Source organism: Hyperoodon ampullatus (assembly GCF_949752795.1).
Source record: "Hyperoodon ampullatus genome assembly, chromosome: 2".
Classification (NCBI taxonomy): domain Eukaryota; kingdom Metazoa; phylum Chordata; class Mammalia; order Artiodactyla; family Ziphiidae; genus Hyperoodon; species Hyperoodon ampullatus.
This window is the reverse complement of record NC_136915.1, coordinates 20,004,858-20,076,946: the sequence shown is the minus strand read 5'-3', so window position 1 is coordinate 20,076,946 and position 72,089 is coordinate 20,004,858. Positions and strand designations below refer to the sequence as shown.

Here is a 72,089-nt window from a genome sequence, read left to right as displayed (position 1 = left end):
ATGGACAAAGGCGGGAAGACAAAAAGAGGAGCAGGCACAAGATCATGAGATTTGGTGTGGCCAGAGTGGACCAGGTTTGGTGGGGATGGCACGAAACAAAGTGAGAAAGGTAGGTTTGGGCCAGGCTGCCTTGAAAGTAGGGCTACAGAGTTCTGACATAAAAATTAGTCAATATTAGCATGACATTGAAGGTTTTAGGCAGGGAAATGATATAACCAACCTAATTTAACTTTTCAGTATCACTAAAAGTGGGCTGTCTTTACCTCTTATCTCTGAGACACTAATGTCTTTATCCTCCCCCTCCCTATTAAAAAGAGGTGAGGAGGGGGCTTCCGTGGTGGTGCAGTGGTTGAGAGTCCGCCTGCCGATGCAGGGGACACGGGTTCGTGCCCCGGTCCGGGAGGAACATGCTGCGGAGCGGCTGGGCCCGTGAGCCATGCAGCGTCTGGAGCCTGTGCTCCGCAGCGGGAGAGGCCGCAGCAGTGAGAGGCCCGCGTACCGCAAAAAAAAAAAAAAAAAAGAAAAGAAAAGAGGTGAGGAAAACACCTGGCCTGGCTGGAGAGTTAGGGAGCTTTGAATGGCTAGATTTTGAAATTTGAGAAAGTCAAGCTATTTTTGATAAGATTTTCTGTTTGTCTCAAGTTCCTTCCTCCAACCTCTTAAAAAAAAAAAAAAAATCAGAGCACAAGAAACAATCCTTCACCTGACTTAAAAAAAAAAATTCTTAGAATGTTACACCTTCATTTCCTGTTTTCTACCTTCATTTGGGGGTAACTTTTTCTTTTGATATAATGTCAAACAAAAGTTGTAAGAATAGTACAAGGAATTCCTGTGTACCCTTTTCCTGTATACAATTACTTACCTTTTTGCCTATTTTAAAAATCATTCTCTCATTTTTATACATATACATTTCCCCCCAAACCATTGAGACTGAGATAGGATATGCCCCCTTTACTCCCAAATACTTCAGTGTATAAGAACAAGGTCATTTTCTTATACAATCTGCAGTTCAATTATCGAAACCAAGTACTTTAACATTGATATAATACTTTTATCTAAATCAGAGTCAATTTTCACATTTTGTCAGTTATCCCCTATAATATCTTTATAGGTATTTTCCCTTCAATTTTTTTACATTATTGTTAAATTATTTGCCTTTTGTCCCAAGATATTTCAATAATCTTTATAGTATTGCTATATTTTCTTCACTTATACAGTAGTGTATATTTGATACAGCTTAAAAGGATGGATTAATGAAATACCATAGTAACTGCAAACAAGTCTGAACAATATTTAAATATATCTCAGAAAGATTCAGGCTCCATAATCAGACTCCTCTAGATTTAAACTCTGTCCCCTGTATTCTAAGTTAGGTAAATTACTTTGCCTCCCTTTCTATTTCCTCAACTATAAAATGGGGGTGATAATAATAATCCTTATCCAATAACGATGTTAGAAGTATTAAATGAGAGAATACATGCTGGATGCTCAGAATAATGCTTTGCATATAGTTGGTGGTCAATAACTAATTATTTTTACATAGGCACAATCTATGTCAATGTATTGTTGGGTCGAAAGGATCCCAATAATATCAGAACCTTCGGTGGAACTGATATTAAAATAACAAAATGAGAAAGTGCACACCCAAATGATCTAATTCCAAGCAACAAAAAGGATACAAAAATAACTAACACTTTGTATCATTTCAAGAAAACTGTTCAGTCGCAGATCTATCAATAAAATCAACTCCAGAGCAACCACTGGTAGTAGTAATATAGCTCCAGTACGAAATCATTTAAAGATTTAAAAACAGAGAGCTAACTGAGAAAAGGCCATGGTGCACTTTTTAAGGGCCTCAAAGAATTTTATGTTGTAATTCAGTGCACACAGTATTAGAGATGTTGTCTTTCATGTGATGGTTCTCTTGCTAAAGGCCTGCCAAGAGATTTTTTTGGATATAGCTTAAGTCAACATCATCAACCATTTCACAATTTTCTGACATCATAAATGCAGCTAGATTTGAACAGAGAGATATGATCAGAGTCAACCAGTGAAAAGGCAATCCTGGCACATCTGTAAAGAAATCGTCTTATAAGGTAACTCAGCTGGTACTTAAGAAGTCGTTTGGTTTTATTAAGGAAAAGAAAAAAATTTACAGGAGTACACAGCCTCTATGCTGATATTACTGGAGTTGTTGCTAACTCTGCCTCACTGCAACTCCTACAAGACTAAGCCGTCCCTCAGTTTACTAACTCGGGGAAATATTGATTGGAAAGGGCTGAACCAATATCCACCAGCTTCTGTAAGCCAAGGTCTGTGCTAATCAGGGTTTGGCATCATCTGCAGCACAACGGTAGCTGTGGCTGGCTTCCGGCAAATTGTTTCTTCAGGGAAATATCACATGAGTGGAAAACTCCAAGTAGCATGACCCTCTGCTCTGCTACAAGCCTAGTGACAGAAGTAATCCATCAGGGGAAAATGTCAAGCACATGGATTTGACTTTGCATTTTAAATTCTGATCAGGAAAAGGTAAATTCCTCCTCCTCCTCCAGGATTAAAAAAATAATAATTTTTCAAAATAGTATGCTTCTCAACTTGGTGCATATTTAAAATACCTTAGCTAGATGCACTTTATTATGTTTTGATGTGCTCAAAATGCTATTGATCAATACTGGAAGCAAACAAAATATCCCATTTCCAGCTCTACAAGTGCCCCGCTGAATAACCTTGGAACAGTCACTTGGCTTTTTGTATTACATTTGTCCTCTCAATATAAAATGAGGAAAATACTCACAGATGCTGTTGAACTACTAAATACCTTTTTAAAACGTCTAAATTATAAATTTAGACTAAATTCCTTTTTTTAAAAAAACCCTCTGGATTGTCAATGCGGGGGTTCTGAATAGCTATCCTACAAGCCTCTATCTCCCACTTCCTCCCCACTCACTACTTTTAGGTAGAATCTTACTACTTTTTAGTAGCTGTGGTAAGAAAAAAAAAATGGTGCAACAGTAAAGATGAAAATTAGATTTTTGAATTTTGTATGTTTCAATGACCTATGCCCTCTTTTCACGGTTTGTCAGAACAAATGAAAATAACAGGTTTTAAAGAATAATTGAAGTAGAGATGTAAAGACTGATGCTATTTGTTTCGCTGAATGTAATTCATTTCCTCTCACTATAACCTCTACATTCTAGGGGAAAAGTGGAGATCCACTGTCTGACCTCCACCTTCTGTAGTTCTTTGGGTCTAAATAACAAACGGCATTGAACTTTAGACCTCCCATTATTTCACAGGTTTCAGCCTAATAGATTTCCAAATCACACTATTTTTCATGCTGTTTTGCCTAAGTCTTTCAACCAACATATCCACTAGTACCATATAAAATCTGTACTCATTTGTAATCCTTAACATGAACACGTTTAAAAGCTTTACAGACGTTACAATTCAATAGTGGGACAAATCTTGTTTTCCTGAAAAGCACTGAAATCTCTTCCCACGCTAAGAAAGAAAAGTTTTGCCAACCTGGTAAAACATAAAGCTGACAGCGTGGCTAAAGAAGGGGCTCTGAGTTTTCAGGCCTTTCACTGTCTTCCTGCATCAAAAATCCATTTCTAGAGAACCAATATATAATATCCCCACCAAAAAGCACGAACTTAGTTGATACACAAACATCTGTATTCTGAGTCTCAGTATTGTGTGTTTTTATAATTTAGTATTTTGAATCAGAGCTAATGAAACAGTCTTAAAATTAATCACTTTAAATCCTATGTAATCACAGCTACAAATAAGTCAATCGCTTATGAAACTGTACATCTGAGACTTCTATGAAATGCAGAGACTTCTATTAAAAGTTTGAATAAACGTGGTGTGCTAGGTAACTTTCAACAAGAAGGAGCAAATATTTCTGGCTTTGAGCACTGCACTAAAACATCACTTTAAATAATCCTAGTTTGTATCTGCAACACGGATCTGAACTGCTCCCTGCACTAGACTCCTAATCCCTGAAGGAGATGATCAGATTTTGCACGGAAGCTGGGACGAAGCAACCTGAAAACGGACCACTACTGCTCTATTGGTCCAGGCAGCAGATGGAAGCAGACAAGTTTCAAGAAGTTATCGAATAGGTAATGCGATCGTTACCCGCGCATCACGGAGGAAGGAGAGCAAGAAAAGAGGGGCTTCCAACTTCTGGTCGCCCCTGGACTGCACCCTTCTGCCTTCAGGAGCACGTTGGCTCTGTCAGCTTTTCAAAAAGTCAAACAGCTGTTGGGAGAGAACATTTTTCTTGGTTTTGTTTTCCAAGACACGACCCCAGAGCTGTCTGAGAAGAGCCTGGACGCCAGAGGGGCTGGACCCGGAAGGCAAAGGCGCAGCACCTCTGGGGTCTCGGGCACAGGAGCTCCCACCCCTCCCGGCACCTGCGGACCGTTTCTTTTTTTAACTTGCCACACCCAGTGCCCCCCATCCTCCCGAGGGCTGGGTGCTGAGCCTGCTCTGAGAGGCGGGCGCCGGCCCCACCCTGCGAAGGGGAGACTCACCTGCTCGCGTGGCCGCCGCAGGCAGGCAGACAGGCAAGGAGAGGCCGGGGCGGCCGGACGGGCTACGCAGGAGACGGGGCGCCGCGAGGGGCCGCGCTTGGGGAGAGGCGGCGGGCGGCCGCCGGGGTACAGTCTGCTAGGTGGCCGCTGCCCAGAGCCTAGCCGCCACGCCCTCGACGCCCGCGGGAGCGGCCGCCTCCGCCTGGGCGCGAGCCGCGTCCTGGAGAGCGAGGCCGTCGGCGTCGCGCGCGCGCGCCCAGCTCCGCGCGGCTCCGCCCCGCCCCCACCCCCACCTCCGGCGAGCGCGCGCGGCGCAGGCGCCCGGTGTCGACCGCCCGGCGGGGGCGCGCGGGGCCCAGTAGCCGGCAGGAAGTGGCCCCGCCCTTCGCGTGCGGCCTTGGGGCCGGGGCGGGAACCTGGCTGCACGCTCGCACTTGACCTGCATCCGGGTTTTCTTGTTCCGCGCAGGTGAGGGGCTTGGGCGGTCTAGCTGGGGAGGGGGCTTTAGGTGCCCCCGACGGCGGGACCTTTGGCGATCTTCTGGTCTTGCACCGTGACCAGAAATGACTTATCTCCTTTTCTTGCTTGGTCCCATTCAGTCGGTGGCAAGAATAGTTAGTAGGAATATAATGAACATTTACTGAGGGCTCGTTACTACGTACACTGCAGCGCGTGCTTTGCAGGATTTACCTCATTTAACCTCACAACCAGCGAACCGAATATTATTATCCTCCTTTTATAGATGAAGAGGGCTTCCATGTGCTTAATTGCCCAAGGCGAGACAGCTAGTTAGGTGGTTGAGCTATAGGTTGCGTCCGGGTGCTGACTCCTTGTCCTGGGCTCTGAACCACGGTGGGCTTCTGCTGCAGCCACCGCCTCCTCCTACCCCCCTCCACCTCCTCTTCATCGTATGTACAATCCTAATAATATTTACATTTCTCGTGTTTTATTCCCCGTTTGCAAAACACTTTTCACCGCACAGTCTTGCTTGATTCTCTCAGAAGCCTCTATTTCTTTTACAAATAGAAAGACCAAGGGCCTAAGCTGTTCAATGAGTTGTCCAAAGTTACTGTGGTAGGACTGGGGCTTCCTTTGTCAGGTTATTTAAAAAAAAAAATTTTTTTTTTTCCCGAGGCGTCTGAGCCAAGCTTGGAAGGGAGCCTGTGTTCACAGAGAGGGAAACAGAGGCACAGAACAGGAAAGGAATTTGACTTAAGGGTGTGCAGTTAGAGGAAAATCAGCTCTGATCTCCCACATAGTCCCCTCTGAGGCAAAGTGAAGCAAATTGAAGGTCAAAATCAAGGAAGCAGTGCCATCAGGCACTTAGCCCCTGGGTCATGGGACAGGAAGAAGGATTAAAGTGTGTAGAATACATCTAATCTCTGTTAGATTTAAACTAAGGAAACAGGATTGCATTATGGTCCCAATCATTCTTTAACAATTGACCTGGCACCATCACAGAGATATGTCCAACGGATCACCCCTCTGGCTTCCTGTTCATTGCTTGTGTTGTTTCTGTTGCTTCCAACCCTACTGCCCCTTGCGCCCCACCAAGTTCTCCCTTTCATTCACTTAACAAATATTTATTGAGAGCCACTTCATGCGTTAAGGTCACCCTAAGAACCGCAGTTATTTTTCTTCTCTAAATTTCTCAAACACAGCAACTTCAGCAAAAATTGAGTTTTTAGGTCAAATGAATTTGGAAATTGCTGTATTTGGTACCCCTGCATGGGGATCCATTAATGCATCTTAACACAGAAATGGCTCTGAGAGGTCCTAAAGTAAAAAAGACTGCTTTAGCCTTGTTTAACTCAGGGTTTAGGCCTTGTGCTGGGTACTAGGCTTACAGGGATAAGGGCCACGCAAATCTACCTTCAGGAGCTCACAGATAGGGGAGACAGATAAGCAAACAACTAACTATGACACAACTTTATATGTACACTGATAGAGGCATTTGTAAAGTGCTGAAAAAGCAGAGGAAGAATCGAGCAATTCTGCCTGGAAAACTGAGGGAAGGCTTTGCATTAAGAGTAGGATTTGCATTTGAGTAGGATTTTTCTAGGTGGAGAGTATGGAAAAGGACATTCCATAGAAATAATGGCATATTTAGAGATATAAAGGTATGCCTTTATGTTGGTCTTTGGGATAAGTATTAAATATTATTCAAGAGGTTTTTTTTGTTTCTGTTTGCATGCAATATATCACTCAAACTGGATTAAACAGCAAATGGAATTCATTACCTCATGTAATGCAGAAAAGCTGTGGGCTTCAAGCATGGCTGGATCTAAGGGCTTAAAAGTATGACATCAAGATTTGATCTCCATTTCTTAACTCTGTTTTCCTTTTTGTTGACTTCTTTCTCAGGCTGCCTTTCCCCATGAGATAGCAGAATGGCTGCTAACAACTTCACATCATATCCTTACCATTAGAGAATTTCTCTTCCTCAGTGCTGTCAATAAAAGTCCCAGGACTGCATCTCGTTGGTCTAACTTGGGTTACTTGTGCATCATTAAGCCACTCTCTTCAGAAGGGGCCTGGACTATTCTGATAGCCCAGACCTGGGTCACGTGCTAACCTCTGGAGCTAAAGTGTGGTCAGTAGCTCTTAAATCTCATGGACTGAGGATTAGGGGAAGGTGGCTTCCTGTGTGACCAAAAATTTTCTCTTGGTCCCTTTATCTACTCTACATTTTTTTCTTCCTGATTTGTGCCTTAGGAGATACCAGCATGGACTGCTTCAATGGGTCCCTAATTCTCTGGCTTACAGTTGAATTTATCCATAGAAGACATTGGAAGCGTGCAGAGGATTGGAGGAGGAAGAAGTTAGGCCCCTTTCGCAGGCCCTTTCCCTTCTGGGTCACTGCATGTTGGCCACATACCTCTGCTGAGTCTTCTTTCTAGTGCCCCTCTTCATACGGGTCTCTCCTGGCTCTGGTAGAGTCTCCCTTCTCTTGGCCTAGAGGTGGTAGTAGCCCCCTACTGCTGGCAGCCTCAGAGTTTCATCCTATCATTCCTTCTTGTTTCCCTCAACCCTGCCCACACATTTGTATATAACCTTTACGAAACTCAGCTCAGATTAACCTTCTGCAGGAACCCTGACGGTTACATTCACCAAAGGTAATTCAAGTTTTTATTACCGAAAGGGAAATGAGTAAAGAGCAGGCAACAGGCGATAAGATAGCAATACTGATTTGGTAGAGCTATTACAATAAGGCAGACCAGAGATGACAGTGGCTTGGACAAGGGTTATAGGAAAGGAAGTGGTGAAAAATAGTATGTTCCTGGTGAAATTTAAAGGCAAAGTTAACAAAAGTTACTGATGAATTATATGTAAGTTATGAGCATGAGAGAGGAGTTGGGATAGAAGCAGCTGGAAGACACAGGTCTGGAGCTTAGGAGTGGGCTCAAACCAAGCATAGTGATTTTGGAAGGAGGTGTGCGGGGTAGTTGAAATCATTAGCTCAGGTGAGATGACCCCGGAGGAGCAGGTGGAAAAGAAACACAAAAAGGGCAAAGGGCCGAATCCAGAACAACATCAGTCTTTACATGGTGGGCAGAGGAAGAGGTGCCATCTTGTATCTATCAACTAGGTTGTGAGCAACTTAAGAACAAGAATGGAATCTTGCACATCTTCCCTCTTACATTGTACCCACAGTGTATAATAAGTGCTTGTTATGAATGAATTTCACGTAGTTTTACATTTCTAACACTCCCTCCCTCTCCTCCTCATCATTGTGAGGTTTGAGTTACAGGCAGAGAAAAAAAGAGAAAGAAATTGATCCGTTGTGACTCAATCCATTGAAACCTATGCCAAGGTTGATAAGCATTTTTGCTGTCCTGAAAAACTCAAGTAGAACCCGTCAGATAAGGCTACAGATCCTGAGTAAGCTCATCTCTTACCTTGGAGGAGAATTTCCAGACAGATGATTTCATTTTAGATTTTGTTATTCTTATCTGAGTAGACTTAAAAGTCAATACTTTAAAAAGATCTTATTAGGTTTGTGCTATGGAATTAATAGAAATGATAAAAGATCTCCATCTCACACTCCAGTGTTGCTGGTGGAATGTAAAAGGAGACAACCAATTTTTGGGAACTTTTGCCAGTTTTTCAAGCTAAGTGTACATCTACCCTGTGACTCGGAAATTCAACTCCTAGTTATATATTCACAAAAAATGTCAGCAGATACCCCCCCAAAGGGGGAGGGGTTGTATAAGAATGCTTTTTAACATCTTTATTCATTCAGAATATGCACAAACTGGGAATATTATAAATGTTCATCAAAAGAAGAATGGATAAGCAAACTATGGTATATTCCAACAATGGAATACTACACAGCCATAAAAAGAATAAACTACTGATACACATAACAGCACAAATAAATCAAAAAATTGTTGGGCAAAAAGAAGGCAGACACCAAAGAGTAATAGATGTATGATTCCATTTACATGAGGTTAAATAAAAGGCCAAACTAATCAGCATCAGAATAGTGGTTGCATCTGAAGGATGGAGATTGATTGGAAAGGGGTACAAAAGAACATTCAGGGAACATTCACATTTATTGGATTTCTACTATTTGCCCAGCACTGTTCTAGGCATTGAGAAGACAGTGGTGAACAAAACAGACCATGTCCCTGCTTTTATACAGATCTAAGTTCTTTTCATTGGCTGCGTAGCATCAATTCACTTTAAATAGAAAAAAGTGGCCTTTCTTTAAATATAATCAATGACAAGTCTGAGGAACTTTCTTCTCCATTTCTTTAGCTGCTGGTGGGAAGGCAGCAAAATACAATGGAAAGAGCATGGGCTTCAGGAAGTCAGCTCCACCATCACTGGTGGTTTGATCTTCGAGCGGTTTCTTTAAACCCACCGAACCTCACTTTTCCAGTCTGTTCAATGACAGTGATGATATCTGCGTTGCAGGGTTGTTTTCTAAAGAGCTAGACACATTACAGATGCTCAGTAAACATTAGTTGGTTTATTATCAGTTTACAAGTAAATGTTATTCAAGGCAGCAATGTGTTACCTCCCTTGCAGCTAGGCATAAATTAATTTTGCCCAGTGAGATATGAGCAAAAGGAAGATGACTTAGCTGGGAGAGGTACCCTGTGCACTTCTACTGTTCCTCTTTCTTCTAGCCTGCAATATGAATATGATAGCTGGAGCTCCAGCAGCCATTTTGGACCAGTAGGTAACCTTGAAGATGGAAGCCACATGCTGGGGTGGTGGATCCAAAAGATGTGGATCCCGGATCCTTTGTGACACTGGAGCTGCCATACCAGCCCTGGGTTGCCTGTATCCAGACTGCCTTTACCTGGGAGAGAAATATTCTTCTATACTGTTAGGTGTCTGTTGCAGCCAAACCTAATCCCAAATGGTATACCTTGTGAGTGACCCACAGTTCCCTATACTACTTTTTTTTTTTTTTGCAGTACGCAGGCCTCTCACTGTTGTGGCCTCTCCCGTTGCAGAGCACAGGCTCCAGACGTGCAGGCTCAGCGGCCATGGCTCACGGGCCCAGCCGCTCCGTGGCATGTGGGATCTTCCCGGACCAGGGCACGAACCCATGTCCCCTGCATCGGCAGGCAGACTCTCAACCACTGCACCACCAGGGAAGCCCTCCCTATACTACTTTTCATGGCATCTATCACAGTTGTATTTAAGAGAATAATTATGCAGTTACTGATTTAATGGCCTAAGTCCATTACTAGAATATTAGTTCCATGGGGGCAGGAAGTAGTCTGTTCACTGATAAATCCCCAGCTCCCATAACAATATCTGATTCTGGCATATAGTAGGTGCTCAATAAATGTGGAAGAGAGAAAGGGAGGGAGGAAACAGAGCTGCTTCTGATCATGAGAGAGATCACCTCATGAGAGAACACACACTGAGAAAGGAAGAGGCCTGAAGATGGAAGCCTGCCTGCCTGCCTGCCAATTGGTCTCTGTCTCTGTCTCTCTGTCTCAAAGGCTCATAGAACCCAGGCATATTAGATATTTAAATTCACAGCCTGCCACACACTCTAGATCTCCTATGGGATTTGCCTTGTAGATGACACCTTTTCCTGAAGAGGCTTTAATTACCCAGCCTCCCTGGTAACACCCTCATTTATCTCCTCTTCCTGGAAAATCAGTCATTCCCCAAAGAAGAGAGTTACAATATGATCCAAGAGCCGGCTGGGAAGGGGGGAAGCTTCTTACCAGCACCATTGGTTGGGAGATGAGTGATGTCGATTTTTTATACTTAAAATTTCTCATTATAAAAGCTAGACTTGGGGCTTCCCTGGTGGCGCAGTGGTTGGGAGTCTGCCTGCCGATGCAGGGGACGCGGGTTCGTGCCCCGGTCTGGGAAGATCCCACATGCCGCGGAGCGGCTGGGCCCGTGAGCCATGGCCGCTGAGCCTGTGCGTCCGGAGCCTGTGCTCCACAACGGGAGAGGCCACAACAGTGAGAGGCCCGCGTACCGCAAAAAACAAAAAACAAAAAAAAAAAAACCTAGGTTTTTATGGATAATTTGAAAACAAAAGGATAAATAAGAAAATTAAAATCACTTATAACTCCATGATCTAGAGATTATTCAATATTTTGGTATATTTCCTTTCAATCTTTTTTGTAAGATGAGGTATATCAGTGCCTTCTGAAGTCTGGATGCTGTGTAAGATTTCATCCAGCTATGTTCCTCTAAATTACGAAGAATCAGTCCTATTTGCCTGCAGACTCAGAGGCTGCAGAATTCACTGCAGATGGGCTCAAGAGCAGCAGGGCTACTCCACGCTGGAAGGAGCTGCTCTTTAAATGTTGCATTTCTTGAATTTGTTAGGAGGAGATATTATTTCCTGATTAGTTTGAGCTGCAGATGGATAGAGGATAATAAGAGCTAGATGACCATCATCAGGAGAGGGGGTGGGGCACAGAAAAGAAGGGAAGAAAATGGAACATTAAAAATAGGCAGCTGCATGAATAGCCCAGGAATTCAAATTATCTTGATTTTTCTTGAGTATCAGGGTTTGATCAGGAGACAGAAGTCACACTAGTGATTTGAACAGAAAGAATTTAATATAAAGAATTGTTACTTACATATAAAGTTATTCACTAGTAACTAAACAGGTAAAAAAAAGGGATCACAGAGGTAGCAACTGCAGGAAGTAGCTTCCCATTCCTAGGATGAAAGGAACCAACGGAAGAGGTTTAATTATTAAAACTTAGAAGATAAGAGGATATTCAGCCATAAAAAGGAATGAAGCACAGATACGTGCTACAACTTCGATGAACTGTGAAAACATTATGCTAATTGAAAGAAACCAGTCACACTAGTCCACATATTGCACAATTCCATTCATGTCAAAGTCCAAAACAGAGAAATCTACAGAGACAGAAGATAGCTTAGAGGCTGCCAGTGGCTGGGAGGGTGGGGATAGGGAGTATAGGAAATATGGGCAGGGGGGGTGTGATAGCTACAGGGTGCAGGTTTTTTTTTTATTGTGGTAAAATATGTGTAACACAAAATATACTATTTTAACCATTTTTAAGTACACAGTTTAGTGACATTACGTACATTTGCACTGATGTGCAACCATCACCACCATCCATCTCCAGAACATTTTTCATCTTTCCAAATTGAATCTTTCTACCCAGTCAACTCCCCACCGCCTTCCCCCTATTCCTGGCAGCCATCATTCCCTGTTTTCTGTCTCTATGAATCTAACTACTCTAAGTACCTCATGTAAGTGGAATCATACAGTATTTGTCCTCTTGTGTCTGCCTTATTTCACTTAGCATAATGTTTTCCAGTTTGATCTATATTGCAGGATATGTCAGAATGTCCTTCCTTTTAAGGCTGAATAATATTCTGTTGTATGTATACACCACATTTTATTTATCCACCTGTCAAAGGACACTTGAGTTGATTCCATCTTTTGGCTATTATGAATAATGCTGCTGTGAACGTGGGTATTCAAATATCTGTTTGAGTCCCTGCTTTCCATTCTTTTTTGTATATACCCAGAAGTGGCATTTCTGGATCATATGGTAACTCTATTTTTAAAATTTTGAGAAATCACCATACTGTTTTCCATAGTGGCTGCATCATTTTACATTCCACTAGCAGTGCACGGGGTTCTAGTTTCTCCATATCCTCACCAACACCTGTTATTTTCTTTTTTTCTTCTTTTGGAGCAGAGAAAGGTTTATTTCAGGGCCAAGAAAGGAGAACAGACAGCTTATGGTCAAAAGACCCAAACTCCCCAATGGCTTTCAGGGGAACTTTTTTTTTTTTTTTGCGGTACGCGGGCCTCTCACTGTTGTGGCCTCTCCCGTTGCGGAGCACAGGCTCCGGACGCGCGGGCTTAGCGGCCATGGCTCACGGGCCCAGCCGCTCCGCGGCGTGTGGGATCTTCCCAGACCGGGTCACGAACCCGCGTCCCCTGCATCGGCAGGCGGACTCCCAACCACTGCGCCACCAGGGAAGCCCTCAGGGGAACATTTTTAAAGGCAACATTTGGGGGGGAAGGCTGAAGGATTCATGACTTTCTTCTCATTGATTGGTTGTGAAGTAACAGTGTGGTGTTTTAGGAATCTTAATCATCAACCTTCTGGTTCTGAACAGTCTGGGGTCTAGTGCTTGTGCTCAGCAGGTAGTTGCCATCCTCCACGTGAGTATGGGGGTCTTAGTTCCCGTAGAACAACTGGTTTCAGGACTTAACTGAAGCTCAGGTTCTCGATGTCTCATCGCAGAAAGAATTCAGTGAGAGACAAAGTGATAGCTAAGAAGTGGATTTATTTAGAGAGAAACACTCCGCAGACAGAGTGTGGGCCATCTCAGAAGGTGAGAAAGTCCACCTATCGTTTTCTTTTTAGGGTTTCTTTTAGACGTGATGAAAATGTTCTAAAATTAATGGTGGTGATGGTTGCACATACCCATGGATATACTAAGAAACATTGAATTGTACAGTTTAGATGAGTGAATTGTATGGTATGTGAATTATGTCAATAAGGACGTTAAATGTGTAAGAGGAGGGCACAGCAGGCCCGGGCCCCAGACCTCTGAGGAGGGGGTGCTGATGTCTCTGAGGGGTTGCTATGAAGTTGGTTGTCCAAGTGCTGGAAAGAACTGCAAAACCAGATTCAGCTGCTGCTGCGCTAGAGTGAAGCAGTGTTGCCGAGTGATGTACTTTCGAACAGGAAATAGGAAGGAGTAAGTCCTTCTTCCTCGTGCAGCCTCACTGTCTCCCTCACCGGGAGCAGCTGGCAAAGCAGAAAGGCGGTTTCAGCCCCGGCACCCCAAAGCCATCCGCTGGAAGTGTGGGTTTATAACTGAGAGAAAATCTTAATGACATCCTGTCTTTTTTTTTTTTGGTACGCGGGCCTCTCACTGTTGTGGCCTCTCCCGTTGTGGAGCACAGGCTCTGGACGCGCAGGCTCAGCAGCCATGGCTCACGGGCCCAGCTGCTCCGCGGCAAGTGGGATCTTCCCGGACCGGGGCACGAACCCGTGTCCCCTGCATCTACAGGTGGACTCGCAACCACTGCGCCACCAGGGAAGCCCATGACATGCTGTCTTAATCAGCTTGGGTTGCTATAACAAAATACCATAACCTGGGTGGCTTATCAACAACAGACATTTATTTCTCAGTTCTGGAGGGTGGAAGTCCAAGATCACGATCAGGTTCTGGTGAGCGCCTTCTTCCTGGTTTACAGATGTCTTCTTGTGTATCCTCACATGGCAGAGAGAGAGAGCAAGCCAGCTCTCTGGCCTCTTCTTTTTTTGTTGTTGTTAGTTTCTGGTGTGCAGTGAAATGATTCAGTTATACATATTCTTTTCCATTATAGGTTATTACAAGATATTAGATATAGTTCCCTGTGCTATACAGTAGGACCTTGTTGTTTATCTATTTTATATTCAGTCATTTGTATCTGCTAATCCCAAACTCCTAATTTATCTCTCCATACTCCCTTTTCCCTTTGGTAATCATAAGTTTGTTTTCCATGTCTGTGAGTCTGTTTCTGTTTTGTAAATAAGTTCATTTGTATATTTTAGATTCCACATATAAGTGATATCATGTGGTATTTGTCTTTATTGTTCTGACTTATTTCACTTAGTATGATAATCTCTAGGTTCATCCACATTGCTGCAAATGGCATTATTTTATTCTTTTATATGCTTGAGTAGTATTCCATTGTATGTATATACCACATCTTTACCCATTCATCTGTAGATGGACATTTAGTTTGCTTCCATGTCTTGGCTATTGTAAATAGTGCTGCTATGAACATTGAGGTGCGTGTATCTTTTCGAAGTATGGTTTTCTCTGGATATATGACCAAGAGTGGGATTGCTGGGTCATATAGTAACTCTATTTTTAGTTTTTTAAAAAATATTTATTTTATTTTACTTTTTATTAATTTTAATATTTTATTTATTTATTTATTTGGCTGCATCGGGTCTTAGTTGCAGCATGTGGGATCTTTCGTTGCGGCACATGGGCTTCTCTTTAGTTGAGGTGCATGGGCTCTAGAGCGTGTGGGCTCAGTTGCCCTGCGGCATATGGGATCTTAGTTTCTTGACCAGGGATCGAACCCACGTCCCCTGCATTGGAAGGCAAATTCTCTACCACTGGACCACCAGAGAAGTCCCTATTTTTAGTTTTTTAAGGAACCTACATACTGTTTTCCATAGTGGCTGCACCAATTTACATTCCCACCAACAGTGCAGGAGGGTTCCCTTTTCTCCACATCCTCTCCAGCATTTATTATCTGTAGTCTTTTTAATGACAACCATTCTGACCAGTGTGAGATGGTACCTCATTGTAGTTTTGATTTGCATTTCTCTAATGATTAGTGATGTTGAGCATTCTTTCATGTGTTTGTTGGCCATCTGTGTGTCCTCTTTGGAGAAATGTCTCTTTAGATCTTCTGCCCACGTTTTGATTGGGTTGTGTTTTTTTGTTTGTTTTTTAAATTAATTAATTAATTAATTAATTAATTTATGGCTGTGTTGGGTCTTTGTTGCTGTGTGCAGGCTTTCTCTAGTTGCGGTGAGCGGGGGCTACTCTTTGTTGTGGTGCGAGGGCTTCTCACTGTCGTGGCTTCTCTTGTTGCGGAGCACGGGCTCTAGGCGCACGGGCTTCAGTAGTTGTGGCACATAGGCTCAGTAGTTGTGGCTTGCAGGCTCTAGAGCTCCGGCTCAGTACTTGTGGCGCACGGACTTAGTTGCCCCGTGGCACGTGGGATCTTCCCCGGCCAGGGCTCAAACCTGTTTCCCTTGCATTGGCAGGCAGATTCTTAACTGCTACGCCACCAGGGAGGCCCTGTTTGTTTGTTTTGTTATTGAGCTGTATGAGCTGTTTATATATTTTGGAAATTAAGCCCTTGTCAGTTGTATTGTTTGCAAATATCTTCTCCCAGTCTGTAGATTGTCTTTTTGTTTTGTTTATGGTTTCCTTTGCTGTGCAAAAGCTTGTAAGTTTGATTAGGTCCCATTTGCTTATTTTTGCTTTTATTTATTATTGCTTTGGGAGACTGAACTAAGAAAACATTGCTATGATTTATGTCAGAGAATGTTTTGCCTGTGTTCTCTTCTAGGAGTTTTATGGTGTTCTGTCTCATATTTAAGTCTTTAAGCCATTTTGAGTTTATTTTTGTGTATGGTGTGAGGGTGTGTTCTAACTTCATTAATTTACATGTGGCTGTCCAGCTTTTCCAACACCACTTGCCAAAGAGATTATCTTTTCTCCATTGTATATTCTTGCCTTCTTTGTCAAAGATTAATTGACCATAGGTGTATGGGTCTATTGCTGGGCTCTTTTTTCTGTTCCATTGATCCATATGTCTGTTTTTGTGCCAATACCATGCTGTTTTGATTACTGTAGCTTTGTAGTATTGTCTGAAGTCTGGGAGTGTTATGCCTCCAGCCTTGTTCTTTTTCTTCAGGATTGCTTTAGCAATTCTGGGTCTCTTATGGCTCCATGTAAATTTTAGGATTATTTGTTCTATCGATAGTTCTGTGAAAAATTTCATGGGTAATTTGATAGGGAGCACATTAAATCTGAAGATTGCTTTAGGTAGTATGGCCATTTTAGCAATATTAATTCTTCCAATGCAAGAGCATGGGATATCTTTCCATTTCAACTTCTTTTATCAGTGTTTTATAGTTCTCAGTGTGTAAGTATTTCACCTACTTGGTCAGGTTTATTCCTAAGTATTTTATTCTTTTTTGATGTGATTTTAAAAAGGATTTTTCTGATGTTTCATTGTTAATATAAAGAAACACAACAGATTTCTGCATGTTAATCTTGTATTTTGCTACCTTGCTGAATTTGTTTGTCAGTCATAGTAGTTTTTGTGTGGAGTCTTTAGTGGTTTCCATTTATAGTATCATGTCATCTGCACATAATGACAATTTTACCTCTTCCCTTCCAAGTTGAATAACTTTTATTTCTTTTTCTTGTCTGATTGCTCTGTCTAGGACTTCCAATATCATGTTGAATAGAAGTGGTGAGAATGGGCATCCTTGTCTTGTTCCAGATTTTAGTGGGAAAGCTTTCCACTTTTCACCATTGAGTATTATGTTGGCTGTAGTTTTGTCATCAATAGCTTTTATTATGTTGAGATATTTTCCCGCTGTACCCACTTTGGTAATGTTTTTCCTTTTTTTTATTATGAATAGATGTTGAATTTTATCAAATGCCTTTTCTGCATCTACTGAGATGATCATGTGTTTTAGTCATTTCCTTTGTTGATGTGGTGTATCACATTGATTGATTTGTGTATGTTGAACCATGCTTATGACCCTGGGATGAACCCAACTTGATTGTGGTCTATGATCTTTTTTATGTGTTGTTGGATTTGGCTTGCTAGTATTTTATTGAGAATTTTTGCATCTATGTTCATGAAAGACATTGGCCTGTAATTTTCTTTTTTGGTAGTATCTTTGTCTGGTTTTGGTAGTATCTTTATCAGGGTGGTGGCTTCATAGAATGACTTCGGGAGTGTTACCTCCTCTTCAGTCTTTTGCAAGAGTTTGAGAAGGATCAGTATAAGTTCTTCTTTGTATGTTTTGGTAGAATTCCTCAGTGAAGCCATCAGTCCTGGACTTTTGTTTGCAGGGAATTTTTTTTATTATAGATTCTATTTCACTTCTAGTGATCGGTCTGATCAAACTATTTATTTCTTCTTGATTCAGTTTTGGTGGGCTGTAGGTTTCTAGAAACTTGTCCATTTCTTCTAGGTTGTCCAATTTGTTGGCATCGCCTCTTCTTATAAGGGCACTAATCCCATTCATGACAGCTCTGCCCTCATGACCTAATTACCTCCCAAAGGCCCCGCCTCCAAATATCATCACATTGGGATTAGGGTCTCAGTACCTGAATTTGGGGGTCACACAAACATTCTGTCCATTGCATTTGCATACCTTGGCAACTGGAAGATTTTATCCTTCGGTATGACTGAGACTAGCTTTGTAGTTTCAGAAACTGTGTATGCAAGGGCATCTTCAAAAAGATACCCACAAGCTTGGTGATAAGGTTAAACTTGTAAAAATCCATTCATGAGTAGATGAGATACATGTCTATTCAAAAGGCCTCCCAAAGGTGGCCAAGCCCTAAATGCAATGCAAGAAGCCAAAATCTAAGCACCTAGCTCTTTGACTTTGGCCTGTGACTCTGTGCCTCTACTTATACTGCTCCCTAGCTTAAAGGAAAATAATAACAGTAGCTAATGTTATTGAGACGTCACTTAGTACCAGGCATTGTTCTATATTACATCCTTACAACAAACTGCAAGGGAGGCAGTATTACCATGCCAGTTTTACAGATGAGGAAACTGAGGTTTGGAGGGGTTATGTACTTTCCTAAGGTTTCAGAGAAAGAAAGTTCCAGAGCCTGTACTCTTAGCCTTGATATTGTGCTGCCTCCCTGTGTCCTGCTCTGTGCTTCTCTTAGCTATTATTGGACAGGCCATATGATCTTCCTTCAGTCAGGGAGCAATATCACCAGAGATCTAGAAGACACTAAAAAAAACCCACCTAAATGACCAGACCAGAGATCATGTGCTCAGTTGTACTACAATGTGTGTGGCCACTGAGTGGTTTTCAAATGCTACCAGCATTCATCTTGATGTTGCCAGTGTCTAAAGGATCAGGCTGAGTTGCCTCAGTTCTGGGAGGGACCAGTGAGTTGGGCTTTTTTTTGACAAAGCCAAATTCTTGAGGAAAGACTTGTTCTTTCAGGGCTCAGTGGGATTAGTCAGGTCTGGGTTCTCAGGTGCTCAGAGAAACCTGGTGGAGGAGAAAGGGGATGGGCAGCTAGCCCCATGGTGTGGAGGCCTACCTGGAACCAGATGAGAGTCCTGCTTGTGAAGGGTTCCTGAGGTTCTGTTTGGACCTGTGGGCTCAAAAGAAGCTATTTCCAGGGGCTGCTGAAGGCCTGACCCATGCTTTGGAGGGGGAGGCCCACGGTAAGGACCAGAGAGGGTAGGGGGAGTATATATCAGTGGGAGGTCACCAGCAGGGGGCAGCTGACCCAGCTCAGTGATGGTCTCAAAGCGGCTGGTAGAGCAGAGGTCATGGCAAGAGGAGTAATTAAGAAAGGAAAACCCAAGAGATGTTACAGAGCACACAGTACACTTGAAATGTTTCCTGAGACTCTCTCAAAAAAGCAGAAGTTGGGGCTGGGGAAGAGAATGTCACACTGAAGTGGTTAATTTCCAGCTATTAGAAGCTTGTGCTATAATAATCTGGGTATAAAAAGGAAAAGTATTATTAGCCAAAGTCATGGTCTGGTGAGGCCTGGGTTGAATGGGTTACAGTTGAAGTGTAAATTAGATAAGCACATTTATCCAACAAATCAAGCTGTCGGCTTTAGGTGATTTGACTTGAGAGGAATTGACTCAGACACCTACCTTGCTCTTTTACTTCAAAAGTATCCCGTGTACTAAACTTACTGTGATAATCATTCCATGATGTGTGTGAGTTAAATCATAATGCTGTACATCTTAAACTTATACAGTGTTGTATGTCAATTATATCTTAATAAAACTGGAAGAAAAAAAAGTATCCCAGGTAGCTTTGACCATTTTCTGAATTTACAGTTTTTCAGTTTTTAAAGTGGCAGCAGCGTACTGGAAATGCCCACAGAGTAGAGTTTGTTTTCTTTCTTTCTTTGAATCTTTCCTTCTTTGAATCTGTGATTCATTTCAGTCAGAATGGACACCAACACCTTTTAAGAGCAATGAAAGACATTTTCACATATTGAGGTATGGGGAAGTCATTCTGGCTTATACATAGGTTAACTTGATTTTATGCTAACACAGCCTGTTTGTGACCTATCAAACAAACATTGTACGTCTGCTTTAATTATTAAAGAAAAGGACATATTGGCCAGAAGTAAAGTATGCCCATGTTAAAAATAAAGATTAAATGCCTCCCTTCCTGGGATGCCAATGCTAGTACTCCTTTGATGATAAGACTCCCTTCCCAGGTGCCAAGGCCATACTGACTTGCTGTGTATGTGCTTATCTGTTTGTTTGTTTGTTTTTAAAACTTGAAGGAATGTATCCCTGACTTATTTGGTTTTCTGTGTCCTGACAAGACACAAAATTGTGCTGAAAACCATGGTTCTCCAGAGCAGTTCCTCAGTTATCCGAGAGGCTGTCTCCTGGGCTGTAGTCCTCAGTTTGGCTCAAGTAAAACTCTCTTCTATTCCTATTACAGGTTGGGACCTGGGACCTGGGACCTGGGACCCTTTGCTGCAGTACTTGCACCTGGACGAATATCTCCTCGACCAGCAGAATACAAGAAACTCTAAGGAACTAAAAATAACTGCCCACATGTGCAGTTGGGGCAAAATATGAACAATGGGGTACAAAAAGGCCAAAACCCAGCTGCCACTTCTGAGGTGCCAGGAGCAAAAGCAGGGTCCTGCGCATGATCCCTACAAGGGGGTGGGCAGACCACCTAAGCTGCCCCTCTGGCCTACCCACCGATCCACCCCACCCTCATCCCATTTAAGGGACCAGCTTGTCACCCCCTCAGGGAGTGAGCAAGGACATCTGTTACATGTTTTTGCTCCCTTGTGCTGCAGCGATAAAGCCTTGCCTGAATTCCTTGTCTGGCCTCATCAATTTCTATTGATTAAAGAGTCCAAAAACCCAGATCGGTAAAAGGAGTTTGCTGTCGTTCATGAGATGAGGCCCAGATTGATCTGGATTCAGAGCAGCTTTCACACTGAGCACCTATCAGTTTGCTACTATGAGTCCACATAAGTGGGCACCACGTGGGGGTCTTGGGAAAGCCCCTAGAGAGCCAGAGCCAGCTTTCCAGGCATGTGTGAATTGTGCACTCCTACACGACCCCACACTCAAAAGGGCCTCACACTTGGTTTAATGCTCTGCGTTTGCCATCTTGAAGTTCTTAATAATTTTATCTTTGAACATCTTTCTGTTTGTCAGCAAGGTCTGATGGGTGCCACATGCGTGTGAGCAGAGGAGTTAAAAGCAACGTGTGTGCAGCTTTCTTTGCACATAGCATTCCTGATGTCCTCATCAGGCGTGCTCAAGGCAAATCCTAGGTGACTGTTAGGCCTGTGGTTCAGTGGGGGCAGGGGTGGGAGTGGGGAAGGACTGACATTCTGGAGAGGCTACACTTTCCATTCCAACTGAAACTTTCTTCCAGTTCAGGAAGAAGGCCACGGACAAGGATCCCCATCACGTCCTTCTTACACGTGTTACTTCCCTGTGTCAGCCTATCAGACAACCACATCCGCTGAAAATGATGACCTAGATGGAAAGGGAAAGCTCAGGCCACCCACAGCTCCTTCTCTTTTTATTTCTTTACTCATCAATAAGCTGAAGGCAGGGCTTCCCTGGTGGCGCAGTGGTTGAGAGTCCACCTGCCGATGCAGGGCACACGGGTTCGTGCCCCGGTCCAGGAAGATCCCACATGCCGCGGAGCGGCTGGGCCCGTGAGCCGTGGCCGCTGAGCCTGCGCGTCCGGAGCCTGTGCTCCACAACGGGAGATGCCACAACAGTGAGAGGCCGGCGTACTGCAAAAAATAAAAAATAAAATAAATAAGCTGAAGGCAGAGAATGTTGGTAGGATACGTGTATACCCATTAAGAAATAAAAACAGTTGAGTTAGTTTTGTGTAGGATTTTCATTGTTCAGGTAAGAACACAATACCTAGTCATGCACAAGCAATGAAATACGAATTTTATCATATCAGTGATTTCCATATGAGTTAGTGCTCTTATATTTGCATTTAAAATGGGTATTGCATAAAATAAAAATGAATGGTAAAAAATGGTCCCTTTAATGGCACTTTTTCTCACTTTTTGGGCCCCTGCACTTTCGTTTTGCACCGGGTCCTGGATGTTATGTAGCTGGCCCTGCAGTTACCCTAGTTTGGACTGAAAAGTCGTCTCCGCCTTCTCCTGAACTCCAGGTCCAGCTCAGCCCGGGCTCTGGGGCTGAGACACAGTGCCTGCTCTCCACCACACCCAGGGCCATGTCCGCAGCTTCCGTCTCCCCTTCTGGGTTCTCTTGTTTCCTGCTTAGTCCTGGCCCCATGAAATTTCATCATCAGTCCCTCAATTGTATTAATCATCACACTTTATATTGTTTGCTTCGTTTTCTGACTCCTTTGTATGGAGTTTCTCTTTTTTTTCACTGCTGTATGTATGTACTTAGCACATGACAAGTGCTCAAAACACCATTTTTTCACTTTTTATTATGAAAATTTCAAGCATACACGAAAACAGAGAGGACAATTTAATGAATCCTTGTGGACTATTGCCGGCTTTGACTACACTATCCTGCCATTCTTGTTTCACCTCAACAATTTTAGTCTTTCTCTTTCATGTTGTTGGATTTCTTCAAATGCCTTGTAATTCTCGGTGGACAACTCCCACTTATGAATGAAGAGCTATATTGCTTCCTGCAGAGAGTTGGGTGGGTTTCCTTTGCAGTTGGGTGGGTTTCCTTCACAGTCATGTGGGTTTGTTTATTCAAAGGCTTACGGTCCCCTCCGTGGGAGGGGTAATTTTTGTCTCTGAGGAAGTGAACAGGGTCTCTCCATCAGCTTCCCCTTCAGGTGTGTGAGTCTGGAGCTGGCAGGCTGCCTGGGGACGCAGGCAAAAATAAGCAAGACTGACTCTAGGGGTAGGGAGCTTCAGTGTCTATCGTGCCTGCACAGGGCTGTCTTTCCTTATTCGTCCTCCTGGTTATTCTAGAGGTCCATTCATTTCTTCAGCTCCATCTTGACCCCGCACCCCCGCCACAGTATCCTTACTGTGGGCCCTCTACAGCCAAATCACTTCCACTGTTTAGAGTAATTCTTAGGGCTTCAACTGGGGCATAGCTGCTCTGTGCCTGTCGGCACAGCAATCCCTCGGATTGCTGCCCAGAGCACTCTTGTTCTTGATACCTACTGACTTTAAGCCCAAAGCCGCTCTGGGATGGAGAGGAAGTGAATGCGTGTGCTTAAGCTCCATATTGAATGGGAAACTCTAACAAATATTTTTGGCATAATTAAATTTTTTTTCTCCCACTTAAGTTCAGAGAGTGTGGCTTCTTCATCTGTGGTCTCCAGGGCTTATCCAGAGGCTCGTGGGCCTGGGTCCCAGTTTTCCAGGGTCTTCCTCCAAGCTCTGAGGCAGAGCATCAGCCTTCGTTTCAGCTCCTCTGAGTTTCAGCTCTGCGGGGCCCCTCCTCCAGGCATCTAAGTTGTAATCATTCCAACCTCTTCCTTTATTCCCCCCAGCCTTCGGGGTGGGAGCTGCGTCTTATCTGTAGGATACTTAGCGGTCTCTCTGTACCCTTTCAGTTGCCTAGTGAAGAACTTCATTCCTAGTTACCAATTCTTTATATTAAAATTTCTGTTCCAAAAACTGGCGTGGTTTCTGTCTCCTGACTGGACCCTGATTGATACAATAGTTGCCTAAAATACCATATACTCAGTGTACCAAAGGAACGAAAGATGTCTTGGCCCAGGGCAATGGTGAAGGTTGAAAGCTAATGCTCTTGTGCTCCTCCAGACTCAGAGAAAGTTGCATTTTATGCTTAAAAATGAACAAAGAATGTAAAGGTACAAAAGTATTGTCTATTGACATATCGAGGATGGGATTTAAAAAAAAAATACAGACTTTGGAATCAGTTATATCTGGGTTTGAATCCAGGCTCTGCGGCTTACACACCCAAATGACTGAATTTCTTTGAGCCTCAGTTTCTGTATTTGTAAAACGGGTTGAACAGGTTCCTTGCAGGGCTGTTGAGAGAATGCAATGCGATAATGGACGTAAAGTGCTTAGCACAGGGCCTGGCACAGAGTTAAAACTCAATGAATGGGGTGGATGTAGGCTGTAGGATGTAGCAGGACTCAGTGATGCAGTGGAAAGGGGACGGACTAGAGCTCATAAGACGGTTCTAGTCCTGCGTCTACAGCTAACTAGCCCCCCTTTCCTCACAAGTAATACCAAGTTTGAGCTGCATCAAACCAAGTTAGGTTCCCTAATGCTGGTTTCATCTTACAGGCCTGCAAGAAAATGAGGCAAATAATGAGACTGTCCTAAATTTTTCATAAGGCTAAATTATTCAGTTTCAAGGATTATCCTTTGTTGTGAGATTTTGCCCTTACTATTTGGGTGTTGATGTCCTGTTTAATGAAATGATAGTATAGTAGGGTATTTTTTCCCATGTTCTCACTGGACAGACGGGATGAGGGAATTCTCTGGGGTCTCTTTTATAAGGGCACTAATCCCATTCATGAGGGTTCCAACCTCATGTTCTAATTACCTCCCCAAAACCCCACCTCCAAAAACCATCACACTGGGGATTAGATTTCAACATGTGAACTGGGGGCAGGCGGGCATTCTGTTCTTTAAGTCTGCATCCTTCTTTGAAACTGTACATCCTTTTAATTTGTCAGATAAAGGTGAAATCCTAATGTGTGGTGAACTTACCCCATGGAAATTCAACCACACCAGGAAAGGCAGCACAGCAGAGGGATAAAGAGCTCAGGTTTTGAAGTCAGGCAGTTCTGGGCTCAAATAGCAGTTCTGCTATTTACCAGCTATATGACCTGAGTCTCAGTTTCTTCATCTGTAAAATGGGGATAATATTAAAACTTACCTCATGGAATTGTTATAAAGGAGAATTGAGGTGTACGTGAAGTCTTAGTGTAGTGTGTGGCATATAATAAGTGCTTATTAAATGTATGAGTATGTATACATTATTCTGTGTGTGTGTGTATAAATAAAGATTTAGGCTCTATTCTACACCTATCTTTGTAGATTGGAAACTTAAAATGAAGAGAGACATTTGCTTAGAATTACTTAAGAAAAATCACAAGTGTTCATTATACAAAGTGAATAAGTAAAAATAAATAAGTAAATAAGGAAACCATTGTTTCAGTGTCATACAGTGTCCTGATGGGATGCTGGACATAGTTCTAAGACTTTACAGCTATTAACTCACCTGATCCCCATAATAACCCTTAGGAAGTGACCGTTACTATCCCGGATTTACAGATGAGGCACAGAAAGTTTAAACAACTTGTTCAAGACAACACAGCTAATAAGTGGTAGAGCCAAGACTCAAACCTAGGCAGTGTGGCCATGAGCCTATACTCTTCACCACTGCAGGGGGAAAAAAAAGTGCTTAATTCAGCCTTAAGTGCAATGACGGGCATCTCTGGATCTGCACGGTTTCTACAGCGGCCACTAGCTATGTGTGGATATTTAAGATAATTGAATTTAAATAAAACTAAAAATCCAATTCCTAGGTTGCACTCACCATGTTTAATGTGTTCAATAGCCACACGTAGATAGTGGCTGCCGTTTGGGCAGCACAGGCATGGAACATTTCCATCATTGCAGAAAGTTTCATTGGACAGCACTGTCGTAGATAACTCTGGAAAGTATTAACCAAACATAAAAGACTCAAACTCAACAGGCATCACATGGATTTTCTCTTTAATTAAATACCACTTCATAATGCTATTTGCACATAGCACACACATTTTTTTGAAAAATAAGACATGCCATACATTAGTCACTAGATCAACAAAATGTGAGCTTCCACATAGAATATATTCTAAGGTGACTTGATTTACACAGCTTCTCAGAGAAACACACAGTAAAATTTTTTGCCTGTCAGCCAGTGTTGGGACCAGATTTGGAATTCACAAGGCTGCGGGTTGGAGATTCCCCAACAGTACCTTGATGGACATCTTGTCTCCACACTGTGCCATCAAGCTGCCTCATTTCCACCAGAAAAGCAATGGAGATGTCAATCCTCCCTTGCCTACCCAGTGTTCAATTCCATCCTGCAAAACCCTCGCATGACCTGAGGCTTCATGTGATGGCATGTCAGACCTGCAGCTTCGTGGGAGGGCTGGGGGGCGGGTGGAATGGGGCTTAGGTCCCTTCAAAAGTTGCAGGCACCCATCTGTGAAGAACTGCTTTTAGTGTCTGATTAGGGACGCCAGAATCCCAGCCTTTAGAAGAGGGGAACAGAGTGGGGTGGGGAGAGGAAGCCAGAGAACAAGTGGAAAGCTGAAACCCAAGTTTGGTGACCTTGCTGTGAGAAGGGAGATGGCGGCAGGATATGTATTGTTGCCTGGAGCCATCGAGAGGGCTTGGGGACGTGAGAGCCATGAGAAAAATAAAGAGTCAGGGCTGTGAGTGGAAAGCTGATGTCCTTGTGCCCCGCCCTAACAGCAAATGCTGCTTATCTGCCACCGGCAAACCGTCCATTTACACTCAGGGACAAAGACAGGGAGATGCCAGCCCAAGACAGAGTCAGAATTCTGGGGACCATGGCTCCACATCAGCCGTTCTTCCCAGGACCCAGGTGACCTACCCTGGCTTCCACTCCGCAGCCACCATGCAACTCTGAGCAACCTTCCTGTACTCAGCCTCACAGGATGGCGCTGTTGCCCCAAACCTGAAGGCAGCTCCTGGGGGGCACTGACCCCATGATCGTCAGCTGACCTGAGATTACAATGTGCTTTTATCCATTCATCACTCTTGCCTGACTTCAGGTTAAAAGACCCAACACAAAACCAAGGGAAGGGGGCTGAGTAAGGCTGGGAGCACATAAGATACCAAATGATCACCTGGGTTTGACACATTTAAATGGCCTCCCAGCTCACCTTCCCTTTATCCACTCTGCCCTCACACCCCCTCCCGGCCCTCATTAGAAACATCACTGGGAAAATGTGAATAGCAGCGAAATTGGATTTTAATTCCCCTTTTGTGTTTTGTTCCTGCAGCTGTGCAGCCTGACCTTGAAAAGTGACATTTATTACCCCTTCAGAGTCTTCCTCCAAACTGCACAGGGCCTCCTTTCCAACCAGTGCGGATCCTGCCATCCTCTTCCTCGTGAACCATCAATGGCTCCCATGTTCTCTAGGATATGTTTAAACTCCTCGGCCAGGCCTTCAAGTCCCTCCATGATTCTACCTCCACTGCTTACCTTTCCAGGCTCATTTCCCATTACCTACCCTGGCTCTTCCTTTGCCACCCACCTCAACCCATCTCTGTGTCTTTGCAAATGCTGGCCCCTCTGCCTGGGGGTGATCACTCTACTTTCTATGCTTTGCCCAAACATTAGCTAGATTTGCCACCCATCAATGAGTGGAGCCTAAATCATCTCCAATTCTGAATACCCAGTTCCGGGCTCAGGGCCTGACCTTTAGCAGGACCTCCATAACTGTCATTTTCTGTGGTCTGCTATTGCACTCGGCCTGCCCTGCCATAGCTGACCAGGTATTTGTGTCTCTCACGGCTGGCTTGGAGTGCAGAAACCAGGTCTTATTACTTGTAGCCCTCACTGTCCAAATGCTTAACACATAGTAAGTGCCTCATAAATATTGTTTTGATACCTATTCTAAAGGAAAAAAAAGTCATCGTCTGTTGCCTTCTTAGGCATGTAAGACACAATACAGAAGTGGTTAAGACAATACAGAAGTGGTTATCACAGGCAACAGACATCAGTTTTGAAGTCAAGGTACTAAATCAGTATTAAGCACAATCCATAAAGGTTAATGATCTATCAACACTGGTCTATTAACACTGTTATCTTGCCGGTTAGTTCAAGGCTGCCTAGGGAAGCAGGAAGTGTAGCTCTAAGAAGTAATCACTGGATGCAGAAATGCCATGGATCCTATGGGGATTATTCGGCCTGCCAAATGAACCCCCAAGAGGAAACAAGGAATGGTAATTCCAACTTTCCAGCAGGGGTGTGTCAGGGTTTCAGCAGACTGTCTCTCTCAGTTATTAGGCTTTCAAGGTGTGTGATACAGGCAGGATTACCTGCCTCAGAATCACGTGTGCTGCCAGTTAAGAATGCAGACTCTTGGGCCCGGTCCCAGTCCCACTTAATCAGAGTACCTGTGGTTGGGGTGTAGGAATCTGTATTTTAAATAAACTCCCTAGGGGATTCTTATTTTCATTAAAGTTTGCAGACCTTTACCTGCCATTCTCAAAAGCATACAGTCAGTCTAGGGGAAGACAATCGTGTATGCAGCCTGCCAGCCAGCCAGCGGCAGCCCCATTTCTGAGAATGCCTACTTCTTCCAGATGTATGTGCATGGGGATCAGGACCCAAAGAGTCTATCGACCCCAAGGAAGTTAACCAATGACTCAAGATTGGTTCGTCAATCTATAAGGGAGAGGAGAGAGGAGAGGTGAGTGAGGCTGTCTCTGAAATGAGCACCCCTGGTTTTCCCAGAGGACACTGGTGTGCAGGAAAATACACATACAACAGCCAGACTGTCTGTCCGTCTTTTATAGGTGATGCAATCACCTCTTGCAAAATGAAAACGGATTTTTCTCCCTTTATGGGCTGAAGGCTCATCACCCCTGCTCCTGTCTTTCTTATTCTTCCCCTTCTCTTAATTTCTCAGTTCCTTTGAGGGGAAAGAAAGCAACCAAGTAATTCACAGAACCAAAACCTAATTAGTTTTCAGGGTGGATCCAGTATAAACACATCAAGCACTCTTTCACTGGGGAGGCACAGACCATCAGAAAGCAGATGTGCATTTCTTACAGGCAAGTGACAGGATGTTTCACCCAGGGCTGGTTCACCATGCCATGTGAAGGCGACACAAAGGTTATCTCAAGTACAGAATCAAGAGGGAGGTGGGTAGAGATCAGGCCTGCACATAAGGTGAGGGAAGACTAGATTTGGAGGTTTCCAGCCTTTCAGTGGATTTGGAAAGTAAGGGCAGAATCTCTGCCTTGCTTTAGCTCTAAAGAATGTGGCCACCTTTGGTCACTGACTGGGGAAACCCAGTTACCATCCTCAAGGATGACAACGGCTTTCCAAATCTCATTGGGCTAAACCAGGCAGGGGCTGAACTCTGTACTGCCCGCCTAGAATACTGCTTTCAGCCCCCCACCCCAGACCCACCCTCATCATCTGAAACTTCCAGGACCAAGATAATCTACCCTTTGCCAGAGACAAAGGCTTTTCAAGATCCCCATCCACAGAGTTCTTGGATTAAAAAAATAAGACTTGAAAGGCAAGTTTTAGAATTAAGGGTTGAACCGCTATCAGCATGGCTTGAGCAGCTGTAAATGGAGAGAAGGTGAGTCTCCTTCAAGGTGGGCTCACTCCTTCTTGGTGTGTTCCAGGACGCGATAGGGAACCCCAGAGGCGCTTCTAGAGCCATGTTCTTCCTGCATGATGGGCAGTGTGGCGGGAGCGTAGATCTCAGAAATGTTGTCATTGTTTTCCAGGGCCCCGTAGGAAAAAGAAGCTTTGAGGTCAGGCTGGACGGTCATCCCTTTGTCATGCATGTTTTGCATACCTGAAATGAAATCCATTTCCCCCAAATCATTATGCAGTGGGGCCAAAGGAGGCTGCAGCTCATCCTCCTCTTTCCCACCACAGACTAATCACAGCGCTCAGGAGCTAAGCATGTGCACTGTCAACTTCCTGAATGGTTTGGATTGAACAAAAAAAGAGCGCCCATAAATATACACTAGAAATATTATAGTTGCTAAGCAACAAAGGATGAATCTTCAGGAAATATGCACACAGACCAGCCACTGTCAAAAGAAACCATTGGCTTAGAATGAGGTGGGAATGTCCGGGCCACAGGGCAAGTGGAACCAGCACTGTGTTGTGAACGTGGTAGATGCCAACACTTTTCGCTGAATTAAATCAGGATCCAGAAAACTTCATTATAATGTTGAGAGAAGATGATAACTTTTGTGTCATGGATACATGATGGTGACACATGTATTATGATGCTCAGAGGGAGAGTTTTGACATTAACATCCCTGATCCACATATGGAGTAAGGTACGATTTTGCTTATTACCTCCGGGCACACTGATGTCGGATTTCTACTTACATTTGAGGGCAAAGACTTTAGTCATTAATTCCTTTAAATGTAGTCTACAATTCCCCTAGCTAAGTAGGACCTGGCCTCCTCTGAGGCCAGTTCTTTTCCTGGTGGGAATTAAGACCCTTCAAATTCTCTTGCCCCCTGGTTGAGTAATAAAAAAACTGAATGCAAATTATCTTCCATGAAACCATGATGATAGTAACAGCTGACATCTGACTGCTTCCTATGCCTGACGCACTGGGCTAAGTGCTTTAAACAGTAATAGTAACAACAACAGCAATAATGATAATGGCTGATGAGGACTGAGCATTTAGTTGGTGGCAGACACTGTTCTAAATAGTTATAAAGTTTTATCTCATTTGATTCACACAACTATTGATTAGGAGAATGAGGCAGTTGGAAGTTAAGGAACTTGCCTGAGGTCGCCAAGCTAGCAAGTGGCAGCTCTAGGGTGCAGACTCAGGTGGTTTAAATTCTGAAGCCCACACTCTTAACCAGAATGCTGTGTGGGCTCCCTATAGACCTTAATCCCCCCAAATCCTATGACAGAAATATGCTACTATCCTCCTTTTCCAGAGAAGAACACAGAGATTCAGAGAGGTAAAGTAACTTGCTCAAGGACACACAGCTAATGAGAGACAGAGCTGGGATGTGACACCAAAGTCCATGCTCTTATCTACTCTGCAAATGGCCTGGGAAGACCCAATCTGTGGAAGGGCCTTTGCTTCCACACTGCACAAGCCTTGGCTGATGGGAATTTTTTTTTTTTTTCCCTGCGGTACGCAGGCCTCTCACTGTTGTGGCCTCTCCCGTTGCGGAGCACAGGCTCCGGACGCGCAGGCTCAGCGGCCATGGCTCACGGGCCTAGCCGCTCCGCGGCATGTGGGATCTTCCCGGACCGGGGCACGAACCCATGTCCCCTGCATCGGCAGGCGGACTCTCAACCACTGCGCCACCAGGGAAGCCCGGCTGATGGGAATTTGAAGGGTACAGTTTAAGAGTCTGTGGTTTAGATTTGGGGGAGGGAATTGGGGGGAGATGAGGGGATGCCTATTCCTCAGGGAAGAGAGCTGGCTTACCAGGCATAGTTTAGCTTTGTCAACGTTCCCCAGCCAAAACCCACCAGGAATACACCTATAGTCTAACAAATTTGGGTTTCTTGACTCATTTCAGTGAAGGAGACGTACGTCATGGGGAGCTGTTTCAGTGAGAGAGTATTAGAAGGACTTACTACAGAATTTGGGTTGTGTCAGGTGATTTCAGGGGGCTTTAAGGAAGCAGGGCTTTGGGCTTCCCTGGTGGCGCAGTGGTTGAGAGTCCGCCTGCCAATGCAGGGGACACAGGTTCGTGCCCCGGTCCGGGAAGATCCCACATGCCGCGGAGCGGCTGGGCCTGTGAGCCATGGCCGCTGAGCCTGCGCGTCCAGAGCCTGTGCTCCACAACGGGAGAGGCCTCAACAGTGAGAGGCCCGCGTACCGCCAAAAAAAAAAAAAAAGTAGTAAGGAAGCAGTGCTTTACTTTGGATTAGATGCTGTCAGGAAGTGGGGATAATTCTATAACTGGGGCTCTTAATGATTGTTATCTAGAAGGAAGAAGACTAGATGGAGACTAAAGCTGTGATTGGTAAAGAAGCAGCAGTCACTCATGTGAGGGGGATGGTTGGTCTTTTTATGGTTTGGACAATGTTCATGTTTGTCTGTGTTTGGACATGACAATGGCATGGTCCTGTTTGTGTCTTGATCCATCACAGTCCCAGAATGACCTTGTCTGATGTTGATGTTCTGTGAAATGGTCTATGTTCAGCCAGGAACACCAAGGCCCAGCTGTGACAGCCGGGCCAGCTCCTCACTGCCAGGGACTGTTTTTCTCCTTCTCATTTTCTAGAAGTCTTCCAGGTGCTAAAATTATTTCAAGCCTCTCCTAACTGTGACGTGTAGTTAATTTTCAGAACTTGAATGCCTCTTGAGCCGTGGCTACTACTCGGTTGTGAAGATATCAATCTGGTTAGACCCAAAGCCAGGAAGGTCCTGATGCTGACCAGGGAAACCAAGCAGCTGGAAAAGCGTCTCTGTTTAAGAGTTTTCTTCTTATTATTTTACCTGGCATCAGGTCAAACAAGTGTTCGAAATTTTCACAGTCTTTTAAGTAAAAACGAAGTGAAACCAAATTCAACCAGGCATCTACCAGGTCCCAGACATTGTGCAAGGGGCCTTTAACATATTATCCCACTACCCTGGGAAAAGGAATCCCAATTTACAAGTGAGGGTCAGAGGCCTTGGGAGGTCCAGGCACATGCCCAAGGTCACTCAGCAAGTAGGTGGTTGAGAGCTGGGATTTGAATCCAGGTCATCTGAACTCCAAGCCCATGCTCAGCTTCAAAGTACAGAAGCCAGGCCTACTCAGAAGTCCTGACATGCCACGGCCGAGGGCAGGTCTCCTTTCTCCAACATCCAACTTCCCACCGGTCACAAGGCACAAAGAGGAAGGAAGAGCCACGTCCACAAACAGATCACAGAATGCGGATACCTAAGGTTACCTTAGGTTACCTTCTATCTTCTACCAGAAAACACATCTGTATATACGCAAATACTTATATAGATGTATACACATACACGGTTTATAAACACACAAACACACACGTACATACACATACTTGCACACACAGAGTTGACACCTCACCTATCTGGAATTCAGCTATCCAGCGCCCTCATCTATCCGGAACACAGCCGAGAAACAAGGAAGTAAGCAAAAAAGGCATCTGAGCAGCCAGGTTAGATGTTTCAAAAGTCCATGCACTAAAGCTCATGCACTTAACTCGTAGGAGAAACTTTAAGGCCCCCAACTCAGAGCTTCTTTATTTTCATTTTATACATGATTCGAACAGCTTGGGTCAAATGAGAAGACTGACACGGAGCTGCTCTACACAGGCAGGCTGGTAACAGCAAGAATGACAGACAACAGCTTAATAGCAAGAGATGAGGAAATAATATCAAAAGTAGACACGTAAACCCTGGGGCCACTTAAATCATGGGCACCTCAGTCAGCCCTGAGACCACGCCTGCCTCCCTTTATTAAGTAGTACTCCATCTCTGTGACTGTCTTTTGGTCACAAGACTGTCTTTTTTAATTTCATGGTATGTGAATTATATCCTGATAAAACTATTATTTTATTTTTTTACAACTTTATTGGAGTATAATTGCTTCACAATGGTGTGTTAGTTTCTGCTTTATAACAAAGTGAATCAGTTATACATATACATATGTTCCCATATCCCTTCCCTCTTGTGTCTCCCTCCCTCCCACCCTCCCTATCCCACCCCTCCAGGCGGTCACAAAGCACCGAGCTGATCTCCCTGTGTTATGCGGCTGCTTCCCACTAGCTATCTACCTTACGTTTGGTAGTGTATATATGTCCATGCCTCTCTCTCACTTTGTCACAGCTTACCCTTCCCCCTCCCCATATCCTCAAGTCCATTCTCAAGTAGGTCTGTGTCTTTATTCCTGTTTTACCCCTAGGTAAGACTGTCTTAATGGAGGGTGGGAGATTATGCTTTGGAGAGAGTTCCATCTTATATATCTAAACTAAAAATTAAATTTGAGTTAAAGAGTGAAAGCTAGTGGCCACTAGTATCCTAGAGAATGTAGGTCAGTAAATCTAGATGGGGCTGCCCAACATCTTAACTTTCTCATCTGAATCCCCTGAGGCTGCAAAGTGCTCTCCAGTTCTCTACAAGCCCCATCACTCCCTTTTGTGCGGTACTCAGCTGATTCACACATTTATGCTCCTGCCCTTTGAACTTTCGCTTCTCGGTATGAACCCTGAGCTCCCTGGGGAACTAGGCTCTCCAGAACAATCCACTCCCTTGTGGAATCTAAGGACTGAGGTTATAGTATTTGAATTTCATTCATCCTATTTTCCTTCCCCTCTCTGATCATTCCATTCCACTGAGATGAACTGGATTTTTCCTTTTGCAGGCATGAAGCCTGGTGCTGCAGATCATAATTATATCCAGTGTGAATCAGGATTGTCTTTAAAAGATCCCCAAATTGACATGAGAACTGGCAAGATGTGCTCAAAACCAATCGAGGTGCCTCAGCCATTGCCTCCTCTTTTGCAAACTGAGATCAAACAAAAAACCAAAAAACCCACAAAAAACAGAAAGAAAAAAAAAGAGAGACAGTCACATCATAATAGCACAGCACACCTTCCCTGCACCAAACCCAGAGGCTGGTTGTCTCTTTTTAAACAGGAAGTAGCAGTCATTCTATGTGGATGGGCTGGCCAGCTGGATTTGAATGTTACCTGGCATGGCATCCATGGAAATGTAGGGCTCAAAGGGAATGGCCTTCTTCCTGTTTCGTGTGATTAAGAAGACGCCCAAGAATGCAATGAGGCACCTGGTGAACACACATGAAGAGAAACAAGGCCAGAGTGAGGTTGGGAGGGATGCTTTCAAACGCGAGTAATGGGAAAAAGGGGAAAACAGGGTGGCAGGCTGCGGAGGTGGGCTCACTGCTGAGCGGCCCTGAGAGGTGGCAGGGCCTGGAATCAGCAGGAAGCAGACGCGAGATAAATAATAACAGCCCGTGCAGCCCACACAAGCCTCAATCAGAACAAATCAGGCCATCCTTGGCCAAACCCTCACCTCCACTTACCCTGCATCTCAGAACCCTGCCTTTAAAGATTTTTTTTTAATTAAAAAGTTCTTTAAGGCCTAAATTCAATCAATACAGGAGCAGAGAAAATAAAAATTAGAAAGTCCCTGTACTCGTCCCCACTATAGGTGTATATTCTTCCAGAGTCTTTTTTTGTTTTTTTCTTTTCTCCAGAGCTTAGATAAACAAGCACACTTTCTAAAAACTGAGGCGTAATTTACAGGCAATAAAATGCACAATCCCTAAATGTGGAGCTCAATGAATCTTACCTGTGCACACACTCGTGGGATCACCACTCAGGTCAATAGAGAAGTCATTTCCATCCTTTACCCCCAGAGAGTTTCCTGTGCCCCTTCCCCATTCATGCAGACCCTTCCCCAGAGGAAACCACTGTTCTGACGTCCACAGAATCGACTGGCCTGTTCTTCAACTTCTTGTGAGTTAAACAATACAGCGTGTACTCTTCTATGTCTGACTTCTTTCACCTGATAAATGTTTTTAAGATTCATCCACTTCATTGTGTGTATTAGTAGTTCATTATTTTTTTATTGCTGTGTTGAACGCATTATCTGACCCATTGTCTGAATATATTAGAACTTGTTTTCCACTCTCCTGTCGTATCCAGTTTGGGTATATTATGAATAAAGCTACTATAAATATTCATGTACAAGTCATTTTGTCCATATATATAACTAATTTCTTTTGGGTCTATATCTAGATGTGGAATTGCTGGCTCATAGGGTTAGGGTATACTATACATTTTAAAAAATGTAACTTTTTTCATTCAACGTATCCTAGACATGGTTCTACGTCAGTACCAATAGACTGACCTCAATTTTTCAAAATGGCAGTATGGTACTTAATTATATGAAGATAGTGTAATTTATTTAACCTGTATTTTACTGATGGGCATTTAGGTTGTTTCCAATTATTTGCTTATACAATTAATTTTTAAAATAATAAACACCCTCATATATGTGTCGTTACGTCCATCATTTACTTTTCCAAGATAAATGATTAGAAATGGAAAGCTGCATCAAGAAGCATGCTCATTTAAAAATTTCACTGTTATTGCCAAATTGTCCTCCCACATTAAAGAACTTCTCACACTGTGGCAGACAGCTGGGCTCCTCATCCTTTTGCCAACATGGCACATTACCCCTCCTGTTAGTTTTTGCAAAATGATGGCATCTTGTTTAGCTTCAGTATACATTTCTTTGATCTGAGGTGAGGTTGAGAGTCTTTCATGGGTCAAATTGTGATGTGTTCGAAATGACAAGGAGATTAAAGCCCAAAAGAGAAGAAAGGAAAAGTAAAGCCCTTTGGGGAATGAAACGCTCACCTCTGGGGACAAAGCTCCCACTGCCAGCTGCTCCTCTGGCTCTAAGGGACTGCCTGAGAGGCTGGAGCAGGGGTGGGGAGAGAGGGGCAGCCTGCCTGGAATTCGGGGCCAGGGAGCAGGATGGGACTCACCCCAGTGCAAACATGCAGACGTGCAGCACGTCCTCCCCGAGGAAGTCCAGGTAGAAGATGGCGCCTGAGCAGCAAAGAATGGAAAATGCGGGTGAGCGGTTTTCAAATCACCTACCTGCCAGTCAGTTTAGGATCTGGTGAAGCTCCCTTCCCTACAGAATACCAAAGGGGTCCAAAATACTGTGACTGCACCTAGTGAGAAATTAGCAGAATGGAATAAAAGCCATTTGGGGGGAATAGACTGTCTTCTCTTTCTCCCCCACCTAGGCCCCTCTTACCTCCATCTTTTTTTTCTTAACTTTTTATTTTGAGATAATATTAGATGCACAGAAAGAGTATGGAATTCCCACGTACCCTTTGCCCAGCTTCCCCCAGTGAAACAACACTGTGAGCTAAACTAGAGACTTACCAGTTTTTACACACTCCTCTCCCTCATCTTCCTTTCTTTTTCTTTTTTGTTAAGTTTTTTATAGGAGTATAGTTGATTTACAATGTTGTGTTAGTTTCAGGTGTACAGCAAAGTGAATCAGTTATACATATACATGTATCCACTCTTTTTTAGATTCTTCTCCCATATAGGCCATTACAGAGTACTGAGTAGAGTTGCCTATGCTATACAGTAGGTCCTTATTAGTTACCTATTTTATATATAGTAGTGTGTATATGCCAATCCCAATCTCCCAATTTATTCCTCCCCTCCCCTTTACCCCCTTGTAACCACAAGTTTGCTTTCTATATATGTAACTCTATTTCTATTTTGTAGATAAGTTCATTTGTACCTTTTATTTAGATTCCACATGTAAGTGATATCATATGATATTTGTCTTTCACTGACTTAACTTCACTCAGTATGACAATCTCTAGGTCCATTCACGTTGCTGCAAATGGCATTATTTCGTTCTTTTTTATGGCTGAGTAATATTCCACTGTATATATGTACCACATTTTCCCCCCATCTTTCTTAAGATGGAAAACCAAGGCTTCGTGGTTAAGCCGCCAGAGCTTTCTAACCTCATGAGACTGGCAGATGTCACACCCTGCAGTGTGGCAGTGCCACAGGCCTGCCGCCCTCACCCTGCAGCCAGCGTCTGTCTGGACCCACTTCACACCCCACCACCCCGACCCTGCCCAGAGCTCCTGATTCCCTGCCTGACTGTGGACTCAACCACAGCGTTTCCATCCCTTTCAATCTTGCCTGGACCGAAGCTGTTGACCATGACTCAAATCGCTGCATGAGGTTAGCTTTCTGGCTGCTCTGGGTCAAGCCCCACTCAATCCCTGGTCCCGCTCATGGCACAGGCAGGCCTGTGCGCCCTCTTGTTCTAACCTCTGTGAACACCAGTTTGGGCGCACCACTCGTCCAAAGTGCAGTGCGAAATATATGGCTTTCCGGCTGGGCCTTCCTCAAAGGGAGGCACACTGGTTCTTACTGGTCTTTTTACTCTGAAAATCTTAGTCACCATTGCCATTTAAAAACAAACAAACAAAAAAACCGACACACATACACACACACACAGACACATAGAGACATGCTTGCAGCCTCTGAAGCCACCTCAGAAAGAAAAAGAAAAAACATATAGGGGTGGAGTAGAAGAAAAAGGGAATGTAATAATGATGATGATCACTTACTGGGCACGTGTTATGTATATACTCATGATCTCTAAAAATTATACAGAAGATATGTGTGGTCACTTGGCCAGTGGAGGCTGTGGAGTTAGCAGATGATGGTAAAAACTGTTAAAGAGACCTAACACAAGCAGTGCAAAGTAGGGGATGTTTGGACTATACATATTTCTATTCTAGGAGGAAAGTATTATTACTCCCATGTTATGAATGTGGAACTGAGGCTCAGAGAGGTGAAGTGATCTTCCCAGAGCTACACAGCTCCGTGTCTGTGCTGGGGTGCAAACCTAGGCCTCTCTGGCTCTCAGTCCTGTGCTTTCCCCACAAAACCATCTACAGCTGTGACGGGCAGAAGAAGTCAGCAGAACTGGCCTTCTGACAGAGGCAGCGCCCCTTCCCTCCACCCTGGGGTAATGTCCCTGCTGTCAAGGTAGAAGACAGAAATCTAGCAGCCACACCCTTACCTGCTGTGATAGCCATGGTAGTGGATAGAATGTAGCCCACACTAGCAATCAGAGAGGAGTCATACATCTGTGAGGCTTGACCTAAAAACCTTCAACACAAAAGCACTCTGGTCAGTGGGCTGTGGGGATGTCGAAAGGCCGAGGTGAAAGCCGATGACCGCAGGCTTGGTCTGAAAATACGAAGATGAGGCGTGAAGGAATATTCCTTGGGATTATAAGGATGCCAGCCTTGTGTGTCTCCTGGGCTGGGGTCCACGCTTCGCTCCTATTCTTCCTCTGGACACACAGCCTGAGGCCCATCCCTCTCCCTGTCCAGCACCTCTGACCACATAGTTCTTATCACCGCAGTGCCCTTCTCCTCACCTCTGTGTCCCCTGCATCCCCTACCCACTAAAAAGCCATTCCTGGGCCCTTAACACTCCAAGAAACTCCTGTAGCGCTTATCACGTCCTGCCTCGTGTTGTCATTATTCTTTTAAACAAATTTTCTTCTTAATTCAACTCTCACTGCAATAAATATAGGAAAAAGAGAGAGTAAATTAGAGTCACTCCTAATCTCTCCACCTAGGATAAACACTCCATCATTTAGGAATATATTCTTTGTCCATTCTCTGCATAGCATTTTGGTTATTGTCGTAAAGTTCCTTACACCATAACACACTTCCCACCCAACTATAATTGTCTGTTTACCTGGCTGTCCTCGGACCAGGGCTGTGAGCACCTTGAGTTCAGTGACTATCGCTCATGTCTCTGTGCGTGGAAGGCCCAGCACGGGCCCGGTACACAGCAGGCCTCGATGAATGTGTGATGTGTGAGTGAGAAGCTTCCCGAGGAGGGCGGGGCACCTGATCATCTTTGTAAGCCCTGGAGGGCACAGCACAGAGCCTTGCATTGGACAGGGGCTCAGGGGTGATGACCAGAATCATTGTAGGAGGACTAAGCATAATCATAATCAGCATAATAATAGTAATAAAAATCACAAAAGAAGCTACTATTTACTGGACGTTGCCCTGTATCCTACTAGAGCCTGCTGCGATTCTGTTGGTAGGGGCTGTTGCTATTGTCATTGCAGATGGGGAATCTGTGTCTTGGAGAAGCTGAGGAGCAGGCCTAGAGCAGAGGGGTGAGGGGCGCGGGACGGGGAGGGAGGCAGACGCCGGGGTTCCAGTCTCAGCTCCGCCAGTTCCTGGCCTCTCGCAGCAGTTCCTTACATGCAAAATGAGGATGATGTCATTGTTGTGGGGACCAAATGAATTCAAGTTCCTGTGAAGGCAGTGAGGGCACAGCTTACACTGGGCACCCGGGTGGCAGCGGTCACCGCTATGTTCCCCGGAGGCACCGCTGGTGGATGGTGAGCCCCAGCGGCTGGAGTCCAGGGCCTGACCTGTCCAGGGTGAACCGGCCCCATGCACCACACTGCAACCTGCACTGTCCACCCTCCGTTCCCACGCAGGTTTGTCACATGCTCACCCAGGCCCCCTGCTGGGCACCGGATCTCTGACGTGAGCAAGGCCCAGGCCTACCCTCAGAACTGCTGCTTCTGAGGCAGAAACCATCACCTTGCTCTTCTACTTGGAAAGATTTCTTGAGGACAAGAAAGTTGGAGACAACTTTCTCTCTTCCACCGGGCAGACAAATAGGTGCCTCACGGGGACGGCACAGCTTCTTCTGAGGCCCCGGAAGTGGGCACCTGCCTTGGTCCAGATGGGAATCGAGGCTGCCTCTGATTGCGTGGTTCTCACATTTTGAGGCAGAGGGAAAAATACATCCACTCCAGGCTTTTCAAGCGGCACAGCACCCCTCCATGTGATAACTCAGCAAATTAGCGACCCCTCTCTCTCCACAGTGGATGCCAGATCCTGGCGACAGAATATTTGAATGTTCTACCTACCCTACAGCTTCAAAAACAATTGTAATCGGGCCCAGAAGCTGGAAGAGACCTTTGTGGGGAAGCCCAGCAGGAAAAGAATCTGCAACTCACGCGGCTTGATAGATAGCAGTTGCCACCATGCACACGAACATCACGTAGAAGATGGGATAGTCGAGCTGCAGGCTCCCCTGTATGGACAAGACGAGCATCCCGGCCACAGCCTTCACTGTCACCACGGTCATTGAGCCTGCAGAAGGTTAACAAGGATGTGTGGGGTGGGAGCCTCAGAGACATGGCGGGGGGAACAGTTTACAAACTCAAAGGACAAAGTGACCAAGATGCAGGGAACACGGGCAGAGCCCAGCCAGTGATTTACACAGTGAGAAGATCCTATTGGCACTGGTTCTTTTGTACCCTCCCATGAAAGCAGAGAGGAAAGCAAAACCCGGAAGGGTATTTCCAAACGCCCTTCTAAACTCTACCAAGAAAGGGTAGTGAGTTCACTCAGAACTCCAGAGTGGCAACACTGTGTCTGGAACACAATGAAAGGTCAAAACAATCGAATGTATAAATGAACTTCTTTTGAGTATCATTCTCATGGCAATCACAAGAAAAATGTGGTGCGTACAGAGCTCAGGAGTTTTTTGTGTTGTTTTTTTGGTCTTTTAAAATGCTTACTCACTGGTATTTTTTAAAACATTTCTTTAGACCAGAGGTCTCCACATGTTTTGGAATGCATACCCCTATGCATATGTATATACTTTTCAAATATATATATATATATATATATATATATATACACACATTTATTTATTTTAAAATTATAGTCATGTAACACTGTGCTTATATGGTATATACATCATAAAACGTGTAGGAAATATACTTAAAAGGTGGAGATAAAAATAAATACCAGTTCTAATATTTTTTCTTCCCATACACTCACCTCACTATGGAGACCACTGCTTTACCCAGTGCTGCAGAAACGACTTCTGACTCTAAACTGTTGGATCCCCCTGCCAGAGCAGGAATTAAAAGGAACTCCCAAGTATGGTACAAATGAAGTTCCTTGTTCTGGCTGAGATGCTTTGCTTTCCTATTTTTCTCAGCGTCTGCTCATTTTGCCTTCTCCTGCCAACAGCCCAGCAGACACAGCGGCTTCTGGGCCCCTCAGCTACTTAGACGACAGTTTTCAAACACTGGCAGGCAGTTAAGACAAGCACTTTCTCCAGGCTGTCCTTGTTGATGAGGAGGGGGCAGAAAGGCCAACGTGCCTCAGAACCTCCTGACCTTCCAACTCACCAGGAGAGAACGTTTTGGGACCGTGATCTTCCAATCCACTTTGCAAACAAAATCAGCAAGGAACGGACCACTGAGCCATGCTGCAACAGGAATGAACCTCTACAATATGATGCTCAGTGAAAGAGGCCAGGGACAAACAGCCACATGGTGTATGATTCCGTTTATGTAATACGTCCAGAAAGGCAAATCCATAGGGACAGAAAGTAGATTAGTGATTGGCCAGGGCCTGGGAGGATGGAAAAATGGGGAGTGACTGCTAGTGGGCACAGGGTTTCTTTTTGGGGTGACAAAAATGTTCTGAAATTCGATTATGATGATGGTTACATCCTCTATGAATATATTAAAAATCACTGAATTGTATACTTTAAACAGGTGAGCTTTACGGTATGTAAACTATATCTCAGTAAAGCTGTTAAAAAAAAAGTGGAACCCTGTCCTATGATGACATATCTGTGTGTTTTATGGCCTGTCGCTGGAATGGGGGCTTGCTGGCAGAAGGACAGAGGAAACAACACACACTGGGGACCGGTGCTCATCTCATTTAATCGCCTCTCCCCCCGAGATCTGGGTGTTCTCTTAGGCCCATTTTTAGAGGACAGCGTGGCTGACACAGGGACAGTCACTAGGAGGTAGTGGCAGGGCCGCACCCACCTCTCCCTCTCCAGGAAAAAGGGGTGCTTCTCACAGCTCTACTTAGTAAATCTAACTCTATGTGGGGTTAGAGCCTTGCCCCAATCTGATTTAGGAGCCATTTCCCCCATTGCACCCATGCCTTTGAAAGGAAAAAACAAAAGAGAGCAGAATCAAAATCAATTCTTGCCTTTGAATCCAGAATTAAGTCTTAACCTCTGATAGGTCTTACACGGACCCTTAGGGGCTCACTTGTTGGAACCTGTTCCACCCCTGACTTCTCTGAAATAACCTCTTAACCCCCCACCCCTACCCTTACTCTGCTTTCTTCTTCGTCATTGTAATTGTCACTGCCCAAACTTATACTATCTATGTATTTGTCAACTCGTTTACTGTCATTTCCTCCCTCTCGAATGGGTGGTACCCTGAGGGGATGGGTGTCTGTCTGGCTCACCGCTCTAGCCAGTTTGCAGCACCGCCCCTGGCATTTAGGAGACGCGGTATTTGAGCAAGAACACCGAATGCCATCAGCAGCGCGATGAAACTGACAAGGCCTGCGTCCGGTTAGCAGGGACTCAGCTCCTGCAGCTGCTGATGCAGAGGGACCAGCCTGAGCCGGCCTCCAGCAGCTCCTGGGTCCAGATGCCACAGCTCAGTAAACAACCCACATTTCCTTTTGGTGCTACTTAGTGGTGGCAAAACTCAATCCCCAGGACCCTCACTTACCAAGTAACGCCACCAAGAGGAGAATCACAACAATGTTGTTGGCGTTCCTCTCCTTGTAGAAGTACAGCAGCAAGCAGAAGAGGATGATCTCCACGAGCTACAGAGAGCAGCAAGGGGATGGGGGGAGGTCAGCGGGGGCCACAGGCAAGACCAAGAGAGCCTGGAGGGCTGGGCTGGAGTGTATGCTGCTGATTGCATCAGTCACAGGCCCTCAGAGTTGAAAGGGAATTGAAACATCCAGTATCTCCCAAACCGCTGATACATATCTTGCAGGAAAGCAGGGAATGCTGAATCTCTCTCCTCCCAATACTGAGGAGCAGTTCATCTCGTGGTGAGGCTCTGAGGGTGCTGTGCTGGCCTCAGGTCCACCCTGTCTTGGATGGTCAAGATTCATCAGGCTGAGGTGGTGTCCCATTTCACTGCTCCATGGTAACCCCCACTAAAACTGGGAGTTGGTCAAAGAGGGAGTTGCTTGTTCGGTGAGGAGAAGAGCTCTTTGGTTAAGTATAGAAGTATATATACCGCTTGCCTGCTAACCAAGCCTCCACTGCGTGCAGCTTGGTAGAGTCGAAAAAAGAGGACTTCTGGAGTCAGGGAGGCCCAGTTATGAGCTTGGATCTCCTTCTAAACTAGTTGTGTGACCTTAGCCAGGTCACTTTAAGTTCTCTAAACCTCAGTTACCTCCTTTGTGAAACAGGGATAAGAGTTCTTAACTTAGAGGGTGATAATCACAGCTTATACTTAATGAACTCATAAATCTGCCAGGCTCTATTCTAGGCATTTTATCTTTACTCAACTCACTAAATCAGCATAATAATTCTATGAAGAATCTCAAGCTAGCAAATGGCAGAGCTGGGATTTGAACCCGGATAGTCTGGCTCCAGGGCCCATGCGCTTTCCCACTAGGCTACACTGCCTGCAGATGGGGGCCCAGTGCCTGGTGCTCAGAAGGTGCTCCGTCAGTAGAATCTTACTAGACAACAGCAAGTTTGAAAACTCTGAAGTTTGAGAAGTTCCCCGCCTTTGCAGCAACAGCTTGTCCTTTCTATTCCTTAAAGGTCCAGACATTTGACAATACTTTCCCAAGGAGTGAAGCCAGCCCCAGCCCCCAGCAAAACTAAAGCAATGGCTCAGCTCTGTTTGCCTATCCCAACCTCCTACCGAAGTTCATTTATCATAAAAACCAATGCAGAAACATTAATGGGCATTTTAAAAAGAAAAAAATTGTTAAATTTCTCAGAATTGGGCTTCCCTGGTGGCGCAGTGGTTGAGAGTCCGCCTGCCGATGCAGGGGACACGGGTTCGGGCCCTGGTCCCGGAAGATCCCACGTGCCGCGGAGCAGCTGGGCCCATGAGCCATGGCCACTGAGCCTGTGCGTCTGGAGCCTGTGCTCCGCAACGGGAGAGGCCACAACAGTGAGAGGCCCGCATACAGCAAAAAAAAAAAAAAAAAAATCCTCAGAATTAGAGACCATAAAACACAGCTGCGCACATTTTCCTATTTCTTCCTGTCTTTGTCACAGTGAATACATATTTTATCTACTTGTCATCACAGTCAAAGCACAGTTTTGTGCTGGGCCGTTGTTAGTTACCGTAAACAATTTTCATGTTTTATGAAGTCGTCATCATTATCTTTAATTGTTGCAAAATATGCCATAAAGCAGATGTATGGTTACTCATCAACGTTCCCAACTGATGTGCATACATTTGGGCAGGGGGGTGGGAGTGGCCGATCTCCCCACCATTCTTCATGATGCTTAAACGCACGCTGGGAGAGCACTTGGCGTTCTATCGTGAGATGGCTGTATATGTGTTGGTGCTCCCTGAGGGACCATGAGCTCTGTCAGCCTGTCTCGTTTAGCTTTTATACCCACAGTGTCTGGCACATAGCAGACACTCAATAAATTTTTATTGAATTTGATTTGGCCAAATCTTTCCAGCTGGCAGCACTGCCTCACAGTGACGATGGAGGAAGCCAAACTGAATTGGTCACTGAGCATCTGTCACGTGCTGGGTGGACCTGACAGCCACCCCATGTCCAGTGACCCCGCCAGTTAACGTACAGAAAAGGAGGCAGAGCACGCGGCTAAGTGCGTTGGTTACAGCTACACAGTATGTAATGGACTTGAGCCCAGGACTCTCTGAAAGAGAAGCCTGTGTTCTGGAGTTAAGCTTTTCCTGAAGAGGTGGGTCTCTGGCTATGCCCGGCAGACACTTCTCCATGCCTACAGGTCAACGCTGGGGCTGGCCGGCGCTAGGAAGATGACACAGCCCCAACCTTGGGGGAATCTATCATCTGCCTCACGGGCAATCTGAGGAAAAAGGACGTTCGGGGCCTCTATAGCAGGCCCAGGCTGCTTGAGTCAAGGCAAAACAGTGAACACTTTCGTTAGCAGGCTGTGGTGACACGTGAGGCCAGGCAGGCAGGCAGGCTTCAGGTCCAGCTCGGCTCTCACGGGACTCTGAGCAAGTTTGCTAACACCGAGATCCAGTTTTCTCATCCATAAAATGGGGAGAAAAACACCTATGTTATAGGACGATCGAGGGAGTCTGAGATGTGATGAAACAAAATTTTCACACATTGAGGTCTAGGGAAGTCATTCTGGCTTATACATGATTTAACTCAGATTTTATGCTAACGGGGACTTCCCTGGTGGTGCAGTGGATGAGACTCCAAGCTCCCAATGCAGGGGACCGGGGTTCGATCCCTGGTCAGGGAACTAGATCCCACATGCATGCCTCAACTTACAGTTTGCATGCCACAACTAATGAGCCCGCCTGCCGCAACTAAGACCTGGTGCAACCAAGTAAATAAATAAATAAATAAATAAGGAAAAAAAAAAAGATTAAAATGGAGAAATTTTTTAAAAAATTTATGTTAACTAAAATGGCCTATTTGTGGCCTTTCAAACATACATTGTACACCTGCTTTAATTATTAAAGAAAAGGGTACACTGACCAGAAGTAAAGAATGTTCACATTAAAAATAAATATTAAATGCCTCCCTTCATGGGATGCCAATGCTAGTACCCCTGCGATGATAAGATTCCCTTCCCAGGTACCAAGGACAAACCGACTTGCTGTGTACATGCTGATCTGGTTTTTGTTGTTGTTGTTTTATACCTTTAAGGAATGTATCCCTGACTTGTTTAATGTTCTTTGACCTGAGAAGATATAAAACTGTGCTGAAAACCACGCTTCTCCAGAGCAGTTCCTCGGAGTTATTTGAGAGGCTGTCTCCCAGGCTATAGTCCTCAGTTTGGCTCAAATAAAACTCCTTGTTTACTGGTTATTTTTGTTGATAGATAATACATTAAAAAGTATTTAACATGGGGCTTCCCTGGTGGCGCAGTGGTTGAGAGTCCGCCTGCCGATGCAGGGGACACGGCTTCGTGCCCCGGTCCGGGAAGATCCCACATGCTGCAGAGCGGCTGGGCCCGTGAGCCATGGCCGCTGAGCCTGTGCGTCCGGAGCCTGTGCTCTGCAGCGGGAGAGGCCACAGCAGTGAGAGGCCCGCGTACCGCAAAAAAAAAAAAAAAAAAAAAGTGTTTAACATGGTCCAGGGGGAGCAGGAATATGCTTTACCAAATACCTTAGATGTTTTCCTTGATTAGTCTATTTGTAATCAATTTACAATTGACTAATTGTAATCTATTTGTAACCTTGATTAGTTCTGGTTGGGGGTTTAGGAGATAAAGTCTGCAGTGTCTCCCGTGTTTCTATCAGCTTCTATCAGCTGTGTGATAGTGGGCAAAAAAAAAAAATAACATTCTTTAACTGTTGAAAATTTTAACTTTTTTTCTTACCATAACAGTTTTAAATGCTCACTGTAGAAATTTTGGACAATATGTAAAGACGAAGGTGAAATAAAAACACAATCATAATTCCATCTCCCAGAGACAACTATTGATGGAGTTTGTTTTTCTATCCAATCTTTTACAGGTAACGTACAGACCTACAAATACCTCTAAAAAAATCAAGTTATCATACTATACATGCAGTTTTAGACATTACTCAGGACACAAGTGAAAAAAAGCACTTCCCCAGGAACTACGTGCTCTCTGCGAGTGTGGTGTTCAGCGCTGTGAAATACATCATGATTCCCATGAACCCCATCTTGCTGGAATTTGGGTTTCTGGTTTCTAAGACTCCATCCCCACCCCCACCATCTCAGGTGGAAGGACCAGAGGCTTCTCTTACCATGTACAGGAGAAAAGGCCAGCTCACAAGATGTCTGATGATGTTCTCGCCTGTCATCTTCTCGTGACTGTTGGGTGCGAATGTCACCAGCAAGTAGGTGCCCACGATGGCCAGACCGCAGCCAACGAAGGATAAGATGTAGCGCCCTGCAGGGAGGGGGAGGCCATCACAGGGCTTACTGCAAGCGCCCGCCCCAGGCTAACATGTGTCTTTGGGGTAACATATGGGGACCTGCTATTGCTTGAATTTTGGGTTTTTCTTTACTTGAAAAAGAATAGAGTATCTTCATGAATGTCATTTTTTTTTCTACTTTTTTGGCCGTGCCTCAAGGCATACAGGAACTTGGTTCTCCCACCAGCAATCGAACCCGTGCCCCCTGCAGAGGAAGTGTGGTGTCTTAACCACTGGGCTGCCAGGGAAGTCCCCTGAATGTCATTTTTCTAAGATACATTTAGTGTTAAAAATTTTTTTAATAAGATAGCATGCATACAAAAAAGTGCTCGATGAATTCTTACAAAGTGAAATCACCCATGTAACCAGCACCCAGGTCGAGAAAGGGAACATTCGTAGGACCCCCAAATCCCCACTCGTGTCCCCTTCCAATCACTAGCCCCCACCCCCAGGCCAACACTTTGACTCCTACCAGCACTGACCATTTGCCTGGGTTTGTACTTTATATCAATGGATTCGTACAGTACGTTTTCTTGTGTCTGGGTTCATGCAAGACTATGTTTGTGAGATTCATCTGTATCCTGGCATGTGGTGGTAGCTTCTTCATTCTCACTGCTGTACAGTGGTCCATGTGTGAATAGGATACAATTTATCATTTCTACTCTTGATAGGCATTTAAGTAGTCTCCAGTCTTGGGTTATAACAAATCACGTTGCTACAAACATTCTTGTGCATGTCATTTGGAAAACATATGCATGTAGTTCTACTGGGTACAAAACTAGGAGTGGAATTCCTGGGTCACGGGAGATGTAGATGTCCAGTTTAGTAGGTACTGTCGAATGGTTTTCCAAAGTGGCTGTACCAATTTACACTCCCACCAGTAGCGTATGAGCAAAACTGCATATTTTTTCTTCATTTTAGCCGTTCTGGTATTGCACTCTGGTTTCAATATGCATTTTACAAGGAACATTCTAAAGCTAGATGGGCTAGATAAAAACAAAAAAGAAAAAAACCCTCAAAAGCAAACCTTCAGAGCCTACGGTATGCCTTTGAAAAACTGTCTCAGCCTCTCCCAACTGGCTATTTAACCTACTCCCAAGGGAACTATCTAAATGCTATCAACACTCTACTCCACAGACCTGTCAGATATTGTTGGTGGCCCAGGAGGCATGCTCCTGGGTGAAGGCCCAGAGTCTCCTGACTCTTCCCCAGGGTCCTGTCACACTCCAGATGAACCCTGTGGGGTTGGTGAAAAGTTGGTTTTCACCAACTTTCAACTGGTTGAAGTTGAGTGAGCCCAGCCCCATGCAAGCTGAAAAGGGCTGTGAGTTCTGAGCTGCACATATTGTGACCACAGGCTTCTGGATTTTTCTGTGATAGAATTAACTCTACCTGTTTCATTTCACTATCTCGAGGAAATGTGATACCATATTAAATGTCCTTTATTTTCATTCTAGGCCTCAAAAGGTATTCAAAAACCAGTTGTTCAATTGCTCAGTGAATGAATGAACCATGGTTAAACTCAACATGGTAAGTTCTGTGCAAGTCTATTGTCTTAAGTTCTCCGTAGGCAGGGACAGGTCTTACTCATCAATATGCCTGCGTTGTCCAGCAAAGGTCTAGCACTGGATGAATGTTTGCTGTACTTAATAGAACTCTAAGCAGGGCAGCCAGGTACAGTTGTGCAGGTTGCTCACTGCACAAGGGCAGTGAAGAGGGCTAAAATCTAGCCCATGCTCTGCTCACCAAGGCATTTGCCCACAGAACTATAGATGCCCAGAGGGGCATCTTTTTCTAATTCACATAGGGCATGCTTCTCATTCCAGGACCACCTAGCATGACCCTGGAAGGGACATAAACCTCTACACTGATCTCAGAACCAGCCCAGCCCCACCTCTCCCCCAGCAGAATTACTACAAATCATTCTGAGTCTTTTGGTCTTTGTGGCGTCATTGTTTGCTGAGCAGTAATTCTGCTTTTTTCAGTGTAAGATTCTTTTCTTTTTCCACCTCCTGGCCCAATCTTGCTGTTACTCTACACCAATGATTCAGAACAGTGGTTCCCAAATGTGGCTGTGTGTCTGCAGCATCTTGGGAGCTTCTTCTCCCTGACATTTTGTGTTTAAAAACTTTCAGACACAAGGACTTCCCTGGTGGTGCAGTGGTTAAGAATCCGCCTGCCAATGCAGGGGACATGGGTTTGAGCCCTGGTCTTGGAAGATCCCACACACTGTGGAGCAATTAAGCCCGTGCACCACAACTACTAAGCCTGCGCTCCGCTCTACAGCCTGCGAGCTACAATTACTGACCCCGCGTGCCACAACTACTGAAGGCTGCGTGCCTAGAGCCCGTGCTCCACAACAAGAGAAGCCACTGCAATAAGAAGCCCGCTCACTGCAACTAGAGAAAGCCCATGCACAGCAACGAAGACCCAAAACAGCCAAAAACAAATAAATAAAAATAAATTTATATTAAAAAAATCTTTAATAGTAAGCACCCATAGTCCCACCACCTAGATTCTAAATTGACATTTTATTATACTTGCTGTATCCCATATCGCGATCCATTTTCTTCATCCCTCCACTCATTCATCAAGCCAGGTTATTTTTGGATACATTTCAAAGCAAGTTGCAGACTAATATACTTCACCCTGGGGAGCTTTATGAGAATGCAAATGCCCAGGCCCCAGCCCAGATTTAAAGTCTCTGAGGATAGAGCCTGGACCCACCATCATGTCACTCCTTAACTCCTTAGCGTGGCTTATAAGCCCCTGCATCATCCAGTTCCTCCATGCCTCCTTGTTCTCATGTCCGGCTTCCTCCTTTACTCATCACCCTCCAGCTACACTGGCCTTACTGATACCGGACACACCAAGCTTATTCCTGCCTCAGGGCCTTTGCACCTGCTGCTCCTTCTACATGGAACACTGCCCACAGACCTTGGCATTGGTAGTCTCCTTAGTATCAGTTTGGTCTGGGCCCCACCTCTTCAGAGAGTCTAACCCTGACCAGTCTAGGAAAAACACCCCAGTGCCACAACAAAAAGCATTCTATTTTCTCTAAAGCACTCGCTAAGATCTAGAATTATTTTATTTAGTTAGTTATATAGTTAACTTGTTTACTGTATGTTCTCCCCTCCAACACACATATACATTAGACGGTAACCTCCATGAGAGTAGGATCCTCACTGTCCTACTGCTATATCTCCAGCACCTACAACAGAGGGTGGCACTCAATAGGTAACTTCTTCCCCACTCCTTGGGTTTCTATGTGGAGGAAGCTCCAATGGACCGACACTTCTGTCTCTTGCCCCATTGGTCTGCATTTCTCGACTGAAATGGAGTTAATCTATCGAAATAATTTAAACACTCAAGCTTTGATTTTTTTTCTCCCTTCTCTGCCCCAGGATATGTATGGCAGTAATTCTGGATAAGTGTTCCATTCTGTAAACCCAAATATTTACTTGGGAGACTGGCCCAAGGTCTAGCTGTGAGCTGGAGCGCATTGGGGGGAGAGTGTAAGCAAGTTCATGTGGCTGCATGTTCTAATCTAGCTTTTATTAGTAATAAAGCATAACTTCTGATCTCCTGTGTTTGACTTCCTTGTTTAGTTCTCACTGTTTTGAAACTCAGTTAGGGAAAGGGGGTGCCTTTTCCTGGGCCTCCTAAAATCCCAGCAATAGATGTTCAATAAATATGGATTGAATGGAATAAATGAAAGCCCATTTTAAAAAGTTGCACAGATGGTTCTGATGTGTAGCCAAGTTTGACAACCACTGATTAAAAAACCCAGCTCTCAGGAGCCTGATGAGGGTGGGATACAGAAGCACACTGGGGAGCAGGAGACAAACGATCTCTACGTTGGGGTGAGCTGGTTTCACAATGAAAAAAAGCACAAGCATAAAATTAAGAACAGAGCTCCAATCCACGAACTTACTCAGAAAGTCTTTAGGTCTCCATTTTTCTTTGATGAATATGATTCCTATGATGGCACTGGCTATAAAACAAAAAAAGCACAGGGAGAAGAGCATTGAGGCTGCATCAGTCAAATGGAGTCCCTTCGCCAGTGCCCTCTGGGTTGGCTCATCTGCACTGGAGCTTGCCTAAGCTCTCACTCATGCTCCCAAGAGCTCAGTCTCTTGTTATTAGAAACAGGCTCCTCTCTGAGCCTCCCTGAGGATTTCCTACAAGGACCACCGGCGGTTGAATACTTGCTGTGTGACAGGCAACTTACACAAGTTATTTCTGGCGTTTTTGCTCTTTGAGGTGGGCACTGTTATGATTCCATGTGGAAAATGGGGACACTGAAGCTGAGAGAGGGAAAGGACCCACTCAAGACCATGCAGCTGGCAAGGAAAGGCTGGGCTCAAACGTAGGACTGTTGGAGGCCAGGGCTCTTGCTCCTTCAGAAGGCAATGCCTACCTCTGACATTTCCCCCCTGGTTCTTTTCTTTTCACTCCCTGACTCTTCCACGTTTGCAGATGTACTCAAACTTTCTTGTGACTGTCCTAAAGGATGGGGCTGGCATGCACCGTGAACAGACCTGGGTTACTATCTCAGGTCTGCCTCCTCTGGCTGGGTAATCTGGGTAGGTCACTTCACCTGAGAGTCAGTCTCCTAGTCTCTGAAATCGTGTGCTGGATCCAGCCTTCACCAGCTTGCTGAGGGTTAATAGTCAGGAAACCATTGGTAGCTTGGAATCAGCGACAGTGTGGGTATTTACACCCTTTACATCAGAAACATTAAAAATCAGGCCTTTTTTTTCTTCCACTTTTCTGTCCCTTCCCTTCTTCCCTCCCTCCCTCCACCTCCTCTTTTTTCTTCTTCTCTCTTTCTCTCGAGTTGGTTTATCAGCACATCACTGAAAATACCTACTTCTCAGAGTCATAGGGGTAATTAAATAATATATGCAAATCACTTAGTACATGCTCAATAACTGAGTTATTATTATTATTATTAAAGTACCTGGAACAGTGACTAATAAGTAATAGGTACCCAGTAAATGGTGATTATTATTTTAATATTTATTTTTAATATTATTTTTCACTTGGTGACTTAAGAAACTCTAAGAGCCCCTTAATTTCTAGGGGATGATATGTGAAGTCCCATCATTATAATTCAGCCCATTTTTAAGAATTTGGTTATTTGATCCTTATTAAAATTCAACGACTAAGATTTAAAGCACTTAGTCATTCAGTCACATATTCCTCATTGTCAATAAAGGTTCTGAGAGCCCTTTGGATAGATGAGCAATGGGCAGAGGACAAACCTAAATACCTATTGGGGCTGGGCAACAACACAGATGTAGAAAGCGGGCCAGATGTAAAACAGTAGAGAGAAGCTGAGACTACGGCAGACAACTTGCCTCAACTAAAGGCACTCAAATGATATTTTGAAACGATACTGGGTGGGAAAGAACACAGCATGCCTGAGGACCTCAATCATCTTGTAGGCTGTGCTGCCTGTTTACCAACCTTGGTCAAGAAAAAGAGGGGCTTTCAATAAATAGGATCAGGGAAAGCAAATAGATTACCGCTCCTCTGCCAACTCCTAGTAATTGGTAATGACTGTCTGAAGCTCTGAGAATTCTGAGGGCCCATCCAGGCTCACTATGATTGATTAGTGATATCTGCCTTGGGTACTGCAGGGGTATATAAATGCCATGCATATGCCATCCCTGGTATTGAAGAGGCCCTCTTAATTCCAGGAGGATTAAGACTCAGAGCAGGATTTTCTCCTTTAAGAGCAGAGAAGAGCTTCTCGGCACTGTAATGCTTACCAGCAGGATGGAAGGAAACATTTCAAAGCAAGTTCACTGTCCCTGCTCCTATGTACAAAAAACTATTGTTCACTAATCTACTAACATTTTTACTTAAGAAGAAAAGAATTTTTTTTCTAATTCTATTTTATTTGTGACTTCATGGACATTAAAACTCCTTTGTCTTCCAGTTGGTTCAAACGTTCTGAAACACTGGTTCAGTGATTACAGAAATCATAGAAAAATGGCAGATGAGAAAGTTAGTGATGTTTTAAAAATGGTATCATTTGATGTAAAAAGATCGGAGAATAAGCTGAATGTGCATTTCTTAGAGGTGCGAAATACCTGAACTCTGAAAGCTCAGTTTATCTTGACAGTGTTAGGATGAATGTGTCAAGGTTTATCTTCCTTCTGCAGTAGAAATAAAAAGCAATACTGATAAACTTTCCAAATCTTAAACAGATTCTGGAGGCAGACAGCCAGCTTGCATCCCAGCCCTGCTTCTCGCTAGCTGTGTGATTTGGGGAAAGTAATTTCACCACTCTGTGCCTCAGTTTCCTCATCTGTAAAATGGGGATAATAACAGTATCTCCCTCAAAAAGCTGCCAGGAGGATTAGAAGAATCACTATCTGTAAAGTGCTTAGAGCAAGTCCTGCTGAGTATGAAGCCCTTTGTAAGTGTTAGGTATTATTAGCAAAGCAAAAGCTGGTTTGGTGAGTCTCTTTGATCCTGGCGGTGACCTGTTCACAGAGGTGGGCAAGTCCCAAGGGAGGGGCGGGGTGGGAGCTGGGTCTTACCTATCACGGAGACGGCACTGAGGGGCACAATCAGCGAGAGCGGGGCGAAGGCGTAGGAGGCAAACACACCCAGCTCGCCCAGCAGCATCAGGAACAGGCCCAGCCACCATGTCTTGGTCTTGAAATAGGCCCTAGGGTCCTTGGAGCCCGCAAGGCGGATGTGACAGTACTTCTAGAAATCCGAGAAAGAATGCGATTTGCCCAGATCTCCGGGAAAAGGATGCTAAGACGCATGAATCCTAAATCCACTCCCCACTTTTAAAAATAGTTTGGGGAGACCTGTCAAGTTTTTTTGGAGTTCTGACTCAGAGAAGAGTAAAGCAGTAGTGATCTAAATCTTAGGTTGCTATTCTGAGACAGTAGTTCTCACATTGGCTGGGAAGCCTTAAATTCCCTGGGAAGCTTTGAAAAAATACATGTGCCTGGGCCTCATCCTCAGTGGGGAGATGTGGGTGAGGCCTGGAAATGTGCATTTCTGATGCACATCACAGGCAACGAGCAGGCTGGGGTGGGAGCCATGATCTAAGGACCCCCACTTTAGCCTGGCCCTTGGGTTGACTTTTCCTTCTAATAGCAATGCCCAGGAGTCCCCATGTTCAGTGTGCCCACTTGGATACACTCCTTTCTGTAGAGATGCTGGCTGCTCTGCTGGGCAGCCCTGTGGGTGCTAGTGGACCCTGCCCTCCCTCGGGTGGATACTTGGCCCAAGAATGGACAATATTGCTGGTTCTGGACATGTGAACTTGGGACACAGACCCTGAGGCAGTGACTAAGGAAAGCCAGAAAGGCATGTTGACTTAGAGGGTCAAGGCTGCCATGTGGGGAGGATCTTGATGAGGGCTGCACAGAAGCAGATGCATAAGCAGAGGTGCTGGTCTGCAGAGAGAACAGAAGGAACCACATAAGGAGCTAAGAGACCATGCAGCCTCGGAAACACACAGAAACACACACGTGTGTGTATGTGGAAGCAGAGTGTTCATGTGCCTGCTCCAGAGGGGCAGAGCGGCTCGCCGAAGCTGGAAGCTGTGCAGCGCTGGGGGAAAGCGCTGGCCAGTGTGCTGTGGGATTTGTCCTGCTGGCAGGTGTCAAGTCTGGGACTGGGTTTCCCAGAAGCAGTCCCTGAAACAAGGGCTGGGGAGCAGGGAGTTGATTTGGGAGGTGATTCCAGGAAGCATAAGTCAGGGAGTGGGAAAGTGAGACAGGGGAGGGAAGAGGACCAGTGAAGGGTGCTTTCACGGTGAGTTAGTGCTTTGGGCAACTGGGGCTCAGTCCCTCTGAGAAACCCTGTGAACTGCCCTCAGAACCATCCTACCCAAGGACGGGGGCCTGGAGCATTTATCCACTGACTCCCATCCCCCACTGGCTGAAGGCTGCCCCGGGGCATTAACAACCGCCACTAGCACCCAACACACACAGCTGGCTTCCCAGCTGCACCTGCAGCCAGTGGGGCCAGTTCCCATGGTGTCATCAACTGGCTCTAAACCACAGCTGCCTGTGAGCTCAACTAGGCCGAGGAGTTATGGGGCAGGGCGTACACAGCAGCTGCTCCAAGGCACCCCCCAGAGACTTTTAAGTAATGGAGAGAACTGCCTTCATAGTTGAGGGGGGATGGGGGATGAAGCGGGGGCAAAGAATCAAGAGAGATTCTGGAACAACCTAAAAGGTATTGTCCCAGCCCTGGGATGGAATAGGCAATGTCCCCCAGAGAGGAGGCAGCCGGGCCTGCACCAGATACCCTGGCTGTCGACTGTATCTCTGCCCCAGGCAGTGCTGGTGACTGAAACGTACCTGGAGGTTAAGCGCAATGCTGACCACAAGGTGTCCGAAAATCGCCAAGAGGGCACCGATCAAGTTTTCCTGTAAGGAAAGTTCACAGGAGCAGACATGAGCTGGGCCTAAGCCAAAGGGCTCCAGGACACATTTGAATCCAACTGTTTGTTGTCCCAAAACAAAACCAACAACATTCATCACAAAGCCACGCCCCACCCCCCACTCTATTGGAATTTTTCTACCTGAGTTTACTCTGGCTGCTTTGCTGGTTTACAGAACACGGCCTGCAATGGGACACTACCAGAAAGCACCATCCTTTGTCCTCCAGTCACAAGGACTTGATAAGGCCTAAATCTGCTCTTCCAGTCCCCTTAATGTATCGACTTGGTATGGTCTTGCGCAGAAAAGCAATGTTCAGAAATCAGAATTTACAAGAAAAACACAGGCAGGGATACTATTTGACATCTAATCAATGGAGTCTTCCTGTTTCCAGAGGGGTCTCAGTGAGACTCTTTTAAGTGGCAAAGTTGCTTAGGGCACTTTTAATTATTTAATTTATAAAAATTTAATTTACGTCACCTTAAGAATGAGGTTCAGATTCCTTAGCACGGCATTTTTTTTTAAAACTTTATACAATGATTACCAAATGTATATTCACTGTAGAATAATTAGGAAATATAAATGAAAAGAACAATAATGCAAAAAAGATAAAAAGCCACCTGTCACTCTAAAACCCCCAGAGATAGTTACTGCAAACATTTTGGTTTTTGTAAAAAATTTTTTCTGGGGCTTCCCTGGTGGCGCAGTGGTTGAGAGTCTGCCTGCCGATGCAGGGGACACGGGTTCGTGCCCCGGTCCAGGAGGATCCCGCATGCCGCGGACCGGCTGGGCCCGTGGGCCATGGCCGCTGGGCCTGCGGGTCCGGAGCCTGTGCTCCACGACAGGAGGGGCCGCAGCGGTGAGAGGCCCGCATACCGCAAAAAAAAAAAAAAAAAAAAAAAAAATTTTTTCTGTCCATGAATTTTGATGTCAATGGCAATGTTAATTTATTTTTAAAAAAATAATATTATAATTTGTTTTATAACCTGTTCCTTTACCTAAGATATTATAAATACATTCTCTTGATAGGCTTGTCTAATTCACCATTTTTAATAAATGTCAAAATAACTCACCATTTGGATGTGCCATATTTTCTATCATTGCTTCTGTATTATTGGATACTTAGGCTATTTCCTTTTTTAAAAACAATGCTGTGATCGAACATCCTAGTTCATGCATTTTTGTGCATTATGCCCTTGGAATAAATTCTTAGAAGTGGGACTGCTGGGTCAAAGTGTACACGGCCCAGCATTGAAACCACACTATGTTATGTCCTCAACACACCCTCCAGCATTACCCCGCTAAACACCAAAGGAATGCATCATTTTAACCAAATAGGAATCCTCTCTTCCCAGCATGGGCTTTCCCAACTCTTCCTTTGCTCAAGAGTCTCCTCCTGGGCTTCCCTGGTGGTGCAGTGGTTGAGAGTCTGCCTGCCGATGCAGGGGACACGGGTTCGTGCCCCGGTCCGGGAGGATCCCACATGCCGCGGAGCGGCTACGGCCGTGAGCCATGGCCGCTGAGCCTGTGCGTCCGCAGCGGGGGAGGCCACAACAGTGAGAGGCCCGCGTACCGCAAAAAAAAAAAAAAAAAAAAAAAAAAAAAATTGTGGTTGTGATTTAAAATAGATAACCAACAAGGACCTACTGTATAGCACAGGGAACTCTGCTCAATACTCTGTAATAACCTAAATGGGAAAAGAATTTAAAGAAGAATAGGTACCTGTATATGTATAACTGAATCACTTTGCTGTACACTTGAAACTAACAAAACACTGTTAATCAACTATACTCCAATATAAAATTAAAATTTAAAAAAAAATTGAGGTTGTGGATTCCAACCTGTCTGGCTGCTCCCTGAAGGAACAGCACAAGGGCTTGCCTTTGTTTTGCCTGACTCAGAGCAGTACCACGGCTGGGGGGGCAGCTTCCGGGATGCTTTTGCTGAAAGAATGTAAAGTCACAAGTATTGACTGCAGCATCCTGAGGCAAGGGACAGCACTGGGATGAACAATACACAGAAGGAAAAGCCTGAGCAGGAAGAGGTTGGGAAAGAAGATATGGGGGTGCAGGGTGGAGAGAGAGAGGGCTTTTAAAAGCTCCAGTGTATCCTGGGGAATCAAGACTATTCATATACCCAGGGCTGGATGCATGCTCCAAAAACACTTGAGAAGATGCTAAGCCTTCACCTCAGGTGGCCTTCGGGCTGGGCAGAGCAGCAAGTAAAAGTTAAGGCAGAGCTGTAAATAGACTGGTAAACGATGGATTAGTGCCCCAGCACAGAGCCAGTCTGCAAAGACTGGGAGAGGTTTTTTTTTTCTTTTTTCGTTTTTTTGGCTCTAGGCGTTTAATGAAACTAACAAAACAAAACTGACCACCAAGCTAACAGACACAGACCTGGATAGGCCACACACAACAGAAAACACAGACTTTACAAAAAAAAGTTGAGAAAAATCACTAAACAAGCAAACAATAAGAAACCACAACAAGCAGCAACAACAAACAGGAGGCCGGGTGTGGATCTGATTTCCGGAGTTGCCACATAATCTTTTTTTTTTTCTTTTTTTTTTGGCTGCGTAAGTTCTAACCACCAAACAGCCAGAGGTGCCACATAATCTTGAAAACGTCCAGATTTCATCAAGTTGTGCCATACTGATATCTAAATCCAGAACGTTTCTGTCATTCCTCAAAGAAACCCCAAACCCACTAGCATTCATTCCCTGTTTCCCCTCCCTTCATTTCCTGGCAACCACTAGTCTACTTACTGTCTCTATGGATTTGCCTATTCTGGACATTTCATATAAATGGAACTCTACAATATATGGTCTTTTGTGACTGGCTTCTTTCACTTACCATAATGTTCTTAAGGTTCATATGAACCAGTACTTCATTCTTTATTACGGCTAAATAATATTCCATTATATGGATATACCATATTTTGTTTATCTGTTCATCAGTTACATGTAAATTATTTCCACTTTTTGTCTATCAGGAATGTTGCTATGAACATTTGTGTACATCTTTTTGTATGAACATATGTTTTCAGTTCTCTTGGGTATATTCCACTAGGAGTGGAATTGCTCAGTCATATAGTAACTCTATGTTTAACTTTTTGAGGAACTGCCAAACTGTTTTCTATAGTGGCTACACCAAATTACATTCCCACGAATCAAGGGTTCTCATTTCTCCACATCATTGCCAACACTTGTTATTTTCCTTAAAAAAAAAAAAAATTACGACAGCCATTCTAAAGAGTGTGAAGTGGTATCTAATTGTGGTTTTGATTTGCATTTCCCTAATGACTAATGATGTTGAGCATCTTTTTAGGTATATATTGGCCATTTGTTATCTTCTTTGGAGAACTGTTTATTCAAATCCTTGGCCTATTTAAAAAAATTCACATATAATAAAGTTGACTATTAATCATCTTAAAGTATACAATTCAGTGGCATTTAGTACATTTTCAATGTTGTGCAACACTTTGCTTATTTTTAAATTGAGTTGTCTTTTTATTATTGAGTTGTAAGATTTCTTTATATGTCTGGATACTAAACCCTTGTCAGATATACAATTTGCAAATATTTTCTCCTATTTTGAGGGTTATAGTTTACTTTCTTGACAGTGTGCTTTGATGAACAAAAGTTTTTAATTTTGATTAAGTTTAATTTATCTATTTTTTTCTTTTGTTTCTTGTATGGTTGTTGGTATCATCATTTAAAAAAATTGTTGTCTAGGGGCTTCCCTGGTGGCGCAGTGGTTGAGAGTCCACCTGCCGATGCAGGGGATGCAGGTTCGTGCCCCGGTCCGGGAAGATCCCACATGCCGCCGAGCGGCTGGGCCCGTGAGCCATGGCCGCTGAGCCTGCGCATCCAGAGCCTGTGCTCCGCAACAGGACAGGCAACAACAGTGAGAGGCCCACGTACCGTACCAAAAAAAAAAAAATTGTTGTCTAATCCAAGGTCACAAAAATTTGTACCTATGTTTTTTCCAAGAGTTTTATTGTTTTAGCTCTTAGATTTAGGTCTTTGAATTAATTTTTAAATTTTGAATTAATTTTTTTTACATGGTATGAGGAAGGAGTCCAACTTCATCCTTTTACATGTAGATATCCAGTTGTCTCAGCATCATCTGTTGAAAAGACTTTATATTCTTTCTCTATTGAGTGGTCAACAATCAATTGACCACAAATGTATGGGTTTATTTCTGGTCTCTGTATCGTAGTCCATTGATTTGTATGTCTGTCCTTATGCCAGTACCACATTGTTTTGATTACTGTAGTTTTGTAATAATTTTTGAAATCAAGAAGCATGAGTCCTCCAACTTTGTTCTTCTTTTTTATTTATTTATTTATTATTTATTTATTTTTGCAGTACGCAGGCCTCTCACTGTTGTGGCCTCTCCCGTTGCAGAGCACAGGCTCCGGACGCGCAGGCTCAGTGGCCATGGCTCACGGGCCCAGCCGCTCCGCGGCCTGTGGGATCTTCCCGGACCGGGGCACGAACCTGTGTCCCCTGCATTGGCAGGCGGACTCTCAACCACTGTGCCACCAGGGAAGCCCTTGTCCTTCTTTTTCCAAGATTGTTTTGGCTGGTTGGAGTCCCTGGCATTTCCACAGAATTTTAGGATCAGTTTGTCTCTAATTTCCCTTGTGATTTCTTCATTGACCATGGGTTAATTTTCACATATTTGTGAATTTCCCTCTTTGCTGCTGTGAATTTCCTTCTGTTACTGATTTCTCATTTCATCCCGCCATGATCAGAGGACATGCTTATATGATTATTTGACATTTCTTTTGTAGCCTAACACATGCCCTATCCCAGAGACTGCTCCATGTGCATTTGAGAAGAATGTGTATTTTACTACTGTTGGGTGGAGTGTTCTATAGATGTCTGTTAGGTCTAATTGGTTTATGGTGTTGTTCAAGTCTTCTATTTCCTTGCTGATCTGTTGTCTACTTGTTCTATCCATTATTTAAAATGTGGTATTAAAGTGTCCAACTATTACTGTTGAACTATTTCTTCCTTCAGTTCTGTCAATTTTTGCTTCATGTATTTTGGGGCTCTGTTAGGTGCATATATTTCACAACTGCTATATCTTTTTGATGGATTGAACCTTTTATCATTATATAATGTCCTTCTTAGTCTCTCATAACAATTTTTGTCTTAAAGTCTATTTTGTCCAATGTTAGCATAGCCACTCAAGCTGTCTTTTGGAATATTCCACTGTGAATGGAATATCTTTTTCCATCTTTTTACTGTCAACCTATTTGTGTCTTTAAATCTAAAGTGCATCTCTTGTGGACAGGATATACTTGGGTCATGTTTTAAAAACTCATTTCTACCAATCTCTGCCTTTTAACTGGAGAGTTTAATCCATATACATTTAATATAATTACTGATAAGGAAGGACTTCTGCCATTTTGCTATTTTTTTCCCCTGTATGTCTTATGTCTCTTTTTATTCCTCAATTCCTCCAGTACTGCCTTCTTTTGTGTTAAATAGATATGTTTTCTAGAGTACCATTTTAATTCCCTCATTATTTCTTTTACTATATATTTTTGACTTATTTTCTTAGTGGTTATACTAGGGATTATAATTACCATCTTAATTTCAGTAGTATACAAAACTTTGCTCCTGAGTCTTCCCTGGTGGCACAGTGGTTAAGAATCTGCCTGCAGGATTCTTATGCAGGGGACACAGGTTCCCTGCATAAGAAACGGGTTCGATCTCTGGTCTGGGAAGATCCCACATGCCACGGAGCAACCAAGCCCATGCACCACAACTACTGAGCCCGCGTGCCCTAGAGCCCACGTGCCACAACTACTGAGCCCAAGCGCCACAACTACTGAGCCCAAGCGCCACAACTACTGGAGCCCATGCACTCTAGGGCCCATGTGCTGCAACTACTGAAGCCCACGCGCCTAGAGCCCATGCTCCACAACAAGAGAAGCCACAAGAGAAGCTGGGGCTACTCTCCATTGCAGTGCATGGGGTTCTCATTGTGGTGGCTTCTCTTGTTGCAGAGCATGGGCTCTAGGCATGCAGGCTTCAGCAGTTGCAGCACGTGGGCTCAGTAGTTGTGGCACATGGGTCCTAGAGGGCGTGTGCTTCACTAGCGGCAGCACATGGGCTCAGTAGTTGAGGTGCGTGGGCTCAGTAGTTGTGGCTCGCGGTCTCCAGAGCACAGGCTCAACAGTTGTGGCGCATGGGCTTGGTTGCTCTGCTGCATGTGGGATTTTCCTGGACCAGGGGTCGAACCTGTGTCCCCTGCATTGGTAGGTGGATTCTTAACCACTGTGGCACCAGGGAAGTCCCAGCCTGAGTTCTTTTTACATGGCTGGCCAGCTCTTCTACTAGAGAGAGCTCAGCCTTTGGAAACTGACAGACTGGGTTTATTGTAAATATTAGAAATAATCATGACAGCGATAATGAAAAACAACAGTACTTATTAAGCACTTACTACATGCCAAATACTATTGCAAGTACTTCATATATATTAACTCATTTAATCCTCATAACAACCCTATAAGGTAGGTAGTATTATTATCTAATTTTACAGTGCGGAAACTGAGGCACAGAGGGTATGAGGTAGCTGGTAAGTGGATGAAGCAGGACTGGAACCCAGGTAGTCTGACATTAGAGCCCATGTTCTTAACTATTATGTCAAGCTATGGAATATTTAAAGCTCTAGAACAATGCCTGACACAGGATAGGTATTCAATAATTAGTAGCTATTATCAAGGGCTGGGGAATTGGTTCTTGACTCAAAGGTTCCTAGGCTAGTACAGAATACAGACACTTTACAGAGGAGGGAAGAAGAGCATTCCAGACACTTATTCACTTATTCAGTGCCTAGTGTGTGCCATGCACTGACTGCCAACGTACCATGCGCTGTCCCGGTCCTCATGCAGTATATATTAAACACCTGATTATTTTTAAGCACACTTCAGTTAGAGCTACCTAGGAGAAGCACAGAGGTCTGATCTAGTGTGTGAGAGACCCAGGATTAAGGGAAGTCAGGGAAGCATCTCTGAAGAATGGTTTCAGAGAGAGATCTGAAGACGTAGAGTGATGGGGGTGGGGTGGGAAGCCCCCATGGTGGGAATGAGCATGGTGCCTTTGTGGAATGGAAAGAAGGTGATGTGGAGGGATAAGACCCAGGAAGTGGGCTCAAAGGCACTGAGAGGTAAAAGGGGATGTGTGTGTGAGAGCTTGAGGAACAATGAGGGCTTCTATATAGCTAGGCGAGGGTCCACAGAAGATAGAAGAAACCTGAGTGTAGAGGGATAAGGCTTAGGGGTGGGCTGGCCAGATTGGGAGGGGGCTTCTCTACTTCAAAGGGTTTGGATTTGGGCTTGGAGATGATAGGGAGGCTCTGAGCGATGTCATTAGGACTGTTTCTAAAAGAGAAATCAGGGTAGCAAGATCTAGAAGGCCATATCCTTCAGACTGGGGGGCCCAGAGACTCTCTTCTACAAAGGTTTTGCTGATACTGACAGGTTTGTTGTTGTTTTTTTTTTTTTTTTGCGGTACGCGGGCCTCTCACTGTTGTGGCCTCTCCAGTTGTGGAGCACAGGCTCCGGACGCGCAGGCTCAGCGGCCATGGCTCACGGGCCCAGCCACTCCGCGGCATGTGGGATCTTCCCGGACCGGTGCACGAACCTGTGTCCCCTGCATCGGCAGGCGGACTCTCAACCACTGCGCCACCTGGGAAGCCCGAGACTGACAGTTTTAAGGGATTCAATCACCATATCCTCATTTCCATCTGTGCCCTTTGCTAGCTTCCTATTGTTCCCCTTTCTTACTTTTCTCTGTAGCTTCCTCCCACTTTATCAAAGAAAGGCTTGTCCTTCACTCATGTGGAATCTTACTCTGGTACATTGCCCCAAGTTGTAAAACCACTAAGAAACCCAGGGGAATTTTGAAATTTTGTTTCCTGGGAGATTTCTTTAGTGATAAATGCCCATTCTAGGAACTGTTTTCTCTCCCTCTCTCATATGTATTCCTGTAAGCCATGACAGATATCAGAATGGGATAACTTGGCCCTTGTTAAGATATACTGAAATCAGAAAGTCTGATTTAACTGATGTTTGTAAGATAAAGACTAGCTTTGTTAATTAGGTTACACCCACAGTTCTAAGTTTTGACAAAAATATATTCAAGCAAGGGATAAATACATGTACAAATATAGTAAATATTTGCATTATATTCTACAGTTAAAATATATGTACACATATATGTATTACAATATAGTAAGGGCAAAGGTGTAGTAAAATTAATAATATTTCAATTTCCCCAATCCTTTCTGGATATATGAGATTAACCCAATGTGCCTCTAAGTGAAAAAAGCGACCGGCATAGTTGATCATGCTTTTTTGGTAAACTTCATGGAAACTGTAAAAGCAAGAACAAATCCTGTTCTAAATTAAGTGTGTCTAGTACGTTGCTTTGAACAAAAATGAATGAGGGCTTAATCATACTGTTAGCTGATAGGTCAATAAAACTAGTTTATCACTACGTGATTTTTAGCACATAACTTGGAAGGAGTTGAAAGAATTCAGTGATACTGCTCTAACAATACTTCTTCCATTCAGGGTACATGAAGAGCCTCAGCACTTCTAGCCACAAAAACCAAAGCTTGCAACAGGATTGATGCTAAACTCTATCTCATTCTACCAATTAATAATATTTACGTTGAATATTGAAAATCAAGTCCAAATCTTTTCAGATACATTTTTCTAACACAAAGTTATTTTTGTTCAATAATGATGATAAAAATTTATACTGCATTAATCAATTGCTTTTATTCAATTGTATAAAAAATTCTGTATTGAATCAATACCTATGAACCTTATATCAAAGGAAATTTTAAAAAAGAAATTTGGTTACATACTCTACATTCTTTCTTGTAGAGAAGTATGATAGGTGTCCATAAAAATTTTAAGTGTTGAAAGACAGACACATATAAACAAAGAAGAACAAGAGTGTTTTTGCTCACCACCCAATTCTGCAAGGATTAAGCTGTAATTTGTTGTAGTCGATGACTGACAGTACACTCTGAATGGAAATTAAGACAATGACAGGGTGCTCTGTGCTTGGACAAGCAGGCCCCTTAGATAGTTAGATGCACATCTCAGGAAGAATTTGAATGAACCCAGATTCTTGCATCTTCCCACACATAAAAAAAAGCACTAAATCATTAACTTGAGATATCTGTTCTCTGTGACCAGCAGTAATCTTTGACCGAGATGTATACTTTACCGCATGTATTTCTTAGCCAAAAATCACATACGTATAAACTGGTTTCCCCTCAACCTCTTCAGAACAGCTTCCTCAGAGCTACTGAGCATCTGTCTCCCAGGCTATAGTCCTCAGTAAGGTCTCTGAAAAAAACTTAAGTCACAACTCTTAGGTTGTGTGTTTCTCTTTAAGCTGACACAATTTGGGGATAAAATTCTGTGGGGAAATGGAAGGGAAATAGAAATTCAAGAAGGAAAAGGAATGATGTAAACTTTCCAACTGTTCAAGAAGAGTCTTTTCAGAAGTCTGATGGTAGGAATCAAGTGGTCTTTATATTCTGGGGGCTTTAGTTAAGTATGTGTAAGAGTTAAAAAAAAAAGAATTTAAATGTGTCAGGAATTACATACTTTGTGAATATTTAAACTTCTAATCAAAAGTTTTAAGTTTTAGATGTCAATGAAAAGAAAGTGTGAGGAAATACACAGTGTTTCCTTAGAGGGGCAAGTTTGAGGACCTCAAAGCAAGCCCTTCACTACATGTGGCTCCTAAGGATTGAAAGCAAGGACCTCAACCTCATGGGAGGCAAAGAACTTGGGTCCAGGCAGGCACTCTGCCTAATAACTCAGTTTACCTACGCTAATGACTAAATTCTTACAAAGTGTTAAGTGGCAGTGATTTTGCAGGAACTGCCTTCGGCAGGTAGGAGACAAAAAGACTCTGGTTGCTGCTCCAAAAACACTTCAAAGCTGCTTTAACACCTTAGTGGGAGACAGGGGAGAGCTGGAAACAGGCCCCAGGAACTGTGCAGAAATGGAGACCTGAGCGGGGGCTGTTCAGAGGACAGCTGCAGGTTCAGGGGAGGCAGGCTGCTGAGATCTGCTTCACTAAGCCTCGGTTCCACTCTCTTCTGCTAGTTGGGATGACGGTGCCCCTCTGTCAGAGCTGGTGCATGAACTTCTTGAGATCATTTGGAAGAAACACTTAACTCAGTAACTAAGAATTAGGGTGAACCATAGAAATTGCCAATATCCAACCAGTTTTGACCTACAAAAGTGGTAGTTTCTTATGGTTCGACCTATAACTGATAGCCACTACATTATTATTACCCAGAGATACCAAGCTGTCCTCTGATGAGACTGAATCCACAAGGCTGCTGGAGAATGTGCTGTGAAATGTGACATAAAATGGAGTCATTTAAGTCAGGGTTTTAAAATGGGGCTGGGGGGCTTCCCTGGTGGCGCAGTGGTTAAGAATCCGCCTGACAATGCAGGGGACACGGGTCGAGCACTGGTCCGGGAAGATCCCACATGCCACAGAGCAACTAAGCCCGAGCGCCACAACTACTGAGCCTGCACTCTAGAGCCCGCGAGTGAGCCACAACTACGAAAGCCCGCGTGCCACAGCTACTGAGCCTGCATGCCACAACTACTGAAGCCCGCATGCCTAGAGTCCACGCTCCGCAACAAGAGAAGCCACCGCAGTGAGAAGCCCGTGCACTGCAACGAAGAGTAGCCCCTGCTCGCCGCAAGTAGAGAAAGCCTGTGTGCAGCAATGAAGACCCAATGCAGCCAAAAATAAAAAATAAATAAAAATAAATTTAAAAATAAATAAAAATGAAATGGGGCTGGGAGGCCATTAAGGAGGTGGACCTTGTATATGTCCTCACTGGCTGGAGCCATGAACTTCTGAACCAGGCCAAACCATGAGTACTCTAAGGACTCTGCAAGAACGCTTGCCGTTTGTCACAGTACCAAACTGCCCCCCTCACGCCCCAGTGATGGCCTGAGCGCTCAGTCACGCTCAGCCAAGACTAGCTTCTCCCTCCAACTGCAATGAAAATCCCTTGTGATGCAAACTTCCCTTCTTCACCTTTAAAAGCCCTCGACTTGGCACCTGAATCTGTGTGCCCTGAACTGTAATTCTTGGATCGGGAATGAACTCTTTTTGCTTGATTACTGCCTCCTAGGTCTATTTAGGTCGACAGTGTTGCTAACAACTCGCCATAGGCAAGTAAAGAGATGAAGATGGGAAACAAGCAGCTGTGGCCACAAAGACAAGTCAATGCTGTTTCAGGGAGGAGGCTGTGGAGGGGTGAAACCAGGAAATGAAATTGTGAAGCTCACAGGGATAAACCAGTCTAAGCATCAAAAACAAGGTTAAGGGCTTCCCTGATGGCGCAGTGATTGAGAGTACGTCTGCCGATGCAGGGGACACAGGTTCGTGCCCTGGTCCAGGAAGATCCCACATGCCGCGGAGCGGCTAGGCCCGTGAGCCATGGCCGCTGGGCCTGTGCGTCCGGAGCCTGTGCTCTGCAACGGGAGAGGCCACAACAGTGAGAGGCCTGCGTACCACAAACAACAACAACAACAACAAAAAAAAACAAGGTTAAAAGGTTACCATAATAATATTTATGGAGCATTTATATATTATATCACATGTATTTTATATATATATATATATATATATATATATATATATCAGGCATGGCACTAAGCCCTTTCTACACATCACCTTTGAGCCACAAATAACTCTATGAAGTGGGTACTACTATGAGTCCTATTTTTAGCATACAAGTTGGAAGGAGTTTAGAGATGAATGAAGGAAGACTCAGAGTAGTTAAATAAACTGTCCAAGGTGAGGATGGGAGAACTTAAAGTTAGAGGTCTGACTTCCAGTTTCCTGATGAGAATATGTCTCCCACTGTATTCTCTGGGGTGTCCTTCAAAGGTGGCAAAATAAAGAAAAAAAGATCCCCACCTTGTAAGGGCTACATTCCCACTAATGACACAGGAAGCTGAGGTTTCTTTTAAAAGCCATTACCTCAAGCATATTAATCTCCACTCATAACGACTGGCTACAGACACAGTAACAGCGCAATACAACTTCAGGCTCTTTCATCCAAGGGTTTCAAAGGGCTTCATCAACGCTAATTATGCCCCAAACCCTTGTGAAGTGGTGATTGGTTCAATTTTATGAGCATTTAAAGTCAAGCAAGGAAGCTGCCAGCAGCCCAGGGGTTACACAATTTGAACACACACCTACCAGCCGCCCTCAAGTGCCTGGTGGAGGGCAATTCAGAGTTGAGGCGACAACCAGCAGGGCTCCTGACATTAAGTTCCTCCTCCAAACCTCAGCACTGTAAACTGTGAAATGGTGGTGTCCAGGTCTACTGGCAGGGAGGGAGGAGGACAGCAACCGGAGCCTCCAGCTCTGGACACTGCTGGGAGACGTCTCGACCCAGCATGCTCTGCTTTTGGCTGAGGAACCACCCGGGGGTTTTCACCAAAGTTATTCAAAGTGTTAAGTGCTCATAAGTACATGTGGACGGCTAACCCAGGACAGGGATTCGATCTTGGGATCAATGACTCTGTGCCTTACGAAAAGGTGCAGACTGAAACACCGGTGCTCCCACTGAGGGGCAGGTTCAAGCCATGGCTCCAACAGACCCAGCCATCAAGGGAAGGGGGCAGCAGACCCAAAGTCACTTCCCTCTCTGCTTCAGCTTACCAATACAGATTTTGAAAACCAGCAGACCTGGGCTGGGGTCCTGCCTCTGCCACTTACTGCTGTGTGACTTCAGGGCAATCACTCTGAAGCCTCAGCTTCCCCTCTGAAAAATGAAGCTGACTGTAAACCCTCATGTAATAAATATTAAAACTATTCTAGCTGCTACCATTATTATTTTTACAATTTTCATTTTTATCGTTAGCATTAGCAACAGCTCTAAGGACCCTTCTGGCTCTGATATTCTCTGATCCAAGAATTGATCTTTCACCAGCTACAACTCTGAAAGAAAAGAAACTGTTCGCAGAAAAGCAGCCAAAGGTCGCAGAGGCAGGTAACCTTGGATATTGGTATCCAAGTGAAACCTCAGCTCAGATCTCCTGTTCCAGCGCCTGCTTTACATCTGCCAACAACAGCATCTATTTACATACCACAGTGACAAGACTGTCATCACTTGTTATTTAAAATGAACTCTCATAGTCCCTTGGGCTTAAAATGCTAACAGTTAAGTATAAACTGCATTCTGGCTTGCTCTGAGGGTTACTCATATTCAAACGCAAGGGATGCAGCAGGCTGGCTAAGGGGCTCTGCTACACCTGTGACCTGGCTTCAGGTTTACCTTCTCCAGCAGGTAAGGCATTACCTTATCCACGACTGCTATTTTGACACTTAATAACCAGTATCAGGGAGAGAAGGGGCCTTGCAGAGTGCTGAGCACAATGTAGGCAAGAGGAAGTGGTGGATAAAACCACGGGCTTTGGCAGAGCACAGGCTTGTTTCAAATTCCAGTTTTATGACCTATTGACTGTGTGGTCTTGGGCAAGTTAATTAACGTCTCTGTGCCAGTTTCCTCATTTGTAAAATGGGGATATAATAGTACTTACCTTACGGGACTTTTGTGAGGATTAACACAGTCCCTGTTACAGTAAACACAACAAATGTTAGTTGCTATTATTATGATGATGATTACCATAGTAATTGTGAATTGGCTATAAAAGTGTGGATAAAGGACCTATATTTTCCTGCCAGGAAGACTGACAAAGGCTTCATGGAAAAGGTGATATTTGAGCTGGAGCTGGAAGGGTGGGTAGGATTACCACAGGCAGAAAACAGGAGATGGTGCAGGCAGCTTCAGTTTCCTTTTCTGTAAATTCAGGTCATCCTCATAACCACCCTATAGGATGAACTTAATGCTGATGCACAGAGGAATTACATGACTTTCCCCAAATTATAATGCTACAAAGTGACAGAGCTGGGACTGGAAGCCAGGTCTCCCTGATTCCAAAGGCCATGCTCTTAACACCCCGCTGAATCTCTCTTTTTATGCCAAATTCTGTCCTGAAGGGTAGATACTTGTGGAAATGGCTTCCCCACCACCCTTCTAGACTCCTTCAGGGAGGAGATATCTCAATTACCTACATAGCTCCCGCCCCACCCAGCATGGGCACATATATGGCAGGTGCTCAGCTGAAAGACCTATTTGCTAAATAGAAGAAAGTGAGGCCCGACTCTTGCAGGCTGAAGCAGAGCCTCCAGTGTCAGAGACCCGCAAGGATGCCGCCCCTCGGGCAGCTCAGCCTGTTGGTCTCACAGACCACCCTCCCCCAACAACCAGAATCCATTCCCTGCTGGGTAGGGTGAGGGCGGGGCTGTAACTCAGGGCAAACTGCTTGTTTCTAACGCCATCCCCCCATCAACGTGGACTTGGGGCCTCTCCATGTTTTCCCCAAAGGTAGGAGATGCCTCTGGGAAAACCCACCCAGCCACAAGCCCACAGCGTGGAGACACCATGTTTGCTGGAGGACCCCACCCCCAGCCACTACTGATTGGACGAATGTAGACACCTGACCCAAGCTGGGTCAATCAGATCCTCCCTCTTTTGAACGTGTGATTAAGAGTTCTACCACCTTTCAAGCCCCACGGCCCTTCTTGCCCCTGGGTTCCATGAGCTACCCTGTAGCCTTATAATAATTTTACCTTTCCCTTCAGCGTCTCTGACATGGATTTTTATTCCTTGCAACCAAAATAGCCTTAAAATCAAGGAGGAAAGAGACAGCTTCCCCTTAGAAACCCCTTCCCCTTCCCCCAGGCAGAATTAACTACTCCTTCCTCTGCTCTGTGCACCTTCATCTGTTCCTGTTTGTAACCACGAGACATTTCTGAGTCAAGCGGTGAGTCAAGCCCCTCCTGCATGCCTAGCACTGGGCTACGTGCTTTCTCATTGATCCATGCAGCCCAGGAAGGATGGGGGATGGAGGGAGGTGTTGCTACCACCATCCCACCCGTAAGAGAAGCTCTGAGGGTTACCTAAGCCCTACGTCTAATCACTTAGATAGGAACAGGTAGGGATTTGAAGCCTAGCCTTCTTCCCTTTATCCCCCCTGGTACTTCGGTCAGCTCATCACCCTTTGTTCACATGCCTATCTGCCACCTCAATTCTTAAGCTCTTTGGTAGAGTCACTATGACTTATTTACCTTTGCTCTGGCATGAAGATATTTCTGTAATAAGTAACTGAATAAAATTTGTGATTAAAATGGAAACTTATTAGAAACCTCATCACGGAGAGTGTTCTGTGTTTTCTTAAATTCTGTGTTTGTCTATTTGGCATCCATTCACCACAAGGGCAATTATATTAACTATATTTTCTTATTTGCTGTATTCTTGATGCACTGGCATTTGTGACCTCGCTTGTTGGGGAGAGACTGCCTCTTCCAGGGCTATCCAATTCTTTTTTTTTTTTTTTTTTTGCAGTACGCTGGCCTCTCACTGTTGTGGCCTCTCCCGTTGCGGAGCACAGGCTCCGGACACGCAGGCTCAGCGGCCATGGCTCACGGGCCCAGCCGCTCCGCGGCATGTGGGATCTCCCCGGACCGGGGCACGAACCCGTGTCCTCTGCATCGGCAGGCGGACTCTCAACCACTGCGCCACCAGGGAAGCCCTATCCAATTCTTAGAGATAGCAAAGGAGCACGCTCTCTGGGATGTTCACTGCAGCATTTACAGTCATCCCAGATTAGAAACAACCTAAACATCCAACAATAGGAGGTCTTTCCAGCAAATTCTGATACAGCAGCTCAACAGATTACTGTGCAATCATTCAGAGAGCATGCTTTCAATCACTACTCAATGACGTGGGGAAATAGTCCACAAACAAGGTTAAGGGAAACAACCAAGGAACAAAACTCTCTGTACAATCTGATCCCCAATCTGTAATACCAGAAAAAGACAGGAAGGAAATATACAGAAATATGAACAAAGGTTGTCTCTGAGTAATGGAGCAGGTGATTTTTCAAAAAAATCAAGTCTTCTAAGTGGGAATGAATTCCTTTTACCTTCCTATTTTTATGTATTTTAATGAACATTTCTTTTGATTACACATTCTCTTGTACGCGTGGAGGGTCTGCCTGTTTCTGCCAGCGATAGGCACACGGACCCTGGACCTATCTGTTAGCCAATGCTGTACCGTGTTACTTTCTTGTTAGAAAAATATAAAATTCCCAAACCAAAAAAATAAAAGCTCTTGCCTTGTAGGAGAAGGAAGCCTCACTCACAGGGTCAGCACTGCTCGCGGGCGGGAGCTGCTGCAGCTGCAGGGCTGCTCTGTGGGCTCCGTCCATGGTGGTCTAAGGGCATATCCCACCGGGCCTGGTTTGGCAGCTGCAGCTGCTGCTAAGCCATCTTTCCTTGTGGGGTTCGCCTCCTTCCACCAGCCATCACTTTCCCACGCGGAAAGAGTACTTCAAGGCTCTTTTGGCCGATTTACAGCCTTTTCCTCATCTTCCCTCAGAGACGTGCCAGTTTCTAGATCTCTTCCCAGGCAGGCAAACAGGGATGCGTTTCCTGATTCTCGAGGTGCTCTAGAGGGTGGGGAAGAACATTAAAAATGCATGTACAATGAAACATTGAAACATTATCATCTCAAATAAAGATATG

General features: G+C 44.5%; 1 protein-coding gene across 3 annotated transcripts; it reads right to left on the bottom strand.

Annotated features, from left to right (window-relative positions):
- Positions 1 to 29,138: 29,138 nt before the first annotated feature.
- NIPAL3 (NIPA like domain containing 3) lies at positions 29,139 to 71,773 on the bottom strand (the record flags this gene model as incomplete). 3 transcript variants are annotated; one of them, XM_079725218.1, is made up of 11 exons in its annotated part: positions 29,139 to 29,338; positions 34,184 to 34,278; positions 36,010 to 36,073; positions 38,097 to 38,185; positions 40,077 to 40,212; positions 42,621 to 42,717; positions 46,821 to 46,966; positions 50,926 to 50,985; positions 53,546 to 53,717; positions 55,334 to 55,402; positions 71,681 to 71,773. In XM_079725218.1, the coding sequence occupies 11 exons, from the start codon at positions 71,771 to 71,773 to the stop codon at positions 29,139 to 29,141; spliced, it is 1,221 nt and encodes a 406-aa protein (XP_079581344.1). The 3 variants fall into 3 exon arrangements, with proteins under 3 accessions (XP_079581344.1, XP_079581345.1, XP_079581346.1); XM_079725219.1 differs by having other exon boundaries at positions 71,708 to 71,773; XM_079725220.1 differs by lacking the exons at positions 36,010 to 36,073; positions 38,097 to 38,185.
- Between the last annotated feature and the right edge of the window lie 316 nt (positions 71,774 to 72,089).